The following is a 65,987-nucleotide window of genomic DNA, read 5'->3' on the forward strand; positions in this document are numbered from 1 at the left end:
GTTTGCCTAGCATGCACAAGGTTCCAAGTTCATTCCCCAGCATCGGAGGAAAAACATAATCCCTACCAGGACAAAGACATTACATTTCTTATTTATTATATTATTAAAAATTATGATAAAATTGTCTAAACTAGACATAGTATCTGTGTATGAAAATTATACTTTTTAAAAAAGTTAACCAGCCAGGCACGTTGGCCCACACCTATAATCCCAGCAACTTGGGAGGCTGAGGTTCAAAACTAGCCTCAGCAATTTAACAAGACCCTAAGCAACTTAGCAAGACCAACTCAAAATAAATATAAAATGGGCTTGGGTTGTGGCTCAGTGACTCAGTAGTTAAGTGACTCTGGGTTCAATCCCTGGTACCAAAAAAAAAAAAGTTTACCAATCCAATATTATGTGATTGTATTAGCTGGGTTCTCAGAGAAATAGAACCAGTAATGGTGATAGGTAGGCAGGTAGATAGAGTTAAGAGGAAACTCATGATAACTGGCTCATGCAATTGCAGGATCGAAAGTAGATTGTGGGACTGGGCTTACACCAGTCCCACAATCTACTTTCTGTAAACTGGGGAACTAGAGGAATTAATAGTATAATTCTCTTCCCATGCTGAAGGCTTGAGAACTTGGGGAGAGGGGGACTAGTGTAAGCCCCTAGCCCAAAGGCCCAAGAACCAGAAACTTCTGTGTCCCAAGGCAGGAGAAGATAAATATCCCTACTTCAGAATAGAGAGAAAGGATTCACCAGTCCTCTGCCTTTTAGTTCTATTTGGATGGCCCTCCAACAGATGGAATAGTGCCTTCCCACACAGATAAGGGTGGATCTTCTTATCTTTAGTCAGTCTACTGGTTCAAGTGCTAATCTTTTCTGGAAACACCCTCCCAGACACTCCCAGAAACACAGAAATATTTTCTCAGCTATTTAGGCATCCCTTAATCCACTCAAGTTGACACATTGTGATGGTCCTCATTGTGATTTTAACTTGTTTCCCCCATAAATTAAGAAATTGAACATCTTTCATATTTATTGGACTTTTGGGCATCCTCTTCTCTTTTTTTTCTAAATATTTGTTTTAATTGTAGATGGACACAATAATCTTTATTTTATTTTTATGTGGTGCTAAGGATCAAACCCAGGGCCTCACACGTGCTAGGCAAGTGCTCTACTGCTGAGCTCCAGCCCCAGCCAGGGCATCCTCTTCTTAATGAGTCTGTTCAAATCTGTTACCCACTTATCTACTGACTTTCTGCAGCTTGGAGCTATGATTGATTTGCTAACTCTTTGAAGTAGTGACTGGAATGAGGCTATTGTTAATTGACTGACTTTTCAGAGCATGTGTATGGATCTGAAGTTATTGCCAGTTAATTGTAGTTAGTTACTTGTTCACCAATTGAGATTTTGGTCACAAAACAGCCTTTTCCCATCTTCAATATGAAAAATAAATCTTTTAAGTCTGGGGACATAGCTCAGTGGTACAGAACCTGCCTAACATGCACAGGTTTGAGCCTCAGCATCACAAAAATTAAGTAAATAAATAAATACTTTAAATCCTCAACCCTTTTGGTCTTCCCTTGGCCAACCAATAGGAAAGACCATAGAAATGGTCCAAATCTTTATTCAGGGAAGTATGATTTTCAGTAGTGTTGCTATTTATGTGAATCTATAACAGGAGAATAGCTGCAATTGGACAAATTTTTGTAATTGATTAAGAAGAGTTAAATATAGGGTTTGGAGGTTATCCTGACAAAGTCAGTACAGAATACCTGGTAACCTTAACTTGGGTCCAGACACCACACACACACAAAAGTGGATCTGGTGCTGTGATAGACACCTATAATCCCAGCAACTCCATAGACTAAGGCAGGAGGATCGAAAGTTCAAGGCCAGCCTCAGCAATTTAGGGAGACCTTGTCTCAAATTTTTTTTTTATTGTTTTAGATGTTGATGGACCTTTATTTATCTATTTATTTATTTATATGCGGTGCTGAGAATCGAACCCAGTGCCTCACACATGCTAGGCAAGCACTCCACCACTGAGCCACAACCCAGCCCGTTGTCTCAAATTTTTAAGAGAGCAGGGGATGTGACTCAGTGGTAAAGCACCCCTGGGTTCCATACCCGGTAACCCCCCCCCAAAAAAAGGTGTGTTTCAGGGCTGGGAATATAGCTCCATTGTAGAGTGCTTGCCTAGTATGTGTAAAGCCTTGGGTTCAATTCCCCAGAACCACAAAAAAATGTGTTTCATGTACTACAGTATAAGCAAACACCAACAAAACCACCTGTTAGCTCAAGAAATAGAGCAGAGGGCTGGGCTGTGGCTCAGTAGTAGAGTGTTCGCCTAGCATATGTGAGGCACTGGGTTCAATTCTCAGCACCACATAAAAATAAATAAATAAAATAAAGATATTGCATCCATCTATAATTTAAAAATTTAAAAAAGAAATAAAAATAGAGCAGAAACATCAGCAAAGTTCCTCTGTAAGGGACCAGAGAGTGAGTTTTTAATTTTATTTTTCATTTACCCATTCAATAAATGTGTCTGTGTGTGTGTGTGTGTGTGTATTTTTTGCAGTACTGGGGATGGAACCCAGGGCCTCACACATGCTAGGCAAGTGCTCTACCACTAAGCTATACCCTAACCTCCCAGCAATGCCTGTTTTGAACAGTATATAACTGAACTCATATATTATATATTTTTGTCTTGTTCCTTTTTTCAACATTATGTCTATGAGATGGATATATGTTGTATGTAGCTATTCATTCTCATTGCTATTTAATTAGTGAAGCAGAGGAGACCCCAACCAAAAGACCCTTACCATAATTAAGCAGAAACCCCCACCATATTGGTAACATAAGTTCCTTTTGTCAGAAAGCTTCATAACAGAATATCAGCAAAAAATTCTGCAAAATACTCAATGTGGGATAGGACTTCCTATTTTTTGTGAGGACTAAGTTGCTCAGTCTTGCAAAAGTTAAGTTTGGCCACAGACTTGATGATGTTACTTCTGCTTTTGTGATAAAACTTGTAAAACCTCTGACTGATCTAAAAAAAAAAGTGAGACAAAAAGTACTGACATTGAAAACTTGAAACCCTTTCTCTCACTGGGTATTAAGTTCAAAGAATTAGGTGATAGCCCCTCTGGACCCCGCAGCCAATAAACCTGCTTCCTGAGAAATTCTTGGGTGTCCTGCCTCTTCTGGCCTACATCAGTTAACAATTGCACAATTTGCTTATCTGTTTGCTTAGAGTAGAATTTCTACATCAACAGGTGCTATGGTTTGGATATGATTTGTGCCCTAAAGGTTCATGTGCTGGAAGTTTGGTCCCCAATGAAAAGGAGTAGGACCAGGGCTGGGAATATAGTTCAGTTAGCAAAGTGCTTGGCTTGCATGCACAAGGCCCTGGGTTCAATCCCCAGCACCACACACACACACAAAAAAAAAAAAAAGGAGAAAAAAAGAAAAGGAGTGGGACCTTTAAGAAATAGGGCTAGCAGAAAGTGACTTCTCTTGAAAAGATTAATGCTGGTCTCACGGAGAGGGTTAGATCTCCCAGGACTCAATTATTTCCCATGACCATGTGTTTTTATAAAAGAGAAAGAATGAGGGGTGTAGCTAGGTGGTAGAGGGCTTGCCTAGCATGAGCAAGGCCCTGGGTTCCATCTCCATTCCTAGAACTGAACAAAAAAGAGTGAGCCAGGGCCCTGCCCAGTCTTTTTCTCCCTCTCTCACCATGTGATCTCTATGTACCAGTCACTCACCTCTGTCTCTCACCATATAATGTCCTGCCCCACCCACCTCAGAACCCTGCCATCAAGAAGGTCATCACCAGGTGCAGACCCTTGATGGCGGACCAGAACCACAAGCCTAAATAAGCCTCTTTTTTGTGTGTGTGGTGCTGGGGATTGAACCCAGGGCTTTGTGCATGCAAGACAAACACTCTACCAACTGAACCATATCCCCAGCAAGCCTCTTTTCTTTATAATTACCTAGTCTGTGGTATTGTATTATTACAATACAATAAAAATGGACTAAAACACTGGGGATCCTGATCTTTAAACGTTATTAAATCATTCCAAATGGTTTCCAAAGCAGTTGTATCATTTTAAACACACACATTTTACATTTCATTTGAGACAAGGGATCCCTGTGTTGCCCAGGCAGGCCCCAAACTCCTAGGCTAAATGATCCTTCTTCCTCACCTCTCCAGTAGCTGAGATTACAGGTGAAGTCTGGGGTGCTGTGCTTAGATGTGTGTGTGTGTGTGTGTGTGTGTGTGTGTGTGGTTCTGAGGATGGAACTAGGCCCTTGTGTGTGCTAGGCAAGCACCCTATCACTAAGCTACACTCCCAGTCTCTGGGCTTAGATTTTTTATTTATTTATTTATTTATTTATTTATTTATTTATTTATTTATTTTTAAATTCCCTTAGTGGAAAATGTTAGGCCACCCTGCTGGTTATTCCACATGTATTCAGATTCAAATTGGCAGGAAAATAGGTCTTTGTTTTTTGGTAGGGAAGATTGAACTCAGGGGCACTTGACCACTGAGCCACATCCCTACTCCTATTTTATATTTTATTTAGAGACAGGGTCTCACTGAGTTGCTTAGTGCCTCACTTTTGCTGAGGCTGGCTTTGAACTCTTGATCCTCCTGCCTCAGCCTCCTGAACCGCTGGGATTACAGGCATGTGCCACCATGCCTGGCAAAATAGGTCTTTTTTAAAACCAATGAAGCAAAATAGAAGAAATTTTATTTCAAAGCGGCCATCATTTGGAGGCTCTGGGGAGAGGAGAACTTTTAAAAGAGGCAGCAAAATGAGATAAAAGGCAGAAAATATACATGTGCAGGTATAGTTAGCTATGCTAGACAGCTGAGGCTGAGGGCAATCTCCACTCTTCTATTCCTTGGCTCCAGCCAGGCGGGGGTCCAGAGGGCAGGGTGGGGAAGGGGAGCCCTTCAACCTTTACAGTAAAGGTTATCAGAAGGTTATCTTTAATTTCAGTCTGTTTCAAAATGTGGGCACATATTTCTTTATACCAGCTAGGGAGTTGGCACTTCATCCCATATTCTTCATGCCCTACATGGAGCAATGACTTGCAGGCAAATCCTGGGTTCCTTCTCTAAGGCGTCTGCCCTCACCAAGCCACTCATACCTCTCCAATGCCCAAGGCCATGCATGCCCCCCAACCCCCTGTACAGACTGGATACATTTGGTGAATATTTTCTGAACACAAATGAAACCCTTAAGGATATTATTGATGGTTTAAGTCCTCATTTAAAAACTGAGCCATAGGCTGGGTGCAATGGCACATGCCTGTAATCCCAGCAGCTCGGGAGGTGGAGACAGGAGGATTACAGATTCAAAGCCAGCCTCAGCAAAAGAGAGGCATTAAGCAACTCAGTGAGACCCTGTCTCTTAGTAAAATACGAAATAGGGCTGGGGATGTGGCTCAGTGGTCAAGTGCCCCTGAGTTTAATCCCTGGTACAAAAAAACAAAAAACACACAAAACCTAGTCATAGCCAGGTAAGGTGGCACATGCCTGTATGATCCCAGCAATTCAGGAAGCTGAGGCAGGAGGATCAGAAGTTCCAAGGCCAGCCTGAGAGGCTTAGCAAGACCCTGCTTAAGGGCTGGGGATGTAGCTCAGTTGGTAGAGTGCCTGCCTCACATGCACTAAGGCCCTGAGTTCAATCCCCAGCACCACAAAAAAAAAAAAAAAAAAAAAGCTGGTTTGGGAAGCTGAGGCAGGCAGATTGGAAGTTTGAGACCAGCCTGAGCAATTTAGCAAGGCTCTAAGCAACTTAGCAAGATCCTATCTGAAAATAACATTTTAAAAAAGGTTGACTTAATGGTAGAGCACTTGCCTAGCATGTGTGAGGCCCTGGGTTCGATTTTCAGCACCACATATAAATAAATGAATAAAATAAAGGTCCATCAACATCTAAAAAATATTTTTATAAAGGGGGTTAAAGATGTAACTCAGTAGTAGAATGCTCCTGAGTTAAATCCCTAATACCAAAAAAAAAAAAAAAAAAAAAAAACACTTGGGCCATAATAGGAATATCTAAATAAAACATCCGTTAATCAAATCAAGCCTCCATGTATGAAAGACAGCATTCAGTACTTGTCTTTTTGTATCTGGCTTATTTCACTTAACATAATGTTCTCCAATTCTATCCATTTTGCAAAAGACAGGATTCCATTCTGTAACTCGGAACAATACTCCATTGTGTATATATACTAAAGAGTTATGAAAAATAACAAAACAGCCCCCATGGAAAAGCAGAGACACAATGCAGCTCTGGGGAAGGGAGGAGAAACTAGCCCAGCATTAACCTTCCAGTAAATCCTTTCCTGATTACAATGGGCCCTGAAGGAAGGAGGCGAATACTGAAACTCTGAGAGATAATAAATTCCAGAAAAAAAATGCCCATCCCTCACAATCTGGACTCCTATCTCTCCAAGTAACAATGAGTTTCAATCTTTTACAGCTGCCCTCCTGAGTTAAAAGTTTTAACCTACTAAACTAGCCCCTGACTATCTGAATGGCACACCCACAAGTTACAATGATGAAACCACCCTAATTATACCCTATAAAACCAAAATCCCCTCTGTAACTGATGGCCATTTTCACAACCAGAAAATGAGTCCCTGTGATACCTTGAGCCCCCCAAGAACAATAAATGGCTTCCCTGAATCTGTTGAGGTCTGAAGCCATTATTTTGTGCTTACATATACCACACTTTTTTTGATCCATTTATCTATTTTTGAGCACCTAGATTCATTCTATATATTAGTTCTTGTGAACAGTACCTCATTAAACAATACATGTTATCAAACATAAAATATTAGCCAGGCATGGTGGTGCATGCCTGTAATCCCAGTGGCTCAGAAGGCTAAGGCAGGAAAATTGTGAGTTTAAAACCAGCCTCAGCATCTTAGCAAAGCCCTAAGCAACTCAGTGAGACCCTGTCTCTAAATAAAATACAAAAAAGGGCTAGGAATGTGGCTCAGTGGTTAAGCGCCCCTGGGTTCAATCCCCAGTGTAAAAAAAAATTAAATATTAGTTCTTTAGTACTGGGAATTGAACTCAGGTCCTCGTACACTCTATCACTGAACTATACCCCCAGCCCTAAATTATTTTTTTTAATCTATAGGGCTGGAACTGTAGTTCAGTGGTAGAGCGCTTTCCTAGCATGTGTGAAGCACTGGATTCAATCTTCAGCACCACATAAAAATAAATAAATAAAATAAAGATAACCTGTACACCTACAACTAAAAATATATTTATAAAAAATTTTTAGGGCTGAGGCTATAGCTCAGTTGGTAGGGTGCTAATCTCACATGCACAAGGCCCTGGGTTCAATTCCCAGCACCACATACACACACACACACACAAAAAAAAAAAAAAAGTTTAAAAGAACAATTAAGGGGCTGGGGCTCAGTGGTAGTATACTTGCCTGGCATGTGTAAAGCACTGGGTTCGATTCTCAGCACCACATATAAATAAATAAAATAAAGGTCCATCAACAACTAAAATAAATCTATTATATAAATGGTGCTACACACTCATAACCCCAGGGACTTGGGAGGTTGAGGCAGGAGGATAGTAGGTTCCAGGCCAGCTTGGGAAATGTGGAGAGACCTATCTCAAAGTAAAAAAAAAAAAAAAAAAAAAATATGTGGCATGTAGCTCAGTGGTAGAGTGCCCCTGGGTTCCACCTCTAGTACTGCAAAATGAAAAAAAAAAACACCTTCTCACCATAAGAGATTATAAATGTTTGAAATGTGAGGTGATAGAGAAATGCTGACTGCCATGATTTGATATTTGCACATTATATATATGTATGTGTGTGTGTGTGTATATAATATCACATTGGGCCACATAAATATGTACAAATATTATGCATCAATTAAAAACTTAAAAATCTGTCTCTCTACAAAAATATTTGAATTAATGGAGAGAAATGACTCAGTTTGGTTTTAGTCGTGAAACTAACATTAGCAATTTTTTTCTTTTTGGTTTCTTGTACTGAACCTTGGTCTTGGACCTTGCACATTTTAGATAAGCATTCTGCCACTGAGCCAAATGCCTGACCCTCTTTAAGTTAAATGCATTTATTTATTTATTTATTTATTTACTTATTTATTTTTATAAATTGAACCCAGGGACACTTAACTACTGGGCTACACCCTTAGTTGTTGGCAGCAGGTCCACCCTGGCCCCTGGAGCCCTACCTCCACTAGTTTGTTCTGCATGCCAGTGTGGCCAGCTCACAAGGCCATGGCGAACTTGCGGTTTTTCTGTTCCTGCTTGTCCGTCTGAGACATATGTGTCCCACGGGAATGCCTTGACCTTTTCTGGTCTGATGGACTTATTGTTAAGGGAGGTTTCAGTACCTGACAATAATAGATGTTGAAACTAAATTTCTCCCCCCTCCCTCCTGCTTTTGGGTAGTTTTCCACTTCTGCTGCTTGGGGTATAAAAAAAGGCGTGTTAGCAATAAAGATTATTATTGACTCCTGGATGAAGAACCTTGGTGTCCTGTGTGTCTTTTAACCTCGCCGTCCCTCGCCGGACTCGGCTCCCTTGGCCGGATGCGGCAATTGGAGGTCCCACCGAGATCCGGAAAGCAGGGGTAAGCGGACGGGGCTCACCTTCTAAGAAGGAAGGGGGAGGATTGGTTTAAAGATATTTTAAAGAGACAGGGTACGTACCATGGGTAACGCAACAGCGAAGGTTCGTCTGGCCAACGAACTGAAAGAGCTGTTAAATACACAAGGAACAGGAATAAAAACTAAGACTGCAACCGAATTCGTTGAAATTATTGCCCAGGCTTGTCCTTGGTTTCTGACAGGAGGATTTCTTAATAATAGTGACTGGGACCTGGTGAGGCATGACCTTCAGAAATTATTGAGGGACCGGGGCTCGGACAGTGTCCCAGTTGCCACCTTTTCCTTATGGAGGTTGGTAAAGGATGCTTTATTAACAGATAAAGTAAAGATCAAGGATCAGCTTGCTGAATGTGAACAGGCCCTTAATCAGGTGCAGGAAGAGCAAATGGCAGAATCCTTAAAGGATGAGGGTCCCCTTGAGGACTCGGGCTCGGAGGGTAGGAAACGCCTCCAGATTTCTAAGCCCAAAAAGGATCCTGAGGACCTCAGTTCTCTCTCTGAGGAAGAGGAGGGATTAGAAAGGGAGATAGAGGAACTAGAACATCGCCTTAAAAGGGCAAATGTGAGGGTGCCTAGGGCCCCCTCAGTTGCTGCACCTCCTCCCTATAATCCTGATTGGAATGAGGACGCCCCTACTAGACAGGCGGGGGTCCACTGGGGTTCTAGAGCGGCTCAGGTTTTTCCAATGATTGAAAACGCTGATGCTGATGGACAGCTGGCCAAAGCCCATGTCCCCCTAGCCTTCAAGGACATAAAACAGCTTAAGGAGGCGGTCATTAATTATGGACCTCATGCCCCTTTCACATTGACCCTCTTCGAGTCTTTCTCAGCCAGTCAACTAATACCTAATGATTGGCAGCAACTTTGCAGGGCTGTGTTATCTGGAGGGGATTTCTTATTGTGGAAAAGTGAATATCATGAAAGGTGCCGCGAGCTGGCTCAGATTAACCTGAATGCGGGCCATCAACGGCAAAATGCTGAAATGTTGACAGGAACTGGGCAATATGCCACCATAGGCCAACAAATTAATTATGACCCAGGTGTTTATGCTCAAATAGCCTCAGCTGCAGTCCATGCCTGGAAAGCCCTGCCCGTTTCTAAGACTGAAGCAAAAATTTCCAAGATCTCTCAAGGACCCTCTGAACCTTATTCGGACTTTATAGCCCGCCTAATGCAGGCTGCTGGAAAAATATTCCCTAATCTGGAACAGGCTATGCCACTTATTAGACAACTGGCATATGAAAACGCTAACACTTACTGCCAAAATGCTATTAAGTCCTCCCGGGCCAAAAGTATAGATGACATGATTCGAGCATGCAAAGATATAGATGGGCCTCATATTACTGGTCAGGTTTTGGCTGCTGCCCTTAAGACTGGAATGCAAAAAGCTGATAACAGGGGAACCTGCTCTAAGGGGTGTTTTAAGTGTGGGAAAGAGGGACATATAAGGAGAAACTGCCCGGAAAGGAGTGAGGGTGCTGGCAGAGGGATGCCTGGAATTTGTCCTAGATGTCATAAAGGAAATCATTGGAGCAGTGAGTGCAGGTCAAAATTTGACATCCAGGGTAACCCAATACCGTCGGGAAATGGGAGCAAGGGCCCACCCCGGGCCCCGGAAGCCAAAGTGTACGGGGCAGTGCAGGGACAGAACAGTGCCCCAGGGAGTGGGCGTCTCCGCCGCCTCCCACTGACCAACCCCTTTCTATCTGGGAACTCCCCAGGGGAACACCAGGAAGCGCAGGACTGGACCTCAGTTCCACCTCCTGAGCTCAAAAGCTGCCTACTGGGGTTTTTGGACCCCTGCCAGAGGGGACGGTGGGACTAGTGTTGGGACGAGGTAGCGCAACTCAGTGGGGCTTAAAGATTCTTACGGGGGTTGTTGATGCTGATTATCAGGGAGAAATAAAAATAGTAGTAGAAGCTACCCAAGGAATTGTTATTCTTCCCCCCGGGGAGCATATAGCTCAATTGCTGCTGCTACCCTTAGCTTCTATTCCTGGGCACACCCTCCGTGGGTCCCAGGGCGACGGCAGCTTTGGCTCCACTGGAACTCCCCAGGCCTTTTGGGTAGCTCATTTGGATTCGCGTCCCAACCTGACCATTGAGATACAGGACAAGGCTTTCAAGGGAATACTAGATACGGGGGCGGATGTCTCTGTCATTTCTGAAAAACAATGGCCACCTGCCTGGCCCCTCCAGAGTCCCTCGGCCATATTACAGGGGATAGGACAAACCCAACCAAAAAGAAGTGCTTCCTTTTTAAAATGGAGAGATGGCGAAGGACATAGTGGCCATTTCCAGCCTTATGTGGTGACTGGACTCCCCACGAATCTTTGGGGGAGGGACTTACTTCATCAAATGGGGGCTATTCTCACTACCCAGACTTTGAAAGGAAATAATGACTTTGTTAATGATGCAATGCTAGACATGGGATGGATCCCTGGAAGGGGACTAGGAAAGAGACATGAGGACAAAATATCACCCGTGGATCCAGCAGAACAGGTTACCCGGCGGGGAAGAGACCGGAGAGGACTGGAAAATTTATCCTAGGGGCCACTGAAGTGCGGCCACCTCCACTGTCCATTACTTGGTTATCAGATGACCCTGTGTGGGTAGAACAGTGGCCCCTAACTAAGGACAAATTACAGGCCGCTTCCCTATTAGTTCAAGACCAGCTTGAGTTAGGACACGTGGTGCCCTCTACCTCCCCTTGGAATACCCCTATTTTTGTTATACAAAAGGGGTCTGGGAAGTGAAGACTTCTTCAGGACCTACGAGCTATTAATAAAACTATGCAACCCATGGGACCCTTACAACCAGGGCTACCCTTTCCTACTGCGATCCCAAAGGATTGGCATCTTATTGTTATAGATTTAAAAGATTGTTTCTTCTCTATCCCCTTAGACCCACGAGACCGAAAGCGTTTCGCTTTTTCCTTGCCTTCCACAAACTTTAGGGAACCATACCAACGGTATGAATGGACCGTCCTACCTCAAGGGATGACTAATAGTCCTACAATGTGCCAATATTTTGTAGCTGAGGTTTTGCGACCCTTTCGACAGCAGTTCCCACAGCTCTACCTCATTCATTATATGGATGACATTTTACTGGCAGGGCCCAAGAAAGAAAGGCTTCTTCAATCTTATGAAGTCCTCCAATCCCTTCTAAAAGGGGCAGGGCTGGTCATAGCACCCGAAAAGGTGCAGTTTCAACACCCTTATAATTACTTGGGATACATCATTAATAACATAGAAATCTTTCCCCAGAGACCCCAGTTCCAGATAAATCAGCTCAAAACTTTACATCAGTGGCAGACATTCCTCGGAGAAATACAGTGGCTGCGCCCGTCCTTTCATATTCCAACTGGAGAGCTCAAACCCCTGTATGACCTCTTGCGAGGAGATCCTTCTCCTACGTCGTGTAGAGTACCTACACCAGAAGCCTTACGAGCACTGAGGCTAATAGAAGAGGCTCTGCAGGACATGCAGATTATGCAGATAGATTATTCTCTGCCCTTGTCATTTATAGTTCTACCTTCTAAAATTACTCCCACAGGAGTGTTCTGGCAAACGGGTCCCATTTATTGGGTCCACTTGCCGGCTTCTAACCCCCGGGTATTGACTCCCTTTTATGAGCTAGTTATTAACTTAATTTGGAAGGCTAAATATTTGGGTGATGCATTGTTTGGAAAAACCTTTGACATACTTATTCAACCTTACACTCAAGATATGATACACAAGTTACAACAAGAACATGACCTTTGGTGTCTTTTCCTGTGCAGCTTCAAGGGTCAGATTGATAATCACTTCCCTAAACATAGACTTTTGGAGAGCTTTAAAAGGTGTCCCATTATCTTCCCAAAGATTATAAAAAGGGAACCTATTCCAAAGGCCCAAACTGTATATACAGATGGGGCCAAAAATGGATTTGCCGTCATTTTTGATGGATCTCAAATTCTCCGACAACCTGTGTCAGGTCAATCGGCCCAAAAGGCGGAAGTTGAAGCTTTAATCATAGCTCTCAAAGTCTATAGTTCTATTCCTCTTAATGTATATACTGACAGCTTATATGTAGCCAATCTGGCTCTAGTCATAGAAACAGCATCATATATTGGAAAGCAATCCACCATCACAGAACAACTACAGGTAGTTCAGCTTCTCATTTGGGCTAGACGAGATCCTCTATACATTGGCCACATCCGAAGCCATTCAGGGCTCCCTGGACCTTTGTCAGAGGGCAACGCAAAAGCAGACTCTGCTACTCATGCTGTTGGCCTTTCCTGTGTGACGACCGAATATGATAAGGCCTTACAATTCCATAACAAATTTCATTTAAATGCACAGTCTTTACGCTTCCACACAGGATGTTCACGAGACCAAGCTTTACAGATTGTCTCATTATGTCCAACCTGTGCACCATTTATTCATTCTCCTTCCCTTGGGGTTAATCCAAGAGGACTACAACCTAATGATGTCTGGCAAACTGATGTTACACACTTCCCTAGCTTTGGTAAGCTCTCCTTTATACATGTTTCCACTGACACATATTCTGGCTTCATTTTTGCCACCTTACATACTGGAGAGAAGGCTAAGGATGTAATCAGTCATCTTCTAAAAGCCTTTTCCTCCATGGGCACCCCACGATGCCTCAAAACCGATAATGGTCCGGCATATGTAAGCCAGGCAGTTCAACGGTTTTGCACCCAATGGGAAATTAATCATAAGACTGGAATCCCTTATAATCCACAGGGACAAGCTATCGTGGAATGAGCCCATCAACATTTAAAAACTTATTTACAAAAAACAAAAGAAGGGGAGATATACCGGAATTGTCAGGGACCACAAGCACTTCTAAGCATAACCTTATTTACTTTAAATTTTTTACTCACTGACACTGGAGGGCGCACGGCTGCACAACACCACTTTTCCTCTCCCACTGTACAAGATGCTCAAATAAGGTGGAAAGATTTATCCACTGGAAAGTGGCAACCCCCGGCTCCACTCTTAGCTAGAGTGAGGGGAGCTGTATGTGTTTTTCCCCCAGGAACTGAGAAGCCCATTTGGATCCTGGAGCGCTGCACCAGACCGGTGAATGAAAATTCAAGACAAAATGAAGTTCCCAAGATGGCTGATCCTGCCGCTGTTGTTCTCACCCCTTCAAGTGAGTGCCGAGACACACCTCATGAGCTGGACCCCGCTTGTGGCATTCATTCTGGACAGGTTTGCTGAAGGAGGGCTTGACCCCCCACCTGGGAATATTCATGAATATCTTTTTGGAGCCCCTTGCGAGTGTAAGGGAGGGCCCCGGCACTCGGCCCCCTCTGGTTATATCCAGAGCATTGATTGTGGGACTAAAGTAGCCTACATGGCGGCTGAACTCAATGAAAACATCGGAGGATTTAAGCAACCAAAATGGGTATGTGTTAATAAGCCCGGGCTTGTTGTCCCTAATCCGACCGAGACTCTTGGAAGCTGTCCCGCCACTTGTCATTACACCCTGGCAATGCACATCTCCTGTTATACATCGGCCTCAATTTGTGTTAATAATCAAGGAAAACAGTATTTTGAGGCCATCCTAACTAACACCCGTGGAGAATGGGGGACCACTTATAATTATATTCCTTTTCTTGGTGACCGGGGAGGGGAAGGCATCACGACTCGGTTAACGGAGGCGGGATATGAGGGCGTCGTGGGTAAACCTTCCTGCTGGCCCATGCAGGCCCCCATTGGAATCTCTGATGGAGGGGGACCCACTGATGCTATCAAACACCTTCAGGTGATTAAGCTTTTAAAGCCGGAGATCCCTAAGCCTACATACCACCCCTTGATATTGCCCAAATCCCACTTTCCTGATTTAGATGCCAATACATTAGATATCCTAGAAACTACCTTTTCTTTACTTAACAGTTCCAACCCTACCCTTGCTGGTGATTGCTGGCTCTGCATGACGGCAGGTGCAGTCATGCCATTGGCGGTTCCCATCAATTATACCATTGATGATGACAACACATGTCAATCTGGGCTACCCTTTAAGGTGCAGCCTCTAGGTGGTTTTATGTCATGCCTTCTGGGCATGATGCAAAATAATACCTATGATGTTGATGTTGGAATCTCTTCCTTTGGAAACTGCTCATTAGTAAAGAATTACTCCTCACCTACTCCGCCCATTTGTCCCCCTAATGGTACAGTTTTTATGTGTGGTGGAAATTTAGCTTTTCCCAGGCTCCCAGCAAATTGGACTGGTGGTTGCGTTCTGGCATTACTGCTTCCTGATATCACAATTATCTCAGGAGATGAACCCCTACCCATTCCTAGCCTAGACATCTTAGTTAGAAGACACAAGAGAGCTGTGCAGGCCTTACCACTCCTTGTTGGCCTTGGAATAACTGCTGCTGTGGGTACAGGCACGGCGGGATTGGGTACGGCTATACATTCTTACCGCCGCCTATCTCAACAGCTTATAGATGATGTGCAAACCCTGTCGGGAACCATTAAAGACTTACAAGACCAGATAGACTCCCTAGCAGAAGTAGTTCTTCAGAACAGGCGGGGTTTAGACTTGCTTACTGCCAATCAAGGGGGAATTTGTTTAGCCCTTGGGGAGAGGTGCTGTTTTTATGCTAACAAATCTGGCATAGTTCGCACAAAAATTAAACAACTCCAAGAAGACCTAGAAAAAAGGAGGAAGGAATTATTTGAGAACCCTCTCTGGACTGGACTTAATGGATTTTTGCCTTATCTTCTTCCCTTATTGGGACCATTGTTAGGCCTCCTTCTAGTAGTGGCAATAGGACCCTGCATTGTAAATAAGATAGTACAATTCATTAAGGATCAAATTAATATCTTAGCCTCTAAGCCAATACAGGTTCACTATCAACACTTGAAGATGGATGATCGCCCCTCTGAGATATACTTCAGACCTATCTGAAGATGAGTGTCCTCCTTAAAAGAAGAACTCCTGCCATATCTTTTCTCTATGCATACCTCTCCCTCTTGCCTTCCTGTACTAGGATCTTTGCTGTCTAATCTCTCGGTCCAATCACATCTGCCATTCGGTGGTGACGGTCGTGGGTCCCGTAGGTGGAGACGGTTAAGCGTTTACCGCAATAATGTCTTGATAGGTCATAACACCTTGAGCTGATCTTGTAGTACCCAGTGACGGGCAACTTTCACGCTTGCTGTGCGACCTAAGACAGGGAATCGGGGCCTTCCCAGAGACGGGTAAGCATCGCAAGGGCTGTGAACGACCTAAGACAGGGGCTACTTGATTCCCACTGGCATGCAAAAAACAAAAGAGGGGGACTTGTTGGCAGCAGGTCCACCCTGGCCCCTGGAGCCCTACCTCTACTAGTTTGTTCTGCATGCCAGTGTGGCCAGCTCACAAGGCCATGGCGAACTTGCGGTTTTTCTGTTCCTGCTTGTCCGTCTGAGACATATGTGTCCCACGGGAATGCCTTGACCTTTTCTGGTCTGATGGACTTATTGTTAAGGGAGGTTTCAGTACCTGACAATAATAGATGTTGAAACTAAATTTCTCCCCCCTCCCTCCTGCTTTTGGGTAGTTTTCCACTTCTGCTGCTTGGGGTATAAAAAAAGGCGTGTTAGCAATAAAGATTATTATTGACTCCTGGATGAAGAACCTTGGTGTCCTGTGTGTCTTTTAACCTCGCCGTCCCTCGCCGGACTCGGCTCCCTTGGCCGGACGCGGCACTTAGTCTTTTTATTTTTTGAGACAATGTCTCCCTAAGTTGCCAAGGGTCTTGCTTAATTTCTGAGTTGATCTCAAGTTTGTGATCCTCTACCTCAGCCTCCTGAGTAGCTGAAATTATAAGCCTATGCCACTGCACCCAGGCAACATTAGCAACTTTAAAAATGTTTTAATATCTTCATTTTATTAATTTACTTTTAGGTGGTGCTGAGGATTGAACCTAGTGCCTCACATGTGCCAGCCAAGCGCTCTGCCACTGAGCTACAACCCCAGCCTCACATTAATAACTTTTAAATTAATGTCTACTGTGCCTTTTGTTATTTATAAAAGTATGAATAAACATACATAAATATAAATATATAAGTATAAAAGTATGAATCATAGTATAGGGTCATCTTAGAGATCAGGGCCAAACTCAAGTGTGATGTTTCCAGAAGAAAACTGATTTGATAGACTATGTCAAGATAGGAAGATGAAATTCCTGGCCTCTTTCCCATATCTTCTTGATCTCGGTGCTGCTTCTATGCCATGTTCAGGCGTGGAGTCTGGAGATTCATATTCTAGCTGTTGAGTCTTTGACTGTCATGTGTATCCCATGAGCCTTTTTTTCCTTCAGTCTGATGGGGAGTCTTAAAGACCATTGTGATTTGCCAGAGGGTCACAGTTTTGGGAGACTCACAGCCTTGAAAATGAAATATCTTTGGGGAATTAAATCATCTCTCTCCGAATATAACACATTTGAAAATTATTGTCTATTCTGGGGATATAGCTCAGTGGTAGAGTGCTTGCTTAGCAGGCACAAGGCCCTGGGTTCCATTCTAAGTCCTGCAAAGATAGATAGATAGATAGATAGATAGATAGATGATAGACACATAAAAGTTGTTATTAGAATATGACAGATTGCAGTAAAGCACACTCTACCAGCCTCATTTTTACATAACTACCTCTTTAAAGGCCCTGTCTCCGGCTGGGGTTGTGGCTCAGTGGTAGAGAGCTTGCCTAGCACGTGCGAGGCCCTGGGTTCAATCCTCAGCACCACATAAAAATAAATAAATAAAATAAAGGTATTGTGTCCAACTACAATTGAAAAATAAATATTTTTTTAAAAATAAAATAAAGGCCCTGTCTCCAAATACAGCCATGTTCTAATATACTGGGGTTTAGGTTGTCAACATATGTTTTTGAAGGGGTTACAATTCAATCCATAACAGCCAGAGATGAATTTTTATATGTACCCAAGATGGAGGAAGAGAAGAAAGTAGGTGGGTCTGGGCTGTAGTAGCTTGCTCTTGGGAGACCTCACCGAAGATGGACAGGATGTCCAGTAAATGACCATCATGGGAATCAGTACAAGTTTTGGCAATGTAAATGCATAGCCATGACCTCACTTTGGTAAAAAAAAATTAATAATGCTGTTTATTATGAAAAGTGCAAAAAATGCAGAAAAAACAAAAAAAAAATGAAAACAAAAAAAAAATCACTCTAGGGCTGGGGATATAGCTTGGTGGTGGAATGCTTGGGTAGCATATGTGAGGCCTTAGGTTTGATTCCCAGCATTACAGGGGGAAAAAAAAACACTCTAAATCCCACTGCCAATAAATAGCCATCACTCATGCCACTCTGTCTCCTTAGACACAGATAGAAGGTGAGACCACTGTTTAGACTGAAGGTCAGAGAAATAGAAACAAAAGCAATTTACAGAAATGACCATACTGACTGTACATACTATTTAGCTTAAGTAAAAGGTGCTACATTCTTCTTCAAAGGGATTAAGAGAAGAAAAACAAATGGACATTGTATCAGTTTCCTATTGCTGCTGTAACAAATTACCAAACTTAGTGACTCAAAACAGCATAATTTTCCTATCACACCTTTCTAGAGGTTAGAAGGCTGATATGGGGGTAAGCAGGGTTATGTTCCCTTCTAACGGGTTTGAGAGAGAATCAGTCTCTTGGCCTTTTTCAGATTCAAGAGGTTCCCCCTTCCATTCCTTGGCTCATGACCCCTTCCCTCACCATCAAAGCTAGCAACTGCAGTTAAGCTTTTCTTACATTGCATCTCTTCTGCCCTTGAGAAATTGATGTGACTCCATTTTAAGAAATGAATAAATAAGTTCTAAGCACATACCCACCCTGCTGAGTTGTTTGTCTGCAAATAACAGGAGAGATCTGTGATGCCAGGTGTCCCTGACTCAGTTAGGCTAGGTGAGGACCCATAGCAACCCCCTAGCAACCACCAATCAGCATGAGACAGGGAAAATACCTGGGATGCCAGATGACACCCCAGTAGTTTATGGTGGTTGATAACATGTTGGGAAACCATGTGGTTTAGCTCGTACACCCCTCGTGGCCTAAACCAATCAGTTCAAATGAATCCCCCTCTTGTACTAACCAATCACCCCTACCCAACTTGTTCCCTCCGTTGAATGTGCTAATCAATGTTAAGAGTTGTTGTTTGGGGGCTGGGGTTGTGGCTCAGAGGTAGAACGCTCGCCTAGCACATGTGAGGCCCTGGGTTCGATCCTCAGCACCACATAAAAATAAATAAATAAAATAAAGGTATTGTGTCCAACAACAACTAACAAATAAATATTTAAAAAAAAAAAGAGTTGTTGTTTAATTTTCCTGCGGTATGGAATGATTTGCTGTCTGATGTTGTGACGCATAGAGTATCCCCCCAAAACCTAAAAAATCTCACTGAACAAAGGACCGGGACTCACTCCCTGGGACCACTGCGTCAGAAACGGTTGTGAGTCCAGGCTCGAGCTTGCAATAAAGACTCTTATGTGATTGCTACGGATTCGGCTCCTGGAGGTCTATTGGGGTCCCACGAATCTGGCATGACACCCTCTGCCTCTTTTACTTTGTGTGTGTGTGTATTTGTGTGTGTTGCTGGGGACTCAATCCAGGACCTGGAACATGCTAGGCAAGTATACTACCCCTGAGCTACATCCAGGCCCCCTTTTTCAAATTTTATTTTGAGCCAGGTTCTGGCTAAATTGCCCAGATTTGGCAACTTGCTATCCTCCTGCCTCAGTTGCTGGGATTACAGGCATGTGCCACCATGCCTGGCCCTTTATTTTAAGGAATTCTGTGATTACATCAGACCCACTAGATGATCCAGCATAACCTTCCTATTTTAAGGTCAACTTATTATCAATTTAAATCCCCCTTGCCACAGAACATAACGTATTCACAGGTTCTGGGGTGGGGACATTGTTGTACCTAACATAGAGATTGCTAAACTCCCCTGAAAGTTTTTCTGACAACATCCTCTATGTTTAAACTTTCATAATTCTCCAAGTTGGGCTGGTGGTGTAACTCAGTGGTGAAGCACTTGCCTAATATGCACAGGCCCGAGTTCCAACCAGTGCTGGAAAAAAAAAATCAAAAAAACTTCATGATTCTCTAAGTTAAAAAAAATGTTATGAAAAACATTTATCAGAAAAGATCCTTTTGTCTGAACCAGCAAGTGGAACAAGCTTGACCAATAATTAAGACAATAGATGAGCTCAAAAAAGAGGAGATAGGATTCAGGTTGGCAGGCACTGACATGGAAGACCAAGGTTCTATGACCAAGAGGCTTGTGGGATGTCTTTTGTGCTCATCATGGCTACCTTTTGCAATGCACCTGCACCTGCATCTATGTTGAGTGGAGGACACAGGGCACTTCAGAGAGGCTAGGTAAAACTTGCTCAAGGCCAAACAGCTAGTAAGTAACAGGGCTGATTCAACACCAAGCCCCCTGATCCTAGAGGCCAGGTTCTTGTTAGTTTGTTTGTTTGTGATGCAGTATTAGAGATCAAATCTACAAGTACCATACTACTCAGCTCCATTTCTAGTCTTTTTATTTTTTTTATTTTGAAACAAGTTCTGACTAAGTTGCCAGGGCTGGCCTTGAATTTGCAATCCTCCTGCGTCAGCCTCTCAAGTAGCTGAGATTACAGGCATGCGCCAATGTGCCCCACTTAAAGGCCAGGTTCTTACCACCACCCCATGTTGACTCATGTTAGTAGTGAACTGTGGTCGAAAGACTGTTCTTCTTCCTGAGAAGGGAATGCTGGCCCACCTAGGTCCCAGCAAGACACACACACACACACACACACACACACACTCCTAACTCTTGGAATTGTGAATGTGACATTTCATGGTCAAAAAAACGCTGCAAGTTTAGGATCTGGACAGATTATCTGGCTGGGCACTAAATGTGATCATAAGCATTTTTTTTGGGGTGCTGGGGATATAACCCAGGGCCTACACAAGCACTCTACCACTGAGCCATACCCCAGACCCCAGATGAAAGCAGAAGGAGATTATACAGACAGAATATTGGAACACACACACACACACGGAGCTGATATGACCATAAAGGCAGAGATTGAAATAATAAGGCCACTAGCCAAGAAGAGCTGACAGCCACTGGAAACTGGAAGAGGCAGGGGACAGATTATACCCTAGAGCCCATGGGAGTGCAGCCCTGCCAACGCCTTGCCTTAGGACTTCTGGCCTGTGGAACTAAGAGAGAATCTTTCTGATGCTTTGGTGTGGCATCTGACACCAAGACAGAGACACAGTAGGTGTTCAACAAATAATTATAATAAATAATATAAACATAATAATAATATAAAAGGAAGTTGTGCTCAGTGGCTACTCAGGAGACTAAGTTAGGAAGATCATTTGAGCCCAGGAGTTCAAAACTTGCCTAGACAGCGAGAACCTGTCTCAAAATAATAATAATAATAAAATAGTAAAGTAAGAAAGGCAAGCAGGAAGTGGGGAAGGCGTACAGAGAGACAAGGCCATCCACATAACTTTGGTTTTTTTCTTGTAGGAATGACGTAGAAACAAACCCTATGGCCTCAAGACTGGAAGAGCAAGGTTGATTCTGTATTCCACCTGTAGGTAGCAGTGAAACATTGGACAGGGGGAAGGGGGAAGGTCACTCTCTCCTAGGACTCCAAGGCAGATAAGGCGAGGAGCCTGAGTGACTACAATCAGGGTGTGAGCCCTGAAGCCAGCTCTAGCTCCCCTGGTAAATACACATTCCTCTTGTCTTTCTCTGCCACCTTCACACACACATCACACACACACACACACACCACACACACACACACACACGCGCGAGTGCGCGCGCACACACACTGTCACCTGACTTCATAGAGCTCCTAAAGCCCCAGGAATGTCAAATTTACCTTTATCTTCTGTCCTCTGTGAGCCCACATACCAATTTAGGGTTATGAAGTCAGCAGTGACCATCTTGTCTAATTCCTTCACTGACCAAATGGGGAAACTGAGACACAGAGAGGACCAGGGATCTGTTCAAGGGCACTTGGCATGAGCATGACAGCAGCAACAGAGCTGAGGCTGGAAACCACTATGTAAGGCCCAGAAATGACCCCCTGCTCTGCCCCAGAGTCCCTTGTACACACTCCGAGTGACCCCTTCCAGGACAACAAAAGTGATCTTGATTCTCCAGGGAGGAAAAAACCCTTGTCCTTGATGGGTAGGGAGAAATGCAAGTCAAATTGCCTCTGGACCTTCACAGTCACTGTGATTTTAGTAGTGTCCCCTCCCAGGTATATATGCTGAGAAGCATCCAAGAATTCACATGTGAACATAGAGGTATCCACCCCTCAGTCTCTGACCTCAGAGGTGCCCCATCATCCTCTCTCTTTCTCTCTTTCCCCTATTTATTTATTTATACCAAGGATTGAACTCAGGAGTACTTTACCACTGACTTATATCCCCAGCCCTTGTTATTTTTTATTTTGAAACAGTTTTTTGCTAAATTTATGAGGGTCTTGCTAAGATGCTGAGGCTGGCCCTGAACTTGCAATCCTCCTGCTTCAGTTTCCTGTGTCTCTGGGATTATAAATGAGTGCCACCACACCCAGCTCATTCTCTCTTTGGCCACAGCTATGTCCATACCCCTAACACTGAAATCACAAGAGTGTCCATAACACACAACAGGACTGGTCCCACCTCAGTACTTTTTATCCCAGAAGTATCCCTACCCCAATCTGTGTGACATCAGGAGGGCCCATCCACAGTGTGTGATCTTAGGAGTAGCCACTGCCCAATGTGTTTAACATTATGAGTGTCCCAAACCCTCTTGGTATGACCCTAGGTGTGTCTACTCTTCAGTGTGGGTGGCCCTTGGACTGTGGGTGTATGTGACTCTAAGCCTGTCCATACTGCAGTCTAAGTGACTCCATGGATGTCCAATCCCCCATCTTTGTGACCCAGTTCTGTCTACCAGCACTCTGTGTGACTTCTCATTTTTCACTTCTTGGGCTGTCTGAGCCCAGGAGTGCCACCTCCCAGTCTATCTCAGATCAGGGATGCCCACGTTCCAATCTGACACATACCAAGGGTCTCTAATCTGTATGAAAGGGTGTCTATATTACCAACTCTTCAACACCTAGGGAGCCACACTTGGTATGTGTGCCCTAAAGAGCACCCACTAGTCAGTCTGGGTGACTCAGGAGGGTCTACTCTTCATTCTGTGACCCCAGATGAATTCTGTAATAAATCTGTCCCTGGGAATGTATATACCCCAATCACTGTGACCCCAAGACTGCCTACATCCCAGTTTGACTGTAAGAGTGGTTACACCTTAGAAGTCAACCCTAGAAATCTGCCTCTAGAAGCATCTGCATCCCATTCTGCATGACCCCAGAAGTGTGCATTCTCCAGTGTGTGTAATTCCAGGAGTGCCCACAACTCAGTGTATGTGACTTTTGGAAGGTCCAAAAGTAACCCAAGACTGTTCACACTGAGGTATATGCTACCTCATACCATGTTCACACTCTAGTCTGTTATCACATGTGCAAGTACACATCCCTACCTGTGTAACCTTGGAAGTATTCACACCTGCCTCTGTGCAACTCCATGGCTACCCACACCCCTGTCTAAAATGGTGTGTTGGGGTTTGGGATGTGGCTCAAGTGGTAGCATGCTTACCTGGCATGCGTGAGGCACTGGGTTCGATCCTCAGCACCACATAAAAATAAAATAAAGAGGGGCTGGGGTTGTGGCTCAGCAGTAGAGCACTCGCCTAGCACATGCAAGGCCCTGGGTTCAATCCTCAGCACCACATAAAAATAAATAAAGATATTGTGTCTAACTAAAAAAAATTTAAAATTAAAAAATAAAGATATTGTGTCCACCTAAAAAAAACTAAAAAAAAAAAACACTTTTTAAAAAATGGTGTGTCCACCCAACAGCCTTGTAATCCAAGAAGTATCTACCCGATTGCTCAGTGGTAGATTCCAAACCACTAGGTCCCTCATCACCACCACTTCCACACAACCTCTATGGGTGTGACCTCTGAGGGGCTGTTCATGCCTGAATTCAGTGGATCATTTTTTCCCTAGCTCTTTCCAACATTGTTACACGGTCTTCTATTCCTCTTTTTTCTCCTCAGTGGACCATTCCATTCCCATCTCCTCCTTCCCAACCATTTGCAAACACACACACATGCACATGCACATGCACACATACATGCCTGGGCTCAGAAACATGAACTTCCACCCTCCAAGGCTGACCTAACTATGACTACTGCTGAGTGCCCATTCTGCCAACAGCAGAGACCAACACCAAGTCCTTGATGTTGCTCCATTTGCCGGGATGATCAGGCAGGGTGATTCCATTGGACAGCTTCCACTGCAGAGGGGACAGTGTTTTGTTCTTACTGGAACAGATACTCTGGGTACAAATTGGCCCTCCCTGCATGCACTCCTCCTGTTGAAACTACCATCTGTGGACTTACAGTACCTCAGCCATTCCCATGCTGTTCCACATGGCATTGCTTATTATCAGGGAATTCACTCCACAGCAACTGAAGTGTGGCAATGGGCCCCTGCTCATGGAATTCACTGGTTTTACCATGATCCTAGTCATCCCAGAACAATTAGTCTGAAAGAACTATAGAATGGCCTTTAGAAGACTCAGTTACAGTGCCAGCTAGGATGCAATATCTTAAATGGCTGGGACAATGTTCCCCAGAAGGTTGTATATGCCCTGAATTAGTATCTAATATGTGATGCTGTTCTCTGATAGCCAGGATTTATGAGTCCAAGAATCAAGGGGTGGAAAAGGAAGTGATACCACTTACCATTACCTCTAGTGACCCACTAAGTACAATGTTTGCTTCCTGTTGCTGCTACTTTATATTCTGCTGGCCCAGAGAGCTTAGTTCCAGTGGGAGGAATCCTGCCACCAAAGATACAACAATGGTCCCATTGAGCTGGAAGTTAAGACTGCCAACAGATCACTTTGGGCTCCTCATGCCTCTGAGTCAGCAGGCAAGGAGTGGGTTACACAGTTGGTTGGGTTGACAGACCCATCCTGACCATCAAGGTGATCTGGACTGCTACTCCACAGTGGAGATGAGGAAAAGTATGTCCGGAACATAGGAGGTCTCTTGGAGCATCTCTTAATATTCTCGTGCCTGTGTCTAATGTTAATGGAAAACTATAACAACCCAATCTAGTCAGGACTATGAATGGCCCAGACTCTTTGGGGATGAAGATTTGAGTTGCCCTGACCAGGGAAAGAACTATAACCAGTTGAGGTGCCTGCTGGGGAAAAAAAGGAATGCAGACTGGGCTGGGTGCAGTGGCATACTTACCATCCCAGCCACTCAGGAGGCTGAGGCAGGAGGATCTCAAATTCAAGGCCAGCCTCTGCAACTTAGTGAGACCCTGTCTCAAAATAAAAAATAAAAAGTGTTGGTCTGGGGATGTAGCTCATTGGTAAAGCATTCCTGGGTACCAAAAAAAAAAAAAAAAAAAGCAAAATAAAAATAAAAAGGACTGGGAATGTAGCTCAGTGGTAAAGAGCTCCTGGGTTCAATCCCCAGTACAAAAAAAAAATTTAAAAAGAGAAGAAATACAGCCTGGGTAGTGGAAGGAGGTAGTTATGACTACCAGCTGTGACCACAAGACCAATTACAGAACTAAGGACTGTTAATGTCAGAAACATTTCCTCCTTATTTTTTCTGAATATGTTTGTGCATATATAGCAAATATCTTTTCTTCCTTTTTCATTGGTACCAGGGATTGAAATCAGGGGCACTCTACCACTGAGCCACATCCCCAGCCCCATTTTGTATTTTTTTAATTTAGAGACAGGGTCTCATTGAGTTGTTTAGCAGCTCCATTTTGCTGAGGCTGGCTTTGAACTCAGGATCCTCCTGCCTCGGCCTCCCGAACTGCTGGGATTACAGGCATGTGCCACCACGCCTAGCTGTCTTTTATTTCTTACCTCTATTATTCCCTTAGTGTGTAATGTAAGATAGGTTGACTTTAAGTCTTGTTAAGTTTACATTACAATATTTAAATTGTGGGATATTAAAGAACAGTAAATATCGCTCAAGGACTTCACCTCCTCTTCTGGGGAAGGACTTGTGCATTCTCAGTTGTATGCAGGATAGTTGGATCATGTTAGGTAAAATGATGATGACCTTTTTATTGCTTTCATTTGGAGATTAAATATGATTCAAGGAGAGGCATGTGAATGGCAAGTGGATAAGAGGTGAATTTTGATAGTTTGATGTTTCCACTTGACTGGGACACAGAGTTCCCTGATTAAACATTATTTCTGGGTGTGACTACCAGGCTGTTTCAGAAGGAGGTTAGCATTTGAATTGTGGACTGCAGATTGCTCTCCCATTGTAAGAAGGCCTCTTCCAATCCTTTGACAGTTTGAATAGAACAAAAGGTGGAGGGAGGGGGAATTTGCTTGCTGCTTGACTGCTTGAGCTGGGAAGTGTCTTCAGCCCTCAACAGGGAGCTATCCATCAGCCCTCTTGTTCTCAGAACTACACCACCAGCTCTTGTGGGCCCGCAGCTTGTCTGCAAAATGGCAGATTGTGGTACTTCTCAGCTCCCATAATTGTTAAGAGCCAATTCCTTATAATAAATCATATGTTGGTTCTCTTTCTCCTATTGATTCTGTTCTCTGGAGAACCCTAATAATCCCCAGCAATTCCACTTGTACCTCTAACACTGAACACAAGTGCACATAGTCATGTACACGAACAGTGGGGGAAAACTGTGAAAGGCCAAAGATTTGTGCAACCTGAAGAGAAACATGAGTGGGAAAATCTGCTGAATGTCCATGTATAGCCCCTGATCATTGCAGAGTGAAATGAATGATGGGGGATAATGCTCTGCCATAGAGCACCCTCTTCATGTAATACAGAATAAACGGGACCTGAGTGTACCCATGGGACTGTGTGCCTTCTACAGGACACTATGTAAACGAGGAAAGGCCAGATAGGGGGTTGGTTGCTGTGACCACGTGTGCATGAGGGCACATACAAATGCTATGTAGGGAAAGTATCTAAAAGTAAACACCAGAAATTGACCCCCAGTGGTTATTTTGGAGGAGTGGGGGCAGGGATGCCCTGCATAGTCAATGTACTGATGTGCTGTTCAAATCTTTTATACAAACCTGTATTTGCCTGTATTATTTGTGCAACTCTTTTTAAAGGAAAATCCTGTGCTTAATGTTCTCATATACAGAAGCTACAGCAAAATAAGGGGGAAAAGGGGAGGTTGGGTATCATAAAGACAGAAGGAATATCAATGGAGTTAAAGGAGATTGAGGAGGGAGGAGAGACAGGAAATGGGAGGAAATGCTAAATGCATTAACAAAATTATGCTCTGTGCATGTGTAAATTTACCACAGTGAATTCCACCTTTATATCTATAAAGCACCAATTAAAAATATATAAATGGGTGCAAGTAGACCGGTAGAGTAGAAGAAGGGGAATAGAGGGCAGGAGGAGAGGAGGGAAAGGGAAGCACTGGGACTGAAATGGATTAAATTAAACTCCATGCATGTATGATTATATCAAAATGAAACCAACAATTATGTACACATATAATGCACCAATAACAGAAAAAAAACAATACCCACAGTGTGAAACATTTGCGTTGGGTGGGGGGAGGATGTGTCTAGGAGGAAGAATCTCAAACTCACCTGTCCCAGGAACCAGACAGGTAACCTGTAAGAGCCAAGAGTGCTCAGCTCAGGGTGAGGAGAATGGCAATGGGCCAGGTGAATGTTCTCTGACTCTCAACAGTGAAGGGGGAAGGTGGGGTGAGGGCTGAGTATGGATGGTGGATGGGGAAGACCCCAGATTTTGTGCCCCAGTAGAATTCAGAAACATCACACTCTGGGGCACAAAACTCTGGCTTTTTGTTTGTTTGTTTGTTTGTTTGTTTTTGCAGTGCTAGGATGGAACTCAAGGTCTCGAGCATGCCAGGCAAGTACTCTACCACTGAGCTACATCCCCAACCCCAGAACTCTGAATAACTTAGAAATCTTCACTTAGAAGCTGGATTTGGTAGCTTGTGCCTGTCATACCAACTGCTTGGGAGGCTGACTTGAACCCAGAAGTTCAGGGCCAGTCTAGTCAACATAGAATAAGACCTGTCTAAAACAAAATAAAACAAAAACAAGAGAAAAGAAATCTTTTTAAAAATATTTTTTAGTTGTAGTTGGACACAATACCTTTGTTTTATTAATTTATTTTTATGTGGCACTGAGAAGCAAACCCAGTGCCTCACATGTGCTAGGCAAGTGCTCTACCACTGAGCCACAACCCCAGCCCCTAGAAAAGAAATCTTGATTCAGACACATACCCAATATAGAGTGGCCATACCCTAACTCAGACAGCTCATAACTCCACATGCTGGACACTGGCTCACATACAGATCAGAAGTATAGCTCTCTGGAGACAGCAACCCTAAATAGACAAGAGGCCTCCCAGCTGGGAATACTGGCCCCCTCAACCCTCAAATCTTTTTTTTTTTTTTGGTAACAGAAATTAAACCCAGGGGTGCTTAACCACTGAGCCACATCCACAGCCTTTTTAAATTTTCATTTTGAGAGACGTTCTCGCTAAGTTGCTGAGGACCTCACTAAGTTGCTGAGGCGGGCCTTTGAACTTGAGATCCTCCTGTCTCAGCCTCCTGAGTCTCTGGGATTACAGGTGTGCACCCCCTGCCTGGCTCCCTCATCACTTTTGGATGAGTGGTTTTTCTGTGTTATTGAGAAGGAACCCCTTACACATACACCTGGGTTTTACTTTCAAGGCTTTAAAGTTTCTTGGTTTGTTTTTCCAGTGGTGGGGATGGAACCCAGGGCCTCATGAAGCCCATGTTCTACCACTGAGCTACATCCTCAACCTCTCAAGACCCTAAGTTTTATGTCAGAGTCTTTGTACATGCACCACCTACTTCTGTCCCAACCAACAGTCAGTCTTCAGTCTGCGCCCTCCCATTCTTGCCCCTTGATCTCTGGGCACTAAGCCAGCGGGTTGTCTTGGAGGTGCTAGGGCAGGAACACCTACCCTGCCATGCTGCGCTGTCTGCTCTCCAGGCTGCCAGTCAGGATGTCGAGCAGGACTTCAGAAAATCAGGTGAATATGGCGGGCCCTGGGGTCCTAGGGCATGGCTGTAGACACCCAGGCAGGCTGGGGCTCTCCCAGCCTGGGGCTGCTAATCTGCTTCTCTTCTTCTCTGTGGGCTCCCCTGTTGTGCCGTCCTCCATTTCCCTATGCTTCTCTCTTGCTTCCTTTTTCAAAGACAAGCAGAGGGCAGCAGAGGACCATGGAAAGGCCCTGCTCAAACCCACAGAGGATTCAAGTGACATGTCTGCAAGACAAACAGGCAGAGGTCTGGCTGCTCTGCCTGGATGGTTCAGGGGGAGCCAGGTTAGTGTCAAGGACAGGTACAGAGACCCAAAGGTGACTCATGGAGTGTGTCCCTGAATCTGTCATGATAGAGCCCTATCAGGAAGGGCCAGGGAACAAAGCAATGACCTTGAGGTTTGCTAGAAGATTCCGAGACCTCTGATAGCCTAAAGGGGGCATTGAAAAAGACTTCAAGGAAGAGAAAAATCCTTTTCTGTGGAGAAGGCTAAAGGAAGGGGAATACTGTATTCTGGACACTTTGACTATATCTATTTATAGAGCTGTAGTGAGAAGGAAAACGGCTTCTAGATTTCTTTCTTCATTTTCAGTACTGGGAATTTAATCCAGAACCTCACACATGTAACACAAGTGCTTTGTCACTGAGCCACATCCCCATTCCCAAATTTTTTTTAAGTACTATGGATGGAACTCAGGGTCTCACACATATTAACACATATTACACAAGTGCTCTACCACAGAGCTGCATCTCTGCTCCTCTGTATAGTTTTTCTTTTCTTTTCTTTCTTTCTTTTTTTTTTTTTTTTTTTTTTTTTGTATTTGTAATTGAGCCCAGGGGTATTGGTACTGAGCTACATTCCCAGTCCTTTTTATTTTGAGAGAGGGTCTTGCTAAATTGCTAAGGATAGCCTCAAATTTGCCATCCTCCTGCCTCATCCTCTTGAGTTGGCTGGATTTAGAAGTGTGTGCTACCAGTCCTGGTCCATATTCTTTTTTAAAAAAAAATATATTTTTTAATATATTTTAGTTGTAAATGGAGAAAATACCTTTATATATTTATCTTTATGTGGTGCTGAGGATTGAACTCAGAGTCTCACCCATGCTAGGTGAGTGATCTACCACTGAGCCACAGCCCCAGATCCCCATATTCTTTTTTTAATACTTTTTTTAGTTGCTGATAGGCCTTTATTTCATTTATTTACGTATATGTGGTGCTGAGAATCGAACCCAGTGCCTCACACATTCTAGGCAAGTGCTCTACCACTGAGCCACAACCCCAGCCCCTCATATTCTTTTTGATAAGTGCTTAAAACAGGGGTCAGCACACAGTAAACCTTATATGATCACTCTGTCTGGATTTTCCGTTTTTTTCATTTATTCCTTTGTTTTGGTTATGTTTTTGGTTCTGAGGAGAGAACCCAGGGTCTGACACATGCTAGGCAAACTTTCTACTGAGCTATACCCTCAGTCCTCATCATCTTTTTATAAAATTAAGCTCTAGGCCTGGGGCTGTAGCTCAGAGACAGAACACTTGCCTAGCACATGTGAGGCACTGGGTTCAATCCTCAGCACTGCATTAAAATAAATTAATATACAAAAATATTGTGTCCATGTACAACTGAAAAGATTTCAAAAAAGAAGTTTGGTTCTTTGAAAAGATTAATGAGATATTAGCAATTTTTGTTTTCACTCCAGAAATTAAGAGAAACATGAATTATCCATATCAGGAAAGTATATGGGGCACTCTTAACAGATTCTACAGACACTGAAGGGTTAATAAGACTTTTTGAACATATAACTTTATTTTCAATGGAGTCCAAATGTCAGTCATTTACTTCTTGTGCTGCTTCTGTGTTCATTTGGATCCTCTGTATTTATGAAGAGAGCAGAACTCAGCAACTTTGCTAATGCCTCCTCCACTTACGAAATAGAACTACACAGGATGTTTTAGCTGGGGCTCAGTGAAATCAATTGTTTCGAATGTACTGGTTTGAATGGAATTAAACACGGTGGAATGGAAAACAATAAAATAGTGTCAAGTAGAATTTAATGGAACAGAATCGAATCCAATAGAACAGAACGGAAAGGAAGACAATGAAATGGAATAGAATAGAATATATCAGTCAAACTTTGTGTCAAGAACTGGAAATAGGGCTAGGGTGGTGGCTCAGTGGTAGAGCGTTTGCCTAGCATGTGCAAGGCACTGAGTTCAATTCTCAACACCACATATAAATAGATAGATAGATAAATAAATAAAGGTTTAGAAATGACTAAAAAACTACTTAAAAAAAGAACTGGAGGGCCAGGGTTGTGGCTCAGTGGTAGAGCACTCACCTAGCATATGCCAGGCCCTGGGTTCTATCCTCAGCACCACATAAAAATAAATAAAATAAAGGTATTGTGTCCAACTACAACTAAAAAAATAAATATTTTTTAAAAAGAACTGGAAATAATTGTTATAGTAGATATTCATTCATTGAAGAAATATTGAACTATTTGGGAAACAGCAGGAACATGATAGAAATTCCTACTCATATTCTAGGTAGGAAGACAGGTATTAGTATGTACAAAGGTTCTGAAGCTAAAGGTAGAAGGATGACCCTTATGAGGAACACGCAAAGATAGTGTGGCTTGGAGTTCAAAAGCCATGTATGGGGTTGGAGAAGTAGATCGGTATATAGCACTAGTTTAATATAAACAAGTTCCTAGGTTCCATCCCCAGCATGGGAAGAAAAAAGCAATGTATAAAACTATAGTTATGGTAATAAATGTGGATTATTTTTCTTTATTTCTTTTTTCGTGTGGTACCAGGGATTGAAACCAGGGCCTAGCATGCTTGGCAAATGCTCTACTAATGAGATACATTTCAGACCTTAAGTCTATTATTTTAAACACTGTACTACCTGTATTGCCAGACCATAGGCACATTATAATCCTACAGCAGATGTAATGTAAATTTAAAAAAAAAATACTAAAGAATGCAAGGCAAGAGAAGGATCTAGAAATAAGTGGAGAGGGAAGGAGTTGTGCCCGACCACTGGCTTTGTAAACACACATGCCCAGAAAGTTTTATCTCATCTGAGAGATATCCTTCTTGACCTGCCTTCTGTGATCATAGCTGCAGAGTGGATAAGGAGGTGACTAGGAAAAATTATCAATGGATGGCTTGTACTCAGTGTTGGACCTGTTTTGTGTGTTGTCAGTTCTTGGAAAAGAGAGGGATTCCAACTTGGGAAATACAAGGGAGGTTTGGCTTTAGTCTCCTCCCTTAATTTTCACTTATGTTCATCTGGAAGGAGAAAGAGAGAAAGAAAAGAGTGAAGGGGCTGGCGCTGTAGCTCAGTGGCAGGTGTTTACCTAGTGTGTGTGAAGCACTGGGTTCCATCTTTAGCACCACATACAAAATAAAACAAATAAAATAAAGACATGCTGTCCATCTATAACTACAAAAAAAAAATTAAGGGCTGGGGTTGTGGCTCAGTGGCAGAGCGCTTGCCTAGCATGTGTGAGGCACTGGGTTCGATCCTTATCACCACATAAGAATGGGCATGACAGACACATAGAATCTTATGAATCCATGCATGTATCCATTAGACTCTACTGACATTTTCCTTTGGGATTCTCCCTTTGAAATGGGGGTGGAAGTAATGCAGGGGGTGGGGGGAAAGCAGAAAACATGAGAGTCTTCAGTGGCAATGTGGTTTCACCTGACATTTTTTTACCTTTTAGTCAAGGAGGGACAGCTCTCAGACCCCTTCCCGGTGTCTTATCCATAGACTTGACCACATCGTGATGACAGTGAAGAGCATCAAAGATACCACTATGTTCTATTCCAAGATCCTGGGCATGGAGGTCATCACTTTCAAGGTAACCATTTCCCCACACACCAAATTGCAGGTGGATTAAACTTTAATGATAACACCTTAACATACAACTTAAGGGCTGGGGGTATAGCTCAGAGGTAGAGTGCTTGCCTAGCATGTGCAAGGCCCTGGGTTCCATCCCCAGCACCACAAAAAGGTGGGTAAAATTTAGCTTAACTCCAAAAACAAAATCACAGGAAATTTGAAGCAAAGATAAAAAGACCAATGAATAGGGGGATTTCCAGAAAATGGAGGAAAAAAGAGGGGAGGATATTATCATGGAAATAATGCAAGAGTTATGTACAACTATAATGCACTGATTTTTTAAAAGTGGGAAAAATAATGTTCTGGCCTTGGCACATGCTTGTCATCCCAGCTGCTGGGGAGGCTGAGGCAGGAGAATTGCAAGTTCAAAGCCAGCCTCAGCAATTTAGGGAAGCTCTAAACAACTTAGCAAGACTCTGCCTCAAAAAAAAAAATTAAGGGCTGGGGTTGTGGCTCAGTGGTAGAGCACTCGCCTTGCACATGCGTGACCCTGGGTTCAATCCTCAGCACCACATTAAAAATAAATAAATAAATAAAGGTACTAAAAAATTTAAAGTCTGGGGATATGGATCAGTGGTTAAGTACTTCTGTTACAAAAAAAAAAGAAAAAAAGAAAAAGAAAGAAAAGAAAAGAAAGAAAGAAAGAGAAAAGAATAAAAAAGGAAAGAAGAAAAGAAAAAAAGAACACAAGAGAACACTGCAGTCTTTATATACAAAGAGTTAAGTAAGTATCCAGCACATCAATACTTAGATACATTTGATAGAATTGTAGAACATCAAATTGTAAAAGGAGATCCTAAGAGCTTTCTAAGAGATTAAAAAGTAGTTCATCTAAAAAGAAAAAGAAACATTCAAATATCTAATTTTCTGAGTCCTACTGGAGACCAGAAGATAATAAAGGAAGGTCACCTTCAGGATTCTGGGAAAGGGACTGGAATTGTAGCTCATTAGAGGAGCACTTGCCTAGCACATGTGAGGTACTGGATTGGATCCTCAGCACCACATAAAACTAAATAAATAAAATAAAGGTACTGTGTCCATCTACAGCTTTAAAAAAATGTGAGGCTATTTGCTCCTATTAATTTTTTTTTCCTTAAAGATTCTGGGGACAAATTTTCAATCCTAGAATTCTATGTCCAGCAAAACTGTTAACCAAAGATAAGTGTAGAATAAAGCATTCTTAGACACAAAATGTCTCAAAAAATCTGCCCATTAGGAAACTGGGGCTCAGTGGTAGAGCTCATGCCTAGCACTCACAGGGTCCTGAGCTCCATCCTCAGCACTAAAAATCAAACAAAATGAGCAATTAAGTTGGGAATAAGGAAGACACAGAAATCAGGTTACCGTGGTTCCCAAGAGGAAGATTCCAGAAAGAATCTTAGAAAACCATCAGTCCTGTTCTAAACAGAACCAAGAAAGATCCCAAGAAGGAGAAATCCAGGGGAAAACAGAGGTTTCTAGAGATGAATACTATCCTGAGAATTTGTAAAAATTTCAAAAGTGGTAAATGCAGGGGCTGGGGTTGTGGCTCAGTGGTAGAGCACTTGCCTTGCACATGTGAGGCACTGCTTTGATCCCCAGCACCACATAAAAATACTAAATAAACAAAAATAAAGGTATTGTGCCCATCTACAATTAAAAATTATTTTTTTAAAAATGTGGTAGGACTAAGGTTGTGGCTCAGTGGTAGAGTGCTTGCCTGGCATGTGTGAGGTACTAGGTTCAATTCTCAACACCACATATAAATAAATGATCAAAGTAAAGGCCAATTTAAAAAAAAATAAAGAAATCTCTTTTTTAAAAAGTGGCAAATGCAGAGAAAGGAAAACATAAGTGTCCTGCCAAGATGTTCCTTCAGCAGATGAATGGATAAACTGAGGTATGTCCAGATAATGAAATATCATACAGTTATAAAGAGAAACGAAGCTGGGCAATGTGGTGCACTTCTGTTATCCCAGTACCTCAAGAGGGTATGGCAGGAGGATCACAAGTTCAAGGCCAGCCTCATCAATTGAGTGAGACCCTGTCTCAAAATAATAGATAGATAAAAAGGGGCTTGCAATGTAGCTCAGTGGTAGAGGGCTCACCTAACATGTGTAAGGACTTGGGTTCAATCTTAAATACCACAAAAATTACATCTATATCTATATATCATGCTGGGCTGGGGATGTAGCTCCATGGTATGGTGCTCAACTAGCAAACTGAAGACTCTGGGTTTATTTGCTGGTACCACACAGAAACAAAATCATGCTGAATAAATAAATGAAGGGGCTGGGGTTGTGGCTCAGTGGTAGAGTGCTCGCCTCGCATGTAAGAGACCCTGGGTTCGATCCTCAGCACCACATAAAAATAAATAAACAAAATAGAGATATTATGTCCATATATAACTAAAAAATTTTTTTTTAAATTAAGAAACAGAAGAAGGTCTCACCTCATGGAACCATTTATAATACCCACACAAAATAATAATACACTTTTATTTTGTGACATTGGGAATTGAACCTAAGGCCTTACATATGCCAGGCAAAGCATTTGATCACTGAGCCACATCCCAGCCCAACAATAATGTACTTTTTTTCGGGGAGGAGGTACTGGGGATTGAACTCAGGCACACTTGACCACTGAGCCACATCCTAGCCCTATTTTGTATTTTAATTAGAGACAGGGTCTCACTGAGTTGCTCAGCACCTCACTGCTGCTGAGGCTGGCTTTGAACTCATAATCCTCCTGCCTCAGACTCCTGAGCCGCTGGGATTACAGGTGTGCACCACTGTGCCCAGCCAGTAATGCACTTTTTACAATAACTTATGAAAATCAAAGGATGCATACCAAATACATTTATAATGGTTGCCTAAAGTAGGGACAGGAATAGAGAATAGAGAAAAAATGCATTAAGGAAATGACATGGGCTTTGCAAGGACCAGTGATGACAATAGTATATATAATGCCTCAACTCCCTATACTCAAGACACATTAGAGTGAAATTTCAGAACATCTAGGGCCAATAAAAATTCTACAAGCTGCAGGAGTGGAAGGTGACAAAAAAATGAAAAACGGAATAACATCAGACTTCTTATCAGCAACACCAGATTCAGGGAAGAAAATGAAGCAACATATTTAAAAGGCTGTGGGGGAAAAAAAACCCTCAACTTAGAATTGCATACTGGAACAAATTATCATTCAATGGTAAAAGTGAAATAAATTCATTTTCTGGTAGAATGTATGTGGTATCAAACATGATGATAAAAAAGGAAGAGAAATGGCAGATGCTGAGAGGTACAAGAGAGGATGGAGACATGAAGAAGATTACAGGGTGATGTGGGTTGTCTATCAAAAAATAAACATATTTCTTAGCACTACAAAAAATAATACCAAAAATATTCAACTGGGTTATTTAAAAATTATAAAGGAGGGCTGGTGTTGTGGCTCCATGGTAGAGCACTTGCCTAGCATGTGTGAGGCATTGAGTTCCATCCTCAGTGCCACATGACAATAAATAAATAAAATAAAGACATTGTGTCCATCCACAATTAAAATTTTTTTAAAAAATATAAAGAACCAAAAGAAGAATTAAACATGATGATAGAATTCTGTTGGGAGGGATAGTAAATTCTCATTTATCATAGCAGAGAGATGATAAAAACTATCTAAAGTCACTAAATCGAGAAATAGTAGTGCTCCCAGCAGCTTGGAATGCTGAAGCAGGAGGATCACAAGTTTAAAGCCAGTCTCTGCATATTAGGCAAGGCCCTAAGCAACTTACTTAGCAAGATCCTGTCTCAAAATACAAAAATAAAAAGTAAAATAAAGCAAAAGGTCTGGGGCTACATCTCAGTGGTTAAGTGCTTCTAAGTATGATCCCTGATACAAAAAAATAAATAAATAAATAAATAAAAAATAAAAATAAAAAGTAGTTCATCAGGGATTGTGTTTGGAGGTGTATGGGAGAAAACTCAACTAATTTAGGGTTACATTAGAAAGTTTTCTTTTTCTTTCATTGAACAAGCAGTCAGGAGTAGGCAGTCAGAACTCAGTGGTTGGGAAGGAGGAAATGAATGGGCACAAAAGTGCCAGCTCAATGGGGCAGAAAGGATCTCAGAAGCCCCACCCACAGCCATCTCATGGCCCAGTCCCTCTAACATGGCCTCCCTTACATGATGACCCCTTCAGCAAAGAATGCTGGGAAATGCAGGGGGTTTTTTTGTTTGTTAGTTTTAAAGCCCAGTACACAGTAACTCCATCAGAATTTGGATTTTGTTGTAAGAAAAAAAAAAGGACAACTTGGGAGGTTGGATCCCTGAGAAGGATCACTTGAGCCCAGGAATTCAGGGCCAGCCTGGACAACAGAATGAGATCCTGACTCTTCCTTAAAAAAAGAAAAGTCTGCCTTTAATCCTAGCTACTTGGAAGGCTGAGGAGGAGGATGATTGCAAGTTTGAGTCCAGCCTGGGAAACTGAATGAGATCCTGTCTCAGAAAGAAGAAGGGCTGGTGCCAAGTGTGGTGGCTCAAACTTTTCTAATCCCAGAGACTCAGAGGCTAAGGCAGGAGGATCACAAGTTTGAGGCCAGCCTCAGCAATTTAGGGAGACCCTCAGTAACTTCATGAGACCCTATCTCAAAATAAAAAAAAAATAGAAAGGGTTGGGGGTGTAGGTCAGTGGTACAACTCTTTCCTAGCATATGCCAGGCTCTGGATTCAATACCCAATACAGAAAAAAAAGATGGGAATGTATACTGAGTAGGCAAACTGCTGTTTCTGCCATGGGTAGTGTTAGCACAAAGAGTCCGGACCGGAGACAAGCTTCATGGATCATTTCAGCTTTTTATTCAGGAAAGGGACTACACCTATGGGAATGTACTCACTTTCCTGGTGGAAAATGAGCCATTAACAAAGGAGGGGACTGGGCTTATACAGGTTGTGGGTAATTTAGTGAGCATGTCAGTTTGGGCACTCAGAAATTTGAGTTTTTGGGTTGGGAGTCAGTGGCCAGCACCTGGAAAGGAGTTATCTTGGAAGAGATTAGTGTTTTCTTTTTTTTCCCTTTTTAATATTTTTTTTAGTTATACATGGACACAGTATCTTTATTTTGTTTGTTTACTTTTATGTGGTGCTGAGGATCCAACTCAGTGCCTCACATGTGCGAGGTAAGCACTCTGCCACTGAGCCACAACCCCAGCTGGAGATTAGTGTTTTCTAGAGATTATCATTCTAGGTTTGATGAAACACTTTCTCCTCACCTGTGGCCAGCATCTGAAAAGGATTTAACTTGAAAGAGATGAAAGCTATCCATGTATGGTTTTCTTTTTCATTCCCTTTTCCCAGGTCTCACTATTTTGGGTTTTTTTGGGTGGTATAAACATATTGTTTAGAGATAGGGAAATAATTTCAGGAAGAAACAAACACATAAAATGTGCACACATATTAGAAGTAGTTGCCTCTAAGACTGAGGTGGTGTAAGGGGATGTTGTTTAGTTAGCCTTGATTTACTTTAAAAAAAAAAAACTTCCTTGGGGTGGGGGTCAGACTTTAGCTCCCACTCATCTCTTTCTTTCATTCTTTTTTCCTTTTCTTTCTTGGTGCTGGGGATTGAACCCCCCACATGCTAGGCAAGGGCTCTATAATGGAACTATATCTCCAGTCCTTTATTTTTTATATTTTATTTTGAGGCAGAGTCTCACTAAGACTGAATCTGGCCTCAAACCTGTGATCCTCCTGCCTCAGCCTCCTGAGTGGCTGGGATTTCAGGTGTGCACCACCACACTGGGTTTGGAACTTTAGTTTTAGGTTGTTTTCTCTTCCTCAAATAGGGAGACCGAAAAGCATTGTGCTTTGGAGACCAAAAATTTAACCTCCATGAGGTGGGAAAGGAATTTGAACCCAAAGCTGCTCATCCTGTTCCAGGCTCCCTGGACTTATGTCTGATCACAGAGGTGCCTTTGGAGGAGATGATCCAGCATCTAAAGGTGAGTGGGACTTCATTCTTCTTGATAAAACCACTGCAGATGCCATAAAAATGGAAGCTTGACTCGGGGAGATCTTCAAACCTCTAACATGACCGGTTTCTACACAATCATCCACTCATTTTGATTGACATCATTGTTTCATGTAACCAGATGGATTTAAAAATGAAACTTCAGGGCTAGGGTTGTGGCTGATTGGTAGAGCACTTGCCTAGCATGCGTGAGGCACTGAATTCGATCCTCAGCACCACATAAAAATAAACAAATAAATAAAGGTATTGTGTCCATCTACAACTAAAAAAATATTTTTAAATGAAATTTCATATCACCATTTGTAAGTATTTTATATATATATATATATATATATATATATATATATATATATATATATATATATGACTGGGGTTGTGGCTCTGTGGTGGAGCACTTGCCTAGCATGTGTGAGGCACTGGGTTTGATCCTCAGCACCACATATAAATAAGTAAATAAATAAATAAGTAAAGGTCTATCTACAACTAAAAAAATTAAATGTATATCTGAGTTATTTTACATAAACACATTTACATAAAAAGAAAACGTTCTACCAACTACATGAAAAATCCATTATATGTAGGCATAAAGGGAAAGTAATTGTAAAAGCCAACAGCTATAGGGCTGGGAGTGTGGCTCAGTGGCATGACACTTTCCTAGCCCTGAGTTCCATCCCCAGCACTGAGAGAGAGGGGGAGAGGGAGAGAGAGAGAGAGAGAGAGAGAGAGAGAGAGAGACAGACAGACACTCTTGCCTAGACTGCTAGACTGCCTAGGTATGAATTCTGGCTCTGTTACTTATTAGATCATACTAGATACTTTTTTTTTCCTTTTTGTACTTGGGATTGAACCCAGGGGTAGGTACTTTACCACTGAACTATGCCTTTAGTCATTTTTATTTTATTTTACTTTTATTTTTATTTTGGGGAACTACCAGGGATTGAACTCAGGGGCAGTCGACTACTGAGCCATGTACCCAGCCCTATTTTGTATTTACAGACAGGGTCTCACTGAGTTGCTTAGTGCTTCACTTTTGATGAGGCTGGTTTTGAACTCTTGATTCTCCTGCCTCAGCCTTCTGAGCCACTGGGATTACAGGTGTGCATAACCATATCCAGCTAGTTTATTCTTATTTTGAGACAGGGTCTTGCTAAGTTGCCCAGGCTGGCCTTAAACTTTTGATCCTACTGCCTCAGCCTCTGGAGTTGCTCATATTACAGAATTGTGCCACCATGCCTGGCCATACTAGGTACCATTATTATTCCCATTTTCAGATGAGAAAACTGACATACAGGTCAATTAGTTGCTCTACCCAAGGCCATACAACTTAACAGGGTTAATGAATGAAGAATGGCAGAAAATGAGGTGAGAAAATACAGAGGTGTTCTATATGCTTCTAAGGTAGTATTAGGAATTGAATTTTAGTTTTTCACATTGACTATGACATATGAACTTTGTCTTCTCTTCCCACTTTAGGCTTGTGATGTCCCCATTGAGGAGGGGCCAGTTCCCAGAACAGGAGCAAAGGGGCCTATTATGTCTGTCTACTTCCGAGACCCAGACAGAAATCTAATTGAGGTGTCCAACTATGTCTCCTTGTGATTGATACTGGTCCTCAGCCATTTTGTTTCCCTCCATGTTACCTTCTCCCTTCCTTCCCAAAAATCCTTGCCCAGGCCCAGAGACCTTCATGGACTGAGGACTTCAGCAGTTCACACATCCTGTTGAGGGCATGTGAGACAGGTGTGGGACCAAACCTACATATCTGGATGATCTTCATTCAAGCTGTGCCAAAAAAAAAAAAAATGGATAATCCCACCACAGTAGCTCATTGTTCTTTTTGTCTCACCACTTCACCTGGGGTTTGTCTAGGATATGAGTTTTCTAAACTCTTTAGAGGTCCATGACTGGTTAAGACATCTCTGAGGACCAAATGCAGGTCTTTTCCTTGGGATTCAAAACCTCTGACAGATTTCTACTTGTCTGTGATGCATCCTTCTTCCTCCTTATCTGACTTGCCTCATTCCTCTGACTTTTTTTTCCCCTTCACCCTATGGGCCTCACTGAACCTCCGGATCTATATAATTCCTATGAGATCTTCCAGGACCAGCCCAGATGATGCACCTTCTCCTGGAGAGACTTCTCTGGTCTCACTCTCAGGGCATCTAGCACTTTCTCCCTTATTGAGACTCAGCCGCTGACTGAGTATATGGGATAAGGTCAAGTTTCTTCTGTTTCGGTCCCCCCACCACTGCCACACCTTTTACTCATTTAGTCAACTAAAACACATATATTGAGCATCTATTGTGTGGTGGGTCCTGTCTTAGGCATTAGAGAGATGGTGTTGAACAAAAAGGATAAGTATATCTATGCCTGTGGTGCTGCCATTCAAGTGGGAGAGATAGAAAATCAGTAAAACTAAAAAAGATGTTGGGGGCTGTAGATCTTTGGTAGAGCACTTGCTTAGCATATGTGGGGCACAGGATGGGATTCTCAGCATCACATATAAATAAATAAATAATCAATAAAATAAAGGTCCACTGACATCTAAAAAAATTTTTAATAAAGGGTGTTTGGAAGGGAGGAATAGAGAAAGGATGGTTAATGAGTATAGAGGTGCAGTTATATAAGAGGAACAACTTCTAAGTTTTTAAAAAATATTTTGTTATTTTAGTTGTAGTTGGAACAATGACTTTATTTTATTTATTTATTTTTATGTGGTGCTGAGGATCAAACCCAGCACCCCACATGTGTTTGGCAAGCACTCTACCACTAAGCCACAATCTCAGCCCCATCTTCTAAGTTTCTATAGCACAGTATGTTTGGCAACAATTAATTGAATTTTTTCAACTAGCTAATAGAGGGGATTTTGAATGTTCTCAACATATAGAAATTATCTACGTCTGGGGTAATAGGCATGTCAATTGCCCTGATCTGATCATTACACATTGTGTACATGTCTTGAAATGTCATACTGTATCTCATCAATATTATAATTATTCTGTTGATTTCTAAGAAATTATTAGTTAATTAATTAAAAAGAAAGAGAAAAATAACTAAGATATTAGATATGCTAGAGACCGATAAATACTTTGGAGAAAAAGAAAACATGGAGGTTAGCAGTATAGTTCAGTGGTAGAGTGAATGCTGAGCCCATACAAGGTCCTGGATTTCTTCTCCAGCACTAAAAGAAAACACAGAAAAGAGGGGATGCTGATAAACATTGCTGGAGCAATTTACAATGTTTAATGGGATTGTCCAGGAAAGCCTGACTGAAGAGACATTTGAACACAGACCTGAAGACTTGAGGGATAAACCACACAGCTACCCAGAGGAAGAATGCACCAAGCTGAATAGGCAGTACAAAGGCCCTGAGGCAGGAATGGATGTGGTGTGCATGTGAGGAACAGCTAGAGAGGGGCACAGTAGGAGGAGTGAGAGAGAAAGTTTGGGTAGGGCCTCGTGGACCAAGGTGAAGACTTTGGCTTTTATTCTGAGTGAGTGGAGCCACCGGAGGGTCCTGAGCAGAGGGAATTTATCTGATCCAGGTTTAACCGGCTCCTGCAGGCTACTATATGGAAACTAGACTGTCAGGGAAGGGCAGAAGCAGGGGTGCCAAGGAGGAGGAGGCCACCGCAGTGGTCCTTGTGAGCCATGAAGGTGGTGGCAGAGTAGGTGAAAAAAAAGGTGGTTAGACTCTGGCAATAATTTGAAAATAGGGACTGAATGAGTTCATCAAGCAAAAATGTCAACTAAAGAAGCCTGAGCACCTTTAGAGGTTTGAAACAAGATGAGGTTCAGGCAAGGAGGAAGGGGAAGTGTACAGATGGATTCCTGAATGAATATATGATGGATGAAAGAACAGGTATGAGAGTCTCTTGAAGTAAAGAGGCCCTTAATCTTGTGAACTCTGGTCTCTAAATACTCTCCAGCTGGATCCTATGAGTGAACTCCCAGGGACCCCCCCAAAATGCTATAAAGAATGGAAATGTGAGGATGGAAGCTTTGGCACATAAAGGGCTTTGCCAAAAACTGTAGTAAGTTTCCTGTCTGATTTTAAAAGACAGCTTGCCTTGGATCCAAAAATTATAAGCCTGGAGATAGATGATTTACAGAAGGAAGAGAAAGGAAGAGGGAGAGAGGGAGGAAAGGGAGAATGAATGGGCAAATGGGTGGATGGATGAATGGATGGGTGGAAAAGGAGATGGATAGATGGGTAGAGATGGGTACTGTTAGATTTCTATTGCTGTGACAAATACCTGAGATAAATCAGGTATTAAAAGGAGGAAAGATTTATTGTGGATCACAGTTTCAGAGGTTTCAGTCCATGGTCATTTGTCCTGGTTGTTTTGGGCCTATGGCAGCATAGCACATCCTGGCAGGAGCATGTGGTGGAGGAAAACTGTTTACTTCATGACTGCTGGGAAGCAAAAGACAGAGAGGAAGGGGCCAGGGTCCTAATATCTCCTTCAAGGGCAGGCCCCCAGTGACCACTAGGCCCCACCTCATAAAGGTTCCACAACCTTCAAATGGTCCCAGCTGTTAAAAGCTTGGTTGCTTTTAGGCCAGGTGTGGTGGCACACATCTGTAATTCCAGCATCTCAGGAGGCTGAGGCAGAATCATCAGTTCAAAGCCAGCCTCTGCAACTCAGTGAAGCCCTATGCAACTCAGAGGGACTTGTCTCAAAATAAAATGTAAAAAGGGGCTGGGGAGTGGCTGTGGCTGTGGCTCAGTGGCAGAGCACTTGCCTAGCATGTGCAAAGTGATGGGTTCAAACCTCAGCACCACATAAAAATAAATACATAAAATAAAGATATTGTGTCCAACTACAATAAAAAAAAATTTAAAAGGGCTGGGGATGTGGCTCAGTGGTTAAGTGTCCCTGGGTTCAATCTCTGGTACCGGGAAAAAAAAATAAAGCTTGGTTGCTTTTAACTTTGGGGGACACTCTAGACACAAACTATAAAAAATGGATTAAATGAAGTGTGGTATATTAAGTCAATGAATTATTACTTAACAATAAAGTAGAATGAGCTTAAGAGGCCAATATTATTCTGATAAGAAAATCAAAGACATGGGCTGAGGCTGTGGCTCAATGGTAGAGCATTTGCCTCACACATGTGAGGCACTGGGTTTGATACTCAGCACCACATAAAAATAAATAAACAAAATAAAGATATTGCATTCATCTATAACTAAAAAATATTTTTTTAAATAAGAAAATCAAAGACATGACAAGAAAACTATAGCCTGATATCTCTTTTAAATATAGGTGCAAAATCCTCAACAATTACAAATAAATAGAATCCAGCAACATATAAAAAGATTATCCATCATAATCAAGTAGAACTTATCCCATAAATGCAAAGTTGGGTCACCATATTAATAGAATAAAGGACAAACAGCACATGACAAAAACCCCTCCATGATATAAACACACTCAACAACCAGAAATAGAAGAGAACTTCCTCAACATGATAAAGGGTATCTACAGAAAACCCACAAGTAACATCACACTCCATAATGAAAGACTGAAACCTTCCCCCAAAGATCAGGAACTACACAAGGAGGTCCCTGATCACCACGTCTATTCAACATTCAACTAGAGGTTCTAGCCAGGGCAATTAGGCAAGAAGAAGAAATAAAAGACATCCACAGGCTGGGGTAGTGGCTCAGCAGCAGAGTACTTGCCTATCATGTGTGAGGCACTGGGTTTAATCATCAACACCACATATGAATAAAGAAATAAAATAAAGGTCCATCAACTAAAAAAACAAACAGTATATAGATATATAAATCAAAGACATCCAGATTTGAAAAGAAGTAATTAAAACTATCTCTATTTGAGAGGACATGATTTTGTACTTTGAAAATCTTAAGGAATACAACAAAACCAGTAGAACTCCATTAGTATTTAAACCCAGCAAGGATGCAGGAGACAAGATTTTGTATGAGGCAAGATACAAGGTTTTGTATGAGACAAGATCATACAAAAACTTAATCATAACATGGACAAGGCAGAGCATGCCTGTGATCCCAGGGAGTCCAAGGCAGGAAGATCACAAGTTCAAAGCCAGACTCAGCAACTTAATGAGGCCCTAAGCAACCTAGTGGGACCCTGTCTCTAAATAAAAAATAAAAAATAGGACTGGGGATGTGGCTCAGTGGCTAAGCACCCTTGGGTTCAATCCCTGGTACTAAAATTGAAAAATAAGAGATATTATTGGATTAAGCATAATCTTATTCTTAGGTCCTATATTGGCTGAGCTAAATTTGTAGCTTGTAGAAATTAAGAAAAATGTGAATAAATATGACAGATCTATGGTAAATTAAAAAATATAGGGGAAAATGATCAATAGAGTAAAGAAGGAAGATCAGCAGAATGGAGGAGGGGAAGGAATAAGGAAGTTCAAAACCAGTAGAACTCCATTAGTATTTAAACCCAGCAAGGATGCTGGGATTGAAACAGAACAAACTATGTTATATACATTTATGAATATATTCAAAAGAACCCCACTATCATGTATAACTATAGACACTAATAAAAGCATTTTAATCCCACAAAATCTATAAAATTATGAAAAAATATATAGCAGGGTTGTGGTATAGCTTAGTAGTAGAACACTTGCCTAGCATGTGCCAGGTCCTGGGTTCAATCAAAATACCTCAAAAAAATAGTTGTGCTGTTTTAAGGAGCACTCCAAAAGAAGCACTCCAGCCAGGTGCAGTGGTGCACACCAGTATCCCAGTGGCTTGGGAGGCTGAGGCAGGAGGATCACAAGTTCAAAGCCAGCCTCAGCACTTTAGTGAGGCCCTGTCTTAAAATTAAAAAAAAGGGCTGGGGACATGGCTCAGTGGTTCAGTGCCACTGAGTTTATTACCTGGTACCAAAAACAAAATCCACCCCAACAACCTAGTTGCAGCAAGATATAGGTAATTTAGTTAACAAAGAAAGTGATATGCCTCTTTCTGATGACAGGGGTTGTTTTGTTTTTTGTTGGAGAGGTGCTGGGATGGATCCTAGAGCCTCACTACATGCCATGAAAGTACTCTACCACTGAGCTACATCCCCAGCCCTTTTTTTGTTTTATTTTGACACAGAGTCTAAGTTGCCCGGCTGGCCTCAAATTTGTGATACTCCTGCCTTAGCCTCTTGAATTGCAAGGATTACAGATGTATGCCACCATACCCAGCTAAGTGTAATATTCTGCTGTTCTCCATGTAGTAATTTAGTAAAAAACTTTAAAAAAATTAAATAATTGGGGCATGGAGTCCAGCTGTGCCCATAGTCCCAGCTACTGGGGAGTATGAGGCAGGAGGATTGCTTGAGCCTAGGAGTTCAAGGCCAACGTGGGCAACATAGTGAAACCTCCTCTCTCAAAACAAAGAAAGCAAGGCAAAAATAAAAAAGACAAAGAATGGTGAGATTTCTCATTTAGATTTATTGCAAAGTAATAAATTGGTAACGTCCTTCCAACCTCTGCAGAGTACTGCAGTACTTAAAAGTAAAGGCTAACTATCATGCATATAAGATTACATGACCTGTGTAACTCTACATCATGTACAACCAGAAGAATGTGGAGTTATATTCCACTTATGTTTGATGTGTTAAATGCATTTTACCATCATGTATAACTAATTAGAACAAAATTGAAAAATTTTAAAAAGAAGTAAAGGCTAACTATCCACAGACTTAAAACCCAATCATGAGACAATGATCACATGTATTAATGTCAGTTTTTTTGTGCATACCTATAATTCTAGCTGTTTAGGAGGTTGAGGCAAGAGGATCACAAGATCCTGGAGGTCAGCTTGGGAAGCTTAGACATTGTCTCAAAAAAAGATTTAAAAGGCCTAGGGTGTAGTTTAGTGGTAGAGTGTTTGCCTAGTTTGTGTGAGGTCCTGGATCTGATCCACAATTTAAAAAATTACCTCTTGCAAATCCATGAAACAAAAAATATTGAATTTGCAATGCAAATTGAAAATGAACAGAGGTCAGAAAAAACAGCAGTCACTGACTTGAGCAGATGAGTTTTTTCTTATAGGAGTATTTGATTTCTAGTGTGTTTTGTGTGATATTCAACTACAAAGCAAATAGATTTTGAAGCAGTTCAAAACCAAAGTTGCTATCACAGAGTTCCATGAAATGCAATTATACAGAGAAAATCAAATATGGAGGAAACAGTCCAGTACATACCATTCCCATAGGAAAAGAACAATGTCCAGTCACCCTGACTGGACCTCTTTTGTGTTTCAGACTTTAACTACAGGGCACCTGGCTTGCCTTCTTGGATTCCTAACTCCTGGCTTTTAATAACTGCTTCTCTCTTCAGAACCTTTTGTTTGTTTGTTTGTTTGTTTTAGGAATACTTGTATTTCAAAAATACACAAAAGCAAAGGGAAGCACATCTAATTACTGAACAGAAGTAATATGTTGATATTTTGGTATATAACATTAAAGGGATTTTTGTTCTATTGTGTTGTGGTGCTGGGGATGGAACCCAGGGCCTCGAACATACTTTGTGAGTGCTTGCTCTTTCACTGAGCTATATTCCCAACCCTTTTAGTTTTCTGTATGCATGTTTATACATTTTAATTTTTTGTCCAAATTAAAGTCATTCTCTGCCATTTGTAACCAGCTTCTTTTGTGTGTGTGTTATCACAATTATTATATAGACTATAATAGACTATATATATAGTCTCTCTCTCTCTCTCTCTCTCTCTCTATATATATATATATATATATATATATATATATATATATATATATATTCGGGGCTGGCGCTGGGGCTCAGTGGTAGAGCGCCTGCCTGACATGTGTGAGGCACTGGGTTCGATCCTCAGCACTACATAAAAATAAAGAAAGAAAATAAAGGCATTGTGTCCATCTACAACTAAAAAAAATGTTTTAAATAAACTGAGAAATATTTTTAAAAATATATAGTCAATTATAGACTATATAGTCAATTATTGTATATATTGTATTGTTGTACATATTGTATATTAGTGTGTGTGTATATGTATATATATAGTCAATTATTGTAAACTGTAGTCACCCTATTGTGCTATAGAACACTAGAGTTTATTCATCCTAACTGGGTTTTGGTAACCATTATCTGAAGTGTATCTCCCTAGCTTTCTCAGCCCCTAGCAACCACTGTTAATTTATGAGATCATCTCTTGTGTGTGCATGAGAGCACATAGTTCTGGGGATCGAACCCAGGGACCCTCTACTACTGAGCTACATGCCCAGCTCTTTTAACTTTTATTTATTTTGGGTTGTGATCTCACTAGGTTGTCCAGGTTGTCACTGAACTTAGAATCCTCCTGTCTCAGCCTCCCTAGTAGCTGGTATTGAGATCAAATATATTAGCTTCCAAAAAATTATACATGTTTAAGAAGATGGAAATGCCAATTATTCTGATGGGATCATTCCACATTGTGTACATGTATCAAATTATCATGCTGTATCCCACAAATATGTATATTATGTCTCAATAAAAAATAATACTTAAAAAAGTGATCAACAATTTGATTCTGAGCTCAAACTATGACTCGTTAGCCAGACTTTGGTTGATGTCTTTCTCATGTCCATGACACGAAGAGTCAGCCCCCCAGCCCCCATCACCTTGGTGGATTCCAGTTCTAAGGGATATAAATTTCAAAATGCCATGGACTTAGACCACGCAGGTGCTCTAGAATCCCAAAGATTCCAGGAGGGAGGGAACCAGTCAGTGAAGTCTTCTAGGAAGAGAGAACACTAGAGCCAGTCTGAAATGGAAGTCTGACAGAGAGCACGTGATGACCCGGACACCCCACCCCTGCCCCCGCCCTTGGCTCCCCAAAGTCTGGCCTGGCCCTTGCTGATTCCCTTATCTGCCCACTCCCAGCTGCCTCCCTGCTGGTTGAACTGTTGCCCTCAGACTTCTGGGCCTGCACCCCCTCCACAGGGATGGGGGAGGGAATGGGGTGAGGCCTGGTCTCAGAGGCACCCCACTCCCCACCCTTTACTTCCTTTCCTAAGCCCTTCGTCCCATCCAAGAATGAAAAAAAAATGTGGTGTGAGTCCGGCATCAAACCCTTGTCTTAGGCATGCCTCCAGTCTGCCCTTCCCCATAGGACAGATGACCCTACCTTGCCCCCAAACTTGTTTGCAACTTTTGTATCTAACAATAACAATGATGAGAATTAAAATTTGCAGAGCACAGGGTTTGTGGCAGGGCGGGCAGGCCTGTGTTCTGAGTGGTTACATTTAATGTAGGGGTTGGGGGTGGGGGCTGCAATGATATCCACTTTCCAGGTGAAGCAACTGAGGCTTAGAGGGAGAGGTTTGCCCAGGAATCAGGAAGCAAATTGGTATGAGAGCTGAGACAAGAACCTCCAGCCGTAAACAAACAGCCTCATTTCTGTGTATCTACTCCCAGTTTGGAAGAAAGGTACGATTATACACATTTACTCCATGAGGACCTGGTGAGATTGGGATAAAATTATGCCTGGGAAGTGCTTAGCACAGTGCCTGTATTTTCTCAGCGATTAAAGCGGCTCTTGTTATTGTCTTACTGCTTGCTAGTAAAACATTAGTATCAGAATTAGTGCTATCATTGTTATTATTCTTAAAATGAATTATAACCAGTTTTAGAATTAGTATTAATAACAATATTAGCATTAGATAAGAATTAACATTAGGTTAGTACTGTTACTATTGACATTATTAGTATTAGTATCAATATTAGAATTAATATTACTATTGGAATACTATTACTAACAGTGTTACTATTGGTGTCAGCACAATATTAACATTAGAACTAGAATTAGTAGCAGTGTAAGTTAGAAATGGTTAGAAAGGATCCAGTACTATTCCTTTCATACAGTAGGTTCTCAATAAGTAAATAAGAATATTTTAAAAACTCATTTAAAGTAAACTTTATTTTTTTACATTAAGATTTCATATTCAGCTTGGTGCGGTGGCACACACCTGTAATCCCAGCGACTAGGGAGGCTAAGGCAGGAGGATCTCGAGTTCAAAGCCAGCCTCAGCAATTTAGTGAGGCCCTAAGCAACTCAGCAAGACCTTGTCTCTAAATAAAATTTAATAAAAGGGCTGGGGATGTGGCTCAGTGGCGAAGCACCCCTGGGTTCCCTAGTACCAAAACAAAAGAAAGAAAGAAGGAGGGTGGGCTGGCTCCAGCATCCACATTCTGACACACCATCATAGGAGTTCTTTGTCCTTGTTTTCCTCCTTACCATCTACAGTAAGGGCTTGCACAGAGGCATCACGCAGCAGATCAACAAATGACAAATGATGGCCTTCTTGTCTCCTGAAACCTCCAACTTTGCATGTGAGGACACAGACTCAGAGAGGTAAGATACGAATGGTCGACTGTCTCTGGGGTGGGCTGGTGCACCAGCAATGGACCGGGAGGGAAGTGGACCCACTGACTCCTTGCTCTTTGCTCTCTGTGGACCTCAGTCTCCCTATCTATAGAATGGGTGTCTAGGAGAGCTGCCTGTCCTACAGAGTTCCAGAGCCATGATAAAGGAGTCCTATTCCTTGCCCTATTGGGACCCAAGTTGAACACTTACTGTTTCTATGTGTGTCAGATGATTTAATATGGATTACTTAATACACAGACCTGTCCGTGTGAGTCACTGTGGTTGTTATTATTAATGTTTGAGGGATATGGGACTGGGGAGGAGGGTGGGGAATGGGTTACAAGGGCCAAGTGACCTTCTGGGGGTCCCTCGGAGCAGGTTAAGGGCAGAGCCACATAAATCCACATCATTTCACATCCCCCTGTTCCACACACCCCAGCAGGGCTTACCCGGATTGCCACCTGGGTCTCAGACTCTGTCTCTGACTCTCTCTGTCTCTATGCCCCTCTCTACACGGTCTTTATCTCCCTTCTTGGTCTCTCTATCCTTATCCTATCATTTTCAGGGTTTTGTGTCTACTTTCTATCCACCTCTGCCTTTCATTCTCTCTTTGCCTTTCTCTGTGTATCTGTATTTAACCGTCTCTGGCTCTCTCTGGATGTCTCTCTCTTTGTCTCCCTTTCTTTCTGTGCCCTCTCTCTGCCTTCTTCCACCTCTCCGTCTCTTCCTCTTTCTATATATCTCTGTCACTCTGTCTCCTGGTTTCCATTTCTTTCTGTTTATCTCTGTTCCTGTCTGTCTCTCTCCCTTCCCTTACCCACCCTATCCCACTCCTGGAGTCTCCCAGGGAACCAATCTTGGATGTCACCTCAGTTTCCCGCCTTCAAGGCAGTATGGCGGGCAAGAAGTTAAGGCCACTGTCTCTGGGAGTCCCCCCACCCTGCCCCCCAACCCCAAGACAGCCTGTTACTGCTGCGCCAACAGCCACAGTCGCCTCCATCTGATAAGACTTATCTACTGCCCCAGGGCAGGCCAGAACTGGCGTAAGCCCCAGTCGCTAAGTGAGTGTGCCCTTGCCTCCCGCCAGCCCCGTTCTAGCCCCGCAGCCTGGGTCAACAAGTTATTCCATAGACTTTGGTTCCAATCCTACCAAAGTTGTCTGAGCCTTATTCTTCTCACCTGCAAAATGGGTACAGTCACAACCCTCCTCTTCCCGCAGCCAGGAAGGCTCACATACATAAAGGTCCAGCCCAGATCTGGCCCAGCACACAGTGGGGGCTTTCCTCACTGCAAAGCCCAGTGGAGTCATGAAACTATAACCTCTGTTTTTATTTATCTTGGCTTTAGCCCATGTCACTTGGCTGGACACTGAAGTCCATAGTAGCCCAAGTTGAACAGGGTCCAAGAATGCATAGGGTGGGCAGGTATGGTGGATGAGGGCCCCCAGTGCCCAAGACATGCCCCATGAGCAGGGGGCACGCCCCCCTCCCCTGAACTGCCCCACCCACTGGGGCATCAGCCACTCCCTGGGGAGGAGGGAGGAGGGAGAAGAGACAGAAGGAGGGCGGGAGGGAGCCTCAAAGGCCAAGGCCAGCCAGGACACCCCTTGGGATCACACTGAGCTCACCACATCCCCAAGGTGGCTGAACCTTCTGCACCAACCCGCCCAGGTCAGTCTCACCCCCCAAAGAGCCCCCAGCAGGGCAAATCCCCATCCTGCTGCCCCTAACCTCACGGCTGCTCTCCTAGCCTACTCCAGGCTTCCTTACCCACTGCTTGTCTCTAGAGTATCAGCCACCCCTGAGTCCCTTCACAGCAATTCAGACCCATTTCTGTCTTTCCAACCCTGCCTCTATACCAGATCTACCCCCAAACCCTACCTCTCTCCACACAGACTTCCATTCACTCTTTCCAAGATATCTGTCTCCCTGAGCCCTTACCTTTGCTGTTCATAACCCCAGATCTGCCTCCCCTAAACATCAACTCTGTCCTCCCAAGACATGCCTTCATCCCCCCAAATCCTATCTCTGTCCCAAATCTGACTTCCAATCACCCAAACTTGTCTGTCTCCCTGAATGCTCCCCACAAACTTCACCTCTGCTCCCCCAAAGCTATTTCTGCTTCTATGCCCTTATCTGCTCCATAACAACCTTGTCTCTGCCCCAAATTCTCTCAGCTTCCCAAACCTGTCTCTAACACCAAACCCTAGCTTTATCCTCTTATCCCCCATCTCTGATTCTCAAACCCCACGTTTGTTCCCTGTGACTTGTCCCTGATCTCTCCAAATCATTTCTATCTCCCAAACCCTACCTGCTCACCAAAATGTCTTAGTTACTCCATATATTAAATCTAGCCCCCCCCCCCAAATCTGTTCTGCTGTATGAATCTTCACATCTGCCTTCCCTAAACCCTACACCAGCCCTAAAACATGTTTTTGCTCCCTGAATGTCTCTGGCCCCAAACTTTCTCTACCCCAATTCTATCTTTGCTTTTCAAAATCTTCCCATGATCTATCTCTAATCTATCCATCCAGGTTGATTTCTGATTCCTAAACTCTCTCTCTGTTCCAACAAAATCTTTGGACTCCTCAAATTTTTCTATGATCCTCAAAATCCATCTGCTCCCCAAACTACATCTCGAACTTTTCAGTTCTGATTCTCAAACTTCACCTGATTTCCCAACTTCATCTGTTTTCCCAGCATATTTTTGAACTCAAAATGTCTCTGAATTCCCAAGCTTGTCTCTCCTCATACCCAATATTTGCTTCCCCAAAATGCCATAGTTACACCTCAGATTTCTCTGACTCCTCAACCCCATGGCTACCCCTCATACGCCACCTCCGACTCCCCAACTGCTATATCTGGCCCCCCACTTTGGACCCTATCTCTGCTCCCGTTGGTCCTGTGAGACCCTCCCTTGAGGGCTGGATAGGGATGTTACCTGGGGAGAGGGGCTGGGGCCGAGGGAGAGTTGAGGGTGCCTGGCTGCTGCCTGTCGCCGTGGCCGTTGGGGCAACACTTACTCTAGTGGGGCTGCTGATAAGGAGCTTTCATATCCCCCAGCCTCGAGATAAACTTTATCTCTGTCCGGAGAGTGATAACTGGGGTGGGGGGGCCAGCCCTTGCTAGGGGAGGGGTGGGCAGCCCTGGACCCACCAAAGTGCAAGGTGCAGGAGGCACAGTGGGCCTGTAGGAAGATTCTGGTGGTGAAGATGAGGGGATGAGGGAAGAGTGGTGACAGAGAGAGACACACACAGTGACACAGAGGGAGAGAGAGAAGGGAAGGAGAAACAAAAGGAGCTGGGGAGAAAGAGACACCAAGCTAGAGAAAAAGCTCAAGAGACAAGAGAGACATGAAGCAAGATAATGGAGAAACAGAAAAAGTGACAGACTCAAAGAAATAGTAAGACAGAGACAGAACGAAAGCTGAAGAGAGAGAGAATACCAGCAGCAGAAACGCAGAGAGCGGAGAAAGGGACCCAAAAACAGAATTGTGGAAAGAAAGAGACAAAGAATTAGAGACAGAGAGGAAAGAGATGGAGGGTGAGATGGGGAAGCACTTTATCCAGGGAGAGACGATGGGAACCTTGGGGCAGAGGAGGTGGTGGTGGTGGACACATCCATGGGCTCTGTTTTGATGCTTAGCCTATCTACACAATGTTTCATTTAGACCTTTAGGAGTAGGGGGACAGTTTGAAGGTAGCTTTCCATTCCATCTCTATCACTCCAGCCTACAGATAGGGAACTGAGCAGGCAGGGCCAGGGACATGTTTCCTAAATCCTTGTCCTGGGCTGCATGTGGCAAAATATGCTTAGGGTTATGAGAATAGAAAAAGAGGCATGGAAATAAGGTTAGAGGGCTCAGAGAGAAATAGGGGGAAGAAACAGTGGGAGACACAGAACTAGAAACATAGTTGAAGAGATGCAGAGACATTCAGAGAGATATGTGTAAAGACGGAGGCAGCAAGAGTAACAGTTACCCTGGGGGAGAGCTGAGAGAGAGAAAGAGGCAAAGAGATGTAAAGAGACATTGAGAGACATGGAGGGACAGACAAAGGGAAGGGAAACGTCAGACACTCATAGAAGCACACAGAGAGGGCAAGATGGATCATAGAAGCATACAAAGTTCAGGGGAAGCAGACCTGAAGAGAATGGAGTCAGGGAAAAAGAGACTCAGGGAGGCAGAGAGACAGAGAGACAGAAACATAAGACAAGATGGAGTCAAAAGGGTCCATCTCCAGGGTCTTCTCCTGTCACCACCTCCAATATAGCAGATGGGGAAAATGAGGCCTGGGAATAGTGGGACTTGAAGGTGCCTGAAAGCAGAACTGTGGTGAGCCTCTCCAGGGGAGAGAGTATGGGAGAGGCAGCACCTCCCACCTGTCACCCTCCTCAGAGGAAGCCAGTGGCCTTGGGGTGATTTCAAAAGTTGGGCGGGGATGGCAGAGATAAGCAGTGCGGGGTACTGACCCCCCCACCATGGAGCAGGGAGGAACTAAGGGGGCCCTCTGCCTGCAGACCCAACAGAGGTGGGGGAGGGGGAGTGAAGCCGGAAACCATGGTGTTTCTGAGAAAGTCAGAGGGTAAGATGCAACAGATAGGAACGAAGTTGGGGCACACAGGAGGATGAACCCCAAGGTCCTGGGGGAAGTGACCAAGGGCTTCAAGGGATCCCTGGCTATGCTCCCTATCTCACCCTAACTTTTGTAAAATAGGAGAGGAGGAAGGGTGGGGAGCAGAGTGAATAAGGAAAAGAAGTGGAGGAGGAGCTAAGGAAAGAGGAGGGAAAGAAGACTGAAGGAAGAAGAGGAAAAGAAGGATTAAGAAAAGGGAAGGAGAGGAAAAAGGAGCACGGGAGATATAGAAAGGGGAAGAGAGAGAGAGCATGAAAAAGGAGAGAAGAGTTGTTGAGGAACAAAGAGAAGAAACGACAAGGGAGAGAAAATGAAGAAGGCAAATAGGAAAAGAAGATGAGAATTAGGAAGGAGTAGAAAGAGAAGGAAGAGGGGGAGAAGAAGAGAAGGAAAAGAGTGGAGAATTGGGGAAAGAAGAGACGGAGGGGGAGAAAGGAAGGAGAGGAGGGTAAGCGGAGGGAGAGGAGAAGGAAAACAAGAGAGCAGGAGAGAACAGGAGGAGGAGAGGAAAGAAATGGAAACTGTTCTTCAGTATGCATAAATTATTAGCATACATGTGTGTAGACACAAGCATGATGTGTTGTTTGCCTGTGTTTACACTTATATATAAATGGCATTATATCTAAACATATATCTTCAACTTTGTTCTTCACAGTACACTGTTTTTGACATTTATCTATGCCCTGAAGAATAATTATACATTATAAGTGACCAAAGAAGTACAGATTATAAATAATATATTAATTTTTCACACTTCAAAAAATGGAGCAAGAAGAGAATGGGAAATAAGATGAAAGGAGGGGAGGATGAGAGGTGAGGATGGATTGGAAGGCAAGAGAGATGAAAGTGGGGGAAAAGAGGAGGAAGAAGAGAACGAAAGGAATTGGGAGGTAGAAAGGAAATATATGGATGTTGAGGAGAAGAAAAGAAGGGAAGAGGAGCAAGTGGAAAGGGGAGAAGGGGAGAAAAATTTCTGCCTAAGGACCCTTTCTGTCCTCGCAGGTCAAACTCCAGAGGCCCCATGGAATACCCTGGCCTGGGGGCCCTGGGGACCTCAGAACCCATGCCTCAGTTTGTGGATCCTGCCTTGGTGCCCTCTACACAAGAGTCAGGGGTCTTCTTCCCCTCTGGGCCTGAGGGCTTAGATGCAGCAGCTTCCTCCACTGCTGCAAGCACAGCCACTGCTGCAGCTACTACACTGGCCTACTACAGGGACACTGAGGCCTACAGACACTCCCCAGGTAACTCCATTGGGTGTCTGTCTTGTCATTGGATAGGATGCTGTTGGGGTTGCCATGGTTAGTTAGGTCAGAATCCCACTGAGAAGTCATCTTAATAATGACTGGAGCTTTCTCTGTGAATGTGCTAAAACTTCTCCCTAGTTAGTCCTGGGAATTCCAGTGCTCTTCAACTTGCCACATTGGGGCAGCCATTTGGAAAAGTAGGTTGGAAGAATGTGATGGCGCCCTACCTCTCAAGTGATCCAGGAGACTCCAAATCCCAACATCAGTCTTCAAAACGCATTTGGTAATGGTTGGATGTTACTGATGTTGCTGTGGTGACCAGTGGGTCTCAATCCAAGAATCACCCAATGGCTGGCAATTATTTTGGTCGCCTATGGAAAGGTTAGAATCCTGGCTATCATGTTGGAACTGTTGGACAACATTGCACCTTGAAAGGTCGGATGACCTTCGATCTCTCTCCTTCTTACCTCCTCCCTTTCCTTCCCCACCCTATAACAGTCTTTCAGGTGTACCCACTGCTCAACTGTATGGAAGGGATCCCAGGGGCTTCACCCTATGCTGGCTGGGCCTATGGCAAGCCGGGGCTCTACCCTACCTCAACTGTGTGCCCCAGTCGTGAGGACTCCCCTCCTCAAGCACCGGAAGATCCAGATGGGAAGAGCAACACCAGCTTCCTGGAGACCTTGAAAACAGAGAGGCTGAGTCCTGACCTCTTGACCCTGGGGCCTGCATTGCCTTCATCTATCCCTGTCTCCAGTAGTGCTTATGGGGGTCCTGACTTTTCTGGTCCCTTCTTTTCTCCCACTGGGAGCCCCCTCAATTCAGCAGCTTATTCTTCCCCCAAGCTTCGTGGAAGCCTTCCTCTACCTCCTTGTGGTAAGGGTTTCAAAAAGGGACTGGGAGGTTGAAGTGGGGGGGGGGGGTAGCCCAAGACAAACTTAAACTGAGCCTCTCTCTTTTGCTCTCCCCAGAGGCCAGAGAGTGTGTGAACTGTGGAGCAACAGCCACTCCACTGTGGCGTAGGGACAGGACCGGTCACTACCTATGCAACGCTTGTGGCCTCTATCACAAGATGAATGGGCAAAACAGGCCCCTCATTCGGCCCAAGAAGCGCCTGGTAAGAATGTAGGCCTGTCCCACCTGTACAGGAGCTGCTGCTCTTACCTGTGCAAGAGCTTGTTCCCACCTGGGACAAGAACCCACATCCTCTCATCATGTGGGAATCCATGTTTTCAGATATACAGGAAACTACTGCCTGCCACCCTACATAGGAACCACTGTGCTAACACTATATAAAACTTTTGCCCTTTTCCTATATAGGAATCCCTCTATCCTTTCCCCATTTGGAATCTTCTGACCCTTTCCTATACAGGGACTCAGCTCTGTACAGGGCCTCCCATCCTCAACCTGCCCATAGGGGCTTCAAGCAGAAACCCTGTCCTGGGTCCATGATTTAATTGTACTGGGGTGCTACCTTGGCGTGTGCATTAGTGTTGGGATGGAACAAAGAATAAGCAAGTGCTCTACCACTGAGCTACACCCATCCCCTGCCATAGAATTTTTTAAACTCCCTAAGTGATTCTGATATGCAGCCAAAGTTAAGAAACATTAATATAGTCCATTACAGAACACAAAACCAAAAAGTTCTATCCTGAACAGGAAATTCTGCCTCAATCTGTCCTCTACCTCTTTAATCCTCCTGACAGGGCCTATGAGACCCTGATACCTTAGGGATTGAAGCCACTGAGCTGCATCCCAGCCCTTTTTACTTACTCTGAGACAGGATCTTGCCAAGTTGTTGAGTTTGGTTTTGAACTCACAATCCTCCTGCTTCTGCCTCCTGAGTCACTGGGATTAATTAAGCATGTACCACCATTACAGGCTAATACCCCCCACTCTCTCTTCTCTCTCTCTCAGTTTGTACTAAGGATTAAACTACCACTGAGTTATAGCCTTAGCTCTTCTTTTTTTGTATTTTGAGATGGGGTCTCGCTAAGTTGCCCAGGCTGGCCTTGAATTTTCAATTTTTCTGCCTCAGCCTCCTGAGTAGCTTGGGATTATAGGTGTGCACTACCATGCCTGATTCTCTGATTCCCTCTTCTACCTCCCAGGGCATTGATCTCACATTCTTTTGTCCTCCAGATTGTCAGTAAACGGGCAGGTACTCAGTGCACCAACTGCCAGACAACAACCACGACACTGTGGCGGAGAAATGCCAGTGGAGACCCTGTGTGCAATGCCTGTGGCCTTTACTACAAGCTACACCAGGTGATGCCATGCCCCTCAGAGCCTTTCCTGTTTTCCCATCTTCACACCATGCTTCCCAGCCTCAAGCAGTTTTGTTCTACCCTGAGCCCTCTTTACTCCTCAGAACACTATCTAATCTCTCTTCCTTCTTTCTCCACCTTCCCCTTTTCCTTCCTTGCCCTTTATTTCTTTCTTCCCTCTTCTCTCCTCTTTTATATCTTCTTTTAGCCTTCTCCATTCCCTCCTTCACTCTTCTCCTTCCCTTTCACTCCCTCCTTAATCTCCAGTCTCTTTCTTCTAGTCTTAAGCTAACTTCCCCACCCCTATTCTAGGCCTTGGGTAGTTCTGGAGGCTTTGCCAAGCTCAAGAGTCTAACAACCTTAGGATTCCTTAGGATGATATATCTGCCAGCCCAGGGCCACACTTCCCTAGTCCTTGAACCAATTTCCTTTTTTTTTTCTTTTGATACTGGGGTTTGAACCCAGGGGCACTTTACCACTAAGCCACATCCCCAGCACTTTTTTATTTTGAGACAGGGTCGCAATAAATCACTGAGTACCTTGCTAATTTGCTGAGGCCAGCTTTGGACTCCTGACTCTCCTGCCTCAGCCTCCAGAGCCACTGGGATTACAGGTGTGCACCACTATACCTGGCTACAATTGCCTGTTCTTAAAGAAGCTGGGTAAAGCCGGGCACCGTGGCACATGCCTGTAATTCCAGCCTCTCAGGAGGTGAAGGCAGATGATCACAAGTTCAAGATCTGCTTCAGCAATTTAGTGAGGTCCTAAGCAATTTATCAAGACCCTGTCTCAAAAATAAAAAGGGCTGGAGATCTGACTCAGTGGTTAAGTGCCCCTGGGTTCAATCCTTAGTACTAAAAAAATAAAAATAAAAAGCTAGGTAGAGAGGATGTCCCTATCGCAGACACCTTAAATGAAGCTGAAAAATCTCTGTTGACCTTCCTTTCGGCAGGTGAACCGACCACTAACCATGAGAAAGGATGGTATTCAGACTCGGAACCGCAAGGCATCTGGAAAAGGGAAAAAGAAGCGGGGGTCAAGTCTAGGAGGAGCAGGAGCAGCTGAAGGACCAGCTGGTGGCTTCATGGTGGTGGCTGGTAGCAGTGGTAGTGGGAATTGTGGAGACGTAGCCTCAGGCTTGACACTGGGTCCTCCAGGCACTGCTCATCTCTACCAAGGCCTGGGCCCTGTGGTACTGTCGGGGCCTGTTAGCCACCTCATGCCTTTCCCTGGACCCCTGCTGGGCTCATCCACAGGATCCTTCCCCACAGGCCCCATGCCTCCCACCACCAGCACCACTGTGGTGGCTCCACTCAGCTCTTGAGGGCACAGAACATGGCCTCATGGGGGAGGGGTGGTGGCTCTCTCCTGTTGCAGCCAGCACTCTATACAACCCAACCCTCTGGGCCCCAGTCATCACCTGCCTGGATTTTCAAATATTTTGTAAAATAAAACCACCAAAGTCCTGAAATTGGAAGTGTGAGTCTGTTTGTAACTGAATAAGTGTCAGTGGTAAATGTGGTGTCTGTGGTTCTCTGATGACAGTGTCCAGCCGTCATGTATGACTGTGTGAGCCTGGGTGAGATGGCATGTGATACTTCACAACTGAAAGTTATAATGTACAAATGTAACAGTGTATATAAGACTTTGTGGACAGCATCTATGTGGGTGGTTCCATCTATCATGGTAAGATGATGTGACCAGCTAACTGTAGGATGAGATGGTGTGAGATGGCATGTGTGACAATGGGGGATGGGATGACAGTATGTGGAAGTGTGTGGGGCTGTGGTAATGTGGCTGTGTGTGACTTTGATAATTGAGACAGTGTGACAGCATACATGTCGGGGACAGAATCTGATCAACAAAGATCTTTGGAATATTGAGCAAGAACTGCATATGGACGGCATGTGACTGTGGGGATATATATGTCTGAATGTCTTTTTGGATTTGATAATGGCAGTATTTCTCTGCCAGTCTCTGAGCTTGTGTGTGGGTGTGCATGAGTGTGCATACTGTGTGGCATGTGCCATAGCATAGTGTCTCTGAGTGGCTGACAATGTGAGCAGCTCTGTATACATTTGCATAGTTTCCCATGGTGTAAGTTAGGGACCCTCTTCTGAGGACAAAACACCCAGCCTTCAGGAAAGGAAAGGGGGACAAGGGTGGAGCCAGAATGGTAGCTACCAAGGTCAGAAGACCAATACTAGAGCCTGGAGTAGTCCTTGGTTTCCCTGTCAGTCACCTCTTATCTGTCTCAGTCTAGCACTGGCTGCAGCCCTGTGGAAAATGGAAGAGAATAAGGGGTGAGATTAGGAGGACAAAATAGCTGTTGGAGATAGTATTTAGACCCTGTAGGTGAGGAGCTCCACATAGTGCCAACTCCCTCTCCAACACTCCTACTCACCCAGGTGAATGGCTCTCCCCAAAGTGACATCTGTTCTTTGATCTTAAAACACATAGGTGCATACTCTGAATTGGGGAACATCCTAAGGCATATAGGTAAAGTGGCTCTCCCAAGACCACAAAGCTTGGCAAGGGGCTGAGCCAGGAGTCTGTCCCACAGTCTGTCTCAGCCTCTCTCCTAACTAGCCACTTCCCATGCCAAGCAGCACCATTTCTACAGTGCTCACCATGGGTCAGGCAACAGGCTGGGAGGCTTGGGTACCTTCAGTTAATTTACCTGAAGGTAAATTAACTGAAGGAAATTGAGGAAAGGATATTCATACTCATTTTACTAATGAAAAAGTGAAGTTCAGAACTAACTGATGAGTACCTTGCCCTGACCGTACCAAGTTTAAGGAGTAGAATTTGGATGGGGTAACCCACAGCCCCCACCTCTACCCTACAAGTGTTTCTCAATATGTGATTGAGCTACTTCTCCATAGCTTCTCCCCTAGAGCCCCAGAAATGAGAGATGCAGGGGTCCACAGATCCCAAGCACATTATGGAGAAGCAGTTGTCCTCCAGGAAACTCTACCATCAGCTAGATGCCACACTATTGCCACTGAGTAGCCCACTGAAGAATCACAGTAGTCTATGAACCTTGCAGGAACTGCAGAATGGCCCTGACCCTATAAAAGCTGCCCGGTAGGCCATCAACAGAAACCCAACTCACACACTGCAACTCCACTCAGAACTGGTGCTGAACAGGTTCTGGTCCCACTCTGCTCAGGGTCCCCCAGCCTCATCCCTTATAGAAACAACTACTCTAGCCTGGTTTAGGAAGCTCTCTCAAAAACTCTAAGGGAAACCTACCTCTAATTATCAACAGAAAACGGACCCTGATCCTAGACAGGTACACCAGTCCCCACCTTGTAGAGGAGAACCCTATCTTCCTGCAGTAGAGGAACCCCTGCCTAAGTCCAGTTAGGAATCTCAGAAGGCACACTGTGTGGAAGCCTCTGCACCACCCTGGCAGGGATACCTCCTGTCCTGGCCTTTTATATGAGCACCAATCTCTCTTAGGAGTCCTGTATGGACCTTTGGCAGGGATACCTGTCCTTGAGCTGGGCTGCAGCCCTTCCCTCCAGGAAGCATTTTATTTTTGGTACCAGGGATTGAACTCAGGGGCACTTACGCACTGTACCTCATCCCCAGCCCAATTTCATATTTTATTTAGAGACAGGGTCTCACTGAGTTGCTTAGCACCTCGCTGTTGCTGAGGCTGTCTTTGAACCCTTGATCCTCCGTCTCAGCCTCCCAGCCACTGGGATTACAGGAATGCACCTGTGCCCAGCAAGCATTTTAGATACACTTTGCCCACAATAAACTGACTTCTAAACCACATCCCTGAATCTTTTTCTACAGAAGTTCCTACTCTCAATTCCTTCAGGAAATATGACTGCATGTGGAAAACCTTGCCTTCACTGTTGGCAATGAACCCTGATATTACCCTGTACAACAATCCCATATCTTTCATCTTACCCTGTGGTGTCTGCATAAACTTGGATTCCAACTTGAAATATGAACCTCAGTCAAGAATGTTTATAGAAAACCCTTTCCTGATCCACATGGCAGGAATACCTGTGCTGACCCTCTACTTTGAGCCCTGAACTGTCCTGTATAGGCACCTATGGCTTCCCCTGACATGGGACCCCTGCCCACTGCATGACGTTCATGTGCTGAGGTTTTGTAGAAAGCCTGACCCTACAACTGTACTAGGACCTCTGAGCTGACTTCCTTTAGAAAAACTTTCCAGAACCTCAAAAGAAATCCTTCATTGGAATTTCTGATCTGATCTGTTATAGGAACTCCCACCTTAACTCTCTAGAAATAGTCTCCTGACCCTGAACAGGAAACGCTGATAGGATTCTCTGTAATAGCCCTTGCCCTGACCTTGCCCTGGCAGTCCTTCTCTCACCCTTCACAGGAAACACTGTCCTGACCTAACAGAAGAAACACTAACCTGAATCTCTGAAAGAACCACAGTTGTAACTCTGCACAGGACTCCCCTCTGACTCCCAACAAGGACCTATACCTTGAACTACTACAGAAGCCTGTCCTTAAAATCAACAGGAACCCCCCCCCCACACACACACACACACACACATTTGTCTCTTTAGAGAAATTCAAGAAATAAACCAGTGAATAAAATCACCCAGATTGTAGGGGAACCTGTTTTGTTTTGTGGTGCTGGGAATGGAACCCAGAGTCTTGTACTTGCTAGGCAATCGCTCCACCACTGAGCTCCACCCCCCCAGGCTCTCCCTTGCGTGTAGATGTGATAGAGTTTTGACCAGTAAAGTGTGGGCAGAAGTGACACACCATTTCCAGCCCCAGTTCATAGGAACCTCTCTCATGCAATTCTCCATTTCCTCTCTTTCTCTGTCAACTAAGCAGTGAGAACTGCAAGGACCTAGAGGACAGCAGAGTCACAAAATGGAAGTTCCCTGGATCCATGAATGACTAGTAATAAATATTCCAGTGGGATTTTGAATGAGCAAGCAATATACATGTATTTAAGTCCCTGAAGTTCTGGGTTGTTTGGTACAGTAGCTAGCATATTTTATTTAGTTTAACTCACAATACTCTCTCAATCTGAATCTGAACATGAACACCTGACTTTTTTTCCTTCAGTATGGAGGATTGAATCCAGGAACACTCTACCACTGAGCTACCTCACTGTCCTTTATTTTTGAGACAGAGTCTTACTGAATTAATGAAGCTGGACTCAAATTTGTAACCCTCTTGCTTCAGCCTCCTGTGTAGCTAGAATTACAGGCATATGCCACCGTGCAACAATGCCACACTTGAACACTTGATTTTTCTTATTGGTAGCAAGGAGTGACCCAGGGGTGCTTAACCACTGAACCATATCCCCACGCTTTTTATATTTTTTGAGACAGGGTCTCACTAAATTGCCTACAGCTTCACTAAGTTGCTGAGGCTGGCTTTGAACTCACGATCCTCCTGCCCCAGCCTCCTGAGCAGCTGGGATTACAGGTGTGTGTCACGGTGCCTGGCTTGAACACCTGATCTTCTGGGGTTTTTTTGTTGTTGTTGTTCTTATTGTGTGTGTGTGTGTGTGTGTGTGTGGTGCTGGGGATTAGAACCCAGGGTCTTGTGCCTGCAAGGCAAGTATTCTACCAACTGGGCTATATCCCCAGCCCAGAACACCTGATCTTAATGTCTCTGTGAACACAAACTCTGAACTTGTATAAAAACACCTAGGCTAACCTGGTAGGCAGCTGTTATAATGCAGTCTAAGAAGCCTCATACTCAACTTGCATAGGAACCCATAGGCTGGAGCTCTCTAGAAACCGTGGTCTTGTCCAGTATAATAAACCCCTGCTTGATTCAGTAAATAACAACACTAGAAGAATTCCTGTCCTCACTGTATCCAGGAACATTTGCTTGGTCCAGTAGAGGAACAGCAGAGGGGACCCTGTCAATGAATCCCTGTCTTCACACCTGCACAAATGGAATACCTCTCCTCAGGAAAAATGGAACTCTTACCTTAACTCTGTAAAAAAAAAAAAAAATCCCAGCCAGATAAAGGAAATCATGGACTGAAAGTCTACAAAGCCAAAGTGAGGTCTGTTTTACATTTAAAGGGGTTGTTCAAAAGTAAAAGAAAAGATGGGCTGGGGTTGTGGCTCACAGGTAGAGTGCTTGCCTAGCAGGCGTGAGGTCCTGGGTTCAATGCTCAGCACCACATAAAAATAAAGTTAAGGTGTTGTGTCCCCTACAATAAATAAATAAATAAATAAATAAATAAATAAATATCTTTAAAAAGTGAAAGAAAAGAATAGCTGGGCATGGTGGTGTGTACCAGTAGTCCTAGCCAGTTGGGAGGCTGCGGCAGGAGGAATTTCTGATCTTGAGCCCAGGAGTTCAAGGCCAATTTGTGCAACACTGTGAAATCTGTCTTGGAAAAAGAGAAAGTAGGACAGGAACAGAGAGAGATAGAGATATAGAAAGACGGGGGGAAGGGATGTGCCATTGAGACTTACAGGTGTCATACAAAGCCTGAACTGTTTTACCCACTGGCCCTTTATAGAGAAAAAGTTTGCGGACGCCTGCTCTACAGGAACCTCTCTTCTCTCTGTACATGAAAATGTTCCTTGACCCTTTACAAGACTCCTTAATCTATTCCTTTGCAGTCATCACAATCCCAGAAAGTTTCTCAGTGTGGGTCATATTTTCTTTTGTGTGTATAGGGATTTAAAGGTCTTAGGTGTGTGACCCTCTTGTATCAACACAAAAGTCAGGAGGAGTGGAAGGAAAAGGAGGCTAGAAGTGATGTTTTCAAAAGGGTCAGTGGGCCCTGGCTACTGGGCAGTGGGGCCGTCAATCTGTTATTTAGTGATGCTGAACCCCAGACAGCTTATCTCCTGGGCCCCAGCCTACAGCCTGGTAGGAAATTGTGGAGAATGAGAGGGGGAGATTAGGAGGACAAACCAACCTTCAGCAGGGCTGATTAATTTAGACATTAGAGTGGGAGTTGGAGGGTTGGGGTGGGTGGGCACAGGACAACTCCCCCTTTATTCTCCAGATACATGCTTTCTACTACAGCTTGAAAACAGTGGTTAGTTGATGGAGGGGGCAGACAGGGAGAGCTGCCACCCATAAGAAACTCCTGTTCCCAAGACCATGCTGGCCTTGGACAGTGGAAATTAATATTATCACAATTTTCCAGATGAGGAAACTGGGCACAGAGCTGTTCAGTAACTTGCCCAAAGTCACATGGCTCTAAGTCTCATAACCTCAGTTTCCTTATCGGTAAAACAGCCTTAATACTGGGAACTACCTCATAGAACTGTGGTTTTCAACAATGCCTGCCACATAATACTTGCTAGTATTGCTGTTACTTGGCCCCACTAAGACTCCTTCCACCCATCACCCATTTTCACAGTAGAAATGTCACAAGTAACATTTGGTGCTTCTTGTGGACCACTGTAAGTGAACATTAAGTCGGAATATTCTCATATTTATCATCATAACAACTCCCATTTTCTCTAACACCAGGTATCGTCCTTTGTCAACCTGGCTCTCAGCCCAGCCACCAGCCTGCTCACGCCATGTCATCACCATGCACCACGCAGGAAACCCTGGGAAGAAGACACCACTTTCCCCAAGGCCCTCATTTCCTTGCTTGCTCTGGAATCACTACACGACACAGTTGGCGCGTGTCTGAAGGGCATCTACGGTTGCTGGACAGGGAGGGAGGGATGGTGGTCAGAGCAACCGGGATGACAGTGGACGGTAGCTGGGGGAAGGGGCGCTACAGCTGGATCTCG

The 65,987-nt window shown here is 43.6% G+C and overlaps 3 protein-coding genes across 4 annotated transcripts; all 3 read left to right on the forward strand.

Annotated features, from left to right (window-relative positions):
* The first annotated feature begins 8,535 nt into the window (after positions 1-8,535).
* LOC131424122 (syncytin-1-like) lies at positions 8,536-16,318 on the forward strand. Its single transcript, XM_058578687.1, has 2 exons — positions 8,536-8,643; positions 13,724-16,318. Exon 2 carries the CDS (start codon positions 13,772-13,774, stop codon positions 15,605-15,607), a length of 1,836 nt encoding a protein of 611 aa, XP_058434670.1. The 5' UTR covers positions 8,536-8,643; positions 13,724-13,771; the 3' UTR covers positions 15,608-16,318.
* A 12,373-nt stretch (positions 16,319-28,691) lies between these two features.
* Positions 28,692-47,366, forward strand: Glod5 (glyoxalase domain containing 5). The gene is made up of 4 exons (XM_046442491.2): positions 28,692-28,819; positions 32,561-32,698; positions 38,549-38,704; positions 40,207-47,366. The coding sequence occupies exons 1-4, from the start codon at positions 28,757-28,759 to the stop codon at positions 40,330-40,332; spliced, it is 483 nt and encodes a 160-aa protein (XP_046298447.1). The 5' UTR covers positions 28,692-28,756; the 3' UTR covers positions 40,333-47,366.
* A 2,484-nt stretch (positions 47,367-49,850) lies between these two features.
* On the forward strand, positions 49,851-59,710 carry Gata1 (GATA binding protein 1). Of its 2 annotated transcripts, none has more exons than XM_046442589.2 (6): positions 49,851-50,092; positions 55,740-55,978; positions 56,480-56,857; positions 56,953-57,098; positions 58,124-58,249; positions 59,201-59,710. In XM_046442589.2, the coding sequence occupies exons 1-6, from the start codon at positions 50,031-50,033 to the stop codon at positions 59,570-59,572; spliced, it is 1,323 nt and encodes a 440-aa protein (XP_046298545.1). In that variant the 5' UTR covers positions 49,851-50,030; the 3' UTR covers positions 59,573-59,710. The 2 variants fall into 2 exon arrangements, with proteins under 2 accessions (XP_046298545.1, XP_046298546.1); XM_046442590.1 differs by lacking the exon at positions 49,851-50,092 and adding an exon at positions 51,669-51,774.
* The last annotated feature ends 6,277 nt before the right edge of the window (positions 59,711-65,987 follow it).

The sequence above is a fragment of the Marmota monax genome, unplaced genomic scaffold (assembly GCF_021218885.2).
Source record: "Marmota monax isolate L192 unplaced genomic scaffold, Marmota_monax_Labrador192_F-V1.1 WCK01_AAM20220418_F8-fsc00170, whole genome shotgun sequence".
Classification (NCBI taxonomy): domain Eukaryota; kingdom Metazoa; phylum Chordata; class Mammalia; order Rodentia; family Sciuridae; genus Marmota; species Marmota monax.

Coding starts and splice junctions, on each gene's coding strand:
- Glod5 (XM_046442491.2), top strand. CDS start 28,757: ATGCTGCGCTGTCTGCTCTCCAGGCTGCCAGTCAGGATGTCGAGCAGG. Junction 28,820..32,560: donor GCAGGACTTCAGAAAATCAG/GTGAATATGGCG, acceptor TTTACCTTTTAG/TCAAGGAGGGACAGCTCTCA. Junction 32,699..38,548: donor TGGAGGTCATCACTTTCAAG/GTAACCATTTCC, acceptor TTCCTCAAATAG/GGAGACCGAAAAGCATTGTG.
- LOC131424122 (XM_058578687.1), top strand. CDS start 13,772: ATGAAAATTCAAGACAAAATGAAGTTCCCAAGATGGCTGATCCTGCCG.
- Gata1 (XM_046442589.2), top strand. CDS start 50,031: ATGATGGCCTTCTTGTCTCCTGAAACCTCCAACTTTGCATGTGAGGAC. Junction 57,099..58,123: donor TTCGGCCCAAGAAGCGCCTG/GTAAGAATGTAG, acceptor TTTGTCCTCCAG/ATTGTCAGTAAACGGGCAGG. Junction 58,250..59,200: donor TTTACTACAAGCTACACCAG/GTGATGCCATGC, acceptor TCCTTTCGGCAG/GTGAACCGACCACTAACCAT.